Source organism: Lotus japonicus, chromosome 2, assembly GCF_012489685.1.
Source record: "Lotus japonicus ecotype B-129 chromosome 2, LjGifu_v1.2".
In the NCBI taxonomy this organism is placed as follows: Eukaryota; Viridiplantae; Streptophyta; class Magnoliopsida; order Fabales; family Fabaceae; genus Lotus; species Lotus japonicus.
In genome coordinates this window covers 15508384-15580472 of record NC_080042.1, presented here as the reverse complement: position 1 = coordinate 15580472, position 72089 = coordinate 15508384, and the positions used below count along the sequence as shown (strand labels likewise).

The 72089-nt window shown below is 37.4% G+C and overlaps 1 protein-coding gene and 1 long non-coding RNA gene across 2 annotated transcripts; one reads left to right on the top strand and one right to left on the bottom strand.

Annotated features, from left to right (window-relative positions):
* Nucleotides 1-24115: 24115 nt before the first annotated feature.
* On the top strand, nucleotides 24116-33901 carry LOC130737671 (uncharacterized). The gene is made up of 5 exons (XR_009018849.1): nucleotides 24116-24591; nucleotides 32207-32349; nucleotides 32452-32522; nucleotides 32614-32784; nucleotides 32878-33901. It is a non-coding gene; the product is annotated as an uncharacterized LOC130737671 (long non-coding RNA).
* Nucleotides 33902-43482: 9581 nt separating this feature from the next.
* Nucleotides 43483-52494, bottom strand: LOC130737670 (uncharacterized). Its single transcript, XM_057589496.1, has 9 exons — nucleotides 52145-52494; nucleotides 51060-51410; nucleotides 50747-50962; nucleotides 49991-50640; nucleotides 49033-49129; nucleotides 48404-48457; nucleotides 48207-48319; nucleotides 47851-48047; nucleotides 43483-44214 (listed from the first exon to the last, which is right to left on the bottom strand). The coding sequence occupies exons 1-9, from the start codon at nucleotides 52349-52351 to the stop codon at nucleotides 43577-43579; spliced, it is 2523 nt and encodes an 840-aa protein (XP_057445479.1). The 5' UTR covers nucleotides 52352-52494; the 3' UTR covers nucleotides 43483-43576.
* Nucleotides 52495-72089: the final 19595 nt, after the last annotated feature.

Below are 72089 nucleotides of genomic sequence, written 5' to 3'. Positions count from 1 at the left end.
TCGGTCTCTCACTCACTTCAGGCACTATTTGAGGAAACTAAGTGTTGGAATGGAATGCTTGAGGCTCAGAGGGTTCGAATGGTACCATTTTATAAGCTGTATGTGGCTTAATTAAGCAAATCAAGATTAAGAGCTTAACCAAGTTGCACCACCTATGGAATTGCATGCAATCTAATCATCACAAGGTTCCAGGGGTTGCTGCAGGTCTGATCACGTCCAAGCATCAATCAGGAGGGTTTTATGGGAACTAGAAGTCATCATGGTGCTTACTATTGATGAATAGTAGTGTGTCATCATGGATGAATAGTAACCTAGGGCACTGATTGGTCAATTATTTTATTCTGTCTTCAAGTCGGGACAAATTGGCTACTATGCTTCATCATTTCTGATTACTAAGGGTTTTCTAGTAGTTTATTTCCCCTCTGAATGTTAAATACTAACACATCTTATACACTAGGGTTTAGTTCATTGGTTCGATTATCGATTGATCTGAGACAGGGTATCCCTACTGTCAAGAGATTCAATCAGAATAGTTTTCTATCCCTATTTACTCGAGCTACTCATCTAAATGGGAGTCATGACGACCATGTCTTTGGTACTTTTGATTGTCGGTTCGATCTAATCGTCACACCGACTTTCTATCATCGTATCGTAAATCGTGCATAAAATTAGGTCACACATATATATACACAAGCACACACATACATGTATGATATATATATATATATATATATTTATTTATTTATTCTTACTCATGGTTAGTCAGAGTCATAATCCTAGCTCATTCCTAGTTCTAGGGTTAAGTCATCGACTAACGGTCATCACCTGATTAGTTAGAGTGTGGGATGTTACACTTGGGGATCCTGTATCTTACAATTTTCCAATTCCTGTGATTTTTGCTTTAGCTCCATCACCAAAAGTAACATAGCTCTTAGCATGAGGTTCCACTTTCTCAAGATAGCTTTTTACACCTGTCATGTGTCTAGAGCATCCACTGTCGAAATACCAGTCTTCCCTTGATGAAGCACGCAGAGAAGTGTGAGCAATGAGGGCAGTAGCTTTAACCTTTGGTTTCCACTTGCTTTTTCCTGGAATCCTCTTCTCATTTTCTCATGTCTGGTCTTGAATTTTCGGATAACCGTACAACTTGAAACAGTACAAATCTGCCACAGTAATGACACCTCCAAGTTGAATTTTGATAATTCCTTACTTGTGCATACTGATGTGGACTCTGTTGTTGTGGCCTGCGGTTCCATTATGGAAGATTAGATTGTTTTCCAATTAGCACATGTTTCTTGCTGAAGTTCTTGCTTGCTTTGTTTACAGAACTATAATCAAAGCCTATCCCAGTATTGTCACCAACATTTTTTCCAACATCAAGAATTTCATCCAATATATCTGTACTTTTGCTCATCATACCCCTTATCCCAGTATTGTCACCAACACCTTTGAAGTTGTCAGACCGCTTGTCCTGCACATTTGGCTTTGACCTCTTATCCAGCCTCTTTAAAACTTTGTTGAATTTTCTCCCCAAAAGAGCTATAGCCTCAGAGATGGTTTCACCAGTTTCATTATCAGACACATCATCATCTACATCAGTGTTTGACACAAAAGCAATACTCTTATTCTTTTTCTCAGGTCTATCATTTTGTGTCATCTCAAAAGTCATCAAAGATCCAATAATTTCATCCACTTTGATGTTGCTTATGTCTTGTGCTTCTTCAATAGCTGTCACCTTCATGTCAAACTTTTTAGGAAGAGATCTGATGATCTTTCTCATAAGCTTCTCCTCTGACATTTGTTCTCCCAAGGCGAATGAGGAATTTGCCATGTCACGTAGTCTCATATGGAAATCATAAATAGTCTCATCTTCCTTCATCTTTAAGTTCTCAAACTGAGTTGTTAAGATTTGAAGTCTTGACATCCTTACTGTAGAAGTTCCCTCATGAGCAGTCTTGAGGATCTCCCAAGCATCTTTTGATACAGTGCATGTGTTGATCAATCTGAACATGTTTTTGCCCACTCCATTGAATATATCATTCAATGTTTTTGAATTCCCGAGAGCCTCTTCATCCTCTTCTTTTTTCCATTCACGCTCAGGCTTCAATTCAACAGTAGATGACTCTTTCTTGGGCATGTTCACAGGATTTTTCCAACCTTTAACAATAGCCTTCCAAGTTTTGCTGTCAATTGACTTGAGGACCGCAATCATGCGAGCCTTCCAGTAGTCGTAGTTGGTGCCATCCAGTATAGGTGGCCTTGTCACGGAGACTCCTTCCTTCGAGTAGTCCATTCGAACCGAATCTGTCTTCCCTGGAGCTCACCCAACCAGACTAGGGTGCCTGCTCTGATGCTAATTGAAATTCGTGTTCACCTAGGACAGATGTGATACACAATGTTGTACCAATGTGTTCGACAATAAAACAAAAACAATCAGAGTTCTTTAAAGTATGAAGCAACTAGAACACAAACAAATAAATAAAACAGAGAGTTGTTAACCCAATTTGGTGCAACATCACCTACGTCTGGAGGGCTTCAGCCCAAGAAAGATAATCAACTACTATAGAGAATCAAGTACAAAAAGGTCTACAAAGAACATCCTCTGTTCTATGCCTTTCTACCTATTCCTACCAGTGGCTTATTACTTAGATCTCCCCCTAAGTATGAGAACCCCTCTCACTTTCTCTCAATCACTGCCACAATGATTTCACTTTTCTAAAGCAATAATAAGTTTGATGAGATTACAACTCAACTAAACAAATCAACTTAGTACTTGAGTTAGCAACGGAAGCACTAAGTTGGTACAACACTCACAAGAACAGGACTCATAAGGTAAACCCTAATGATATCAAAAACACAACACAAATCTGAATCCCAGCGCAGCTTGTAACACCCCCTTTTTCCCATTGTTTTATTTAAAAACGTTTATCAGAGTTTAAAAACATATCAAGGGAGTATTACACTTCTTCACGAAAACTCATTAAAATTAACATTGATTGTGTTTGAAAATTTATAAGTTCATATGCTTTTCAAAGATGCTTAAAAATTTCTAAACCAGCCAGATAATCCCAAGATGCTTAAGATCACTTATTTAAATAGGTTTATCTTCCATGATATTCCAATAAAATTCATCATACTCAGAACTGAATTTCATAAGCACTTCGGCCATCAACAGTACGACATCGCCATAATTTAGAAAGTCATTCAAAAACTTCCATAAGGAGAGGTTATAAAATCCTCTCAACAAAAATGTAAAAGTAACGTAAAATATCTACCCAGTGTTACATTACAGAGCAAGACACTTATTTTATTATAATAATAATAATAATAATAATAATATAAACTAAGACTCTCCGAAGCTACTCCTCATGAGCCACATCTCTATCTCCAGTACCTGAGCGATGTCGCATAGAACATCATTCCAACAGAAGGGTAAGAACTTACATTGTATAAAATATAGCATAACAAAGAGCAAGTAAACAATTCAGATTCTACTCTATAAACTCTTTACATTTTCTTTAAAATCTGAGTGATTATAATATTTTCTCTCAAGACAGTTTCACAAATCTTATTAATGTTTCGGAAAATTATAAGCTTAAAGAAGAATAATAATTCGACTTTACCACAACAGCAAAACAATTCACCAACAAATCACCAAACACATAAAACCACTGAAAACGTGAAACTTAGTGTGTGAGACTCTAATGTATGCATGTGGTACCAATTGTTAACCTTAGTGGTATCACCGCGTCCACTCCAGACAGTTAACCACCAATGAAGTCCACGCCAGACTTCCAGAACCACGCCAGTTCTGGGACAAACCTCAGTTTTCCGATGAAAACCGACACGTTGCCCCTTGACTAAATGAAGTGTATTTCGTGCAAAAACTCATAAATTTAAACATGCAATTTGAGACCACTCCAGCCCCAAATATATAACATATTTTCTCACCAAATTCCATAACGGAAATCACACCAAAATTGCCCAAAATAACACTTCAATATAATTATCAACTCATTCACTATTCCACCAACATACTAGCAACACAAAATCATCAAATGTTTCACATCAATTACCAGAATCAGTTTCAGAATCAATCCCACAAATAAGCAGAAACATAGCAAACTTGCATATAATACTGGTACTAAATGAGCATTCCAAAAATTATGAAAATTTTACCAAACATATAATTATACGTTAGCTTTCATATAAAATGGGTTTCACCCAATTTGGAATTATGTAGAGAGAGTTATGCTCTCTACAGCACAGGCTGTTAGGGTGTCTGCGAGCAGAAACAGAGTGAACTTGAAGATAATTCTGGTATTGAACCAGCAATCCAAAAATTATGAAAATATTACCCAATATAAACCTATGAGTTAGTTTTCATAAAAAATTAGTTTCACTCAATTCGGAATTCTTTAGAGAGAGTTATGCTCTCTACAACACAGGCTGATAGGGTGTCTGTGGGCAGAAACAGAATGAAATTGCAAATGATTCTGGTATTGAACCAGCAATCGAAAAATTATGAAAATATTACCCAACATAGCGCTATGAGTTAGATTTCATACAAAATTGGTTTCACTCAATTTGGAATTCTGTAGAGAGAGTTATGCTCTCTACAACACAGACTGTTAGGGTATCTGCGGGCAAAACAGAACAGAACCCAATTTTCCCCGGAACCTCAATTTCGCTCAAAATCAATTTTGCTCACCACATGTTAACACTCAACACAGTCTCTCAGTTCTGAATTTTCAAAGAAGATGAGGGTTCCTTCATGTTAAACTCAACCTCTGTTATTCTACAATTATACAAGATAAATTCAAACCCTTACCTCTTGAAGATCAAATTCTAGGTTTTTCTTCTCTTTTCTCCCCTTCTCTCTTTCACGCTTCTTTTCTTCTCCTCTGCTAACTTCTCCAATTCTCAAATTCTGATTTCTCTCTTTCTAATTCACTCATATCCCTTAAATAGTCATACTAATGGGCCCCACTCTCAATTACTCACACAAAAACCTAACAACCTTATTTATCTAAATCTTATTCTACTAGTTTTATACCCGTGCATTCACGGGGAGATATTCTTTAGTTTTATTTACATAAATATTTAATTTTCTTATGAAAAAACATTACAATTATATTGAAATTTGTTTCTATATAAGTTTTAACATGAAATTATATCTTTATGTAAAAGCTTTCTACTGTGTAAATATATATATTATTACACAGTAGAAAGCGTATATTTTTACATTATCAAATTTGCTTCTATGCCTATATTGATTTTCTAATCCAATTTAGCGTTAAATTTACATAATTTTATATATATATTTAAGAAAAAATAATTTTATTAGTTTTAGCACGAACAATTTCCATGTAACTAGTTTTATACCCGTGCATTCACGGGGAGATACTCTTTAATTTTACTTATGTAAATATAAAAAATTATGAAAAAACACTTAAATGATATTAAAATTTATTTATATATTATTTATAATATGAAAATATTTTTTCTCATGTAAGTTTTTTACCTTGTAATTTAAATTTGAATAATTGTAACTATATATACATACATACATTTATTTATTTTTTCTAATCTTCGTACAACATAATTTTACTATTAAATTTTCATTTTAAAAATGTTTACTCTAAAAATTATTAAAAACTTATGAAAATATACTTAAGTTATATGAAAATTTATAATTTTTTGTTGAAAGAAAATGAAAATATAACACGAATATATTTTTTATGCCATATGTTCCTCCTCGTATACCCTGTAATTTGTACATAAATGAAAGTAAACTATATTTTTGTGTAGTATTTCCACGTAAAATGTTCCTCGTTATGAGAGATTTTAACCACGTGGTTTAAACATAAATAAACATAGACTATGTATATATTAATGTTTTCTAATCTTCAAAGAACATATTCTCATCATCATATTTTCGTAATTTGATATGTATTTAATTCTAAAATTATATTGTAAATTAGGAAAATTTTATTTAAATTTCTTTTCCTATTAATTCTTAAATGAAAGTATTTTCATGTAAAATTTTCCTCATCATGGGAGATTTAACCATGTAATTTAATCACTCATAAATATAAACTATATATGTATTTTTTTATGTTAGTTTTATCATAAAAGTATTTTACATGTAAAATGTACTAATATTACATGCGAAAACTAATATTTATTTCTATATTATTAATTTACACATGAAGTTATTTTCATGCGTAATATTCTATGAGAGCTTTAAATCATGTTATACCCCTAAAAATGTGAGAAAAACTACTCAAGTTATGAGAGAAACTACATTTTTCTCCATATTACGCATCAATAAAATTAGTAGTAAAAGTATTTTTCACATGAAATGCTCCTCCCGTGTGAATTTTTCACTACATATTTACTCTTAAAAAATTAGTCATGAAAAAAAGCATTGAAATTTATTTAATTTTTATATTAGTTTAACATAATTTTTTTTATGTAAAATATTCCTTTCTATGAGAATTTTTACCTTGGTAATTAATATATATATATATATATATATAAATAGATATATATATATATAATATATTAATGCGGTAACATTTTTTTTATTGAAATGCAGTAACATTAATGCAACATTTGTGACAAAATGTTTGGATTAAACATAAAGTATTTAAAAGTAATGTATGACTTGGACTTAAAAACAAAAAACTCTCTAATGAAAAAACACTTAAAGCACTATCTAAAAACAAATGATATGAACACAGGTGGATGTAGCAAAGAAGGTAGGTAACACATAAAGCAAACAAACTTTTAAAACTATTACATAAGGAAACAACAATTTCATATTTAAGAATTGGCTTTATGCCTCACTAACATCACAATGAGATTTTGTGCACTAACTATCAAACTCAAATTTAGGCAGCTCAGATTCAGTCAAAGTATGAAACCACGAAAAGACCAAATATTCACAATGCAAACCATGGCCTATCTACCTAAATAATGTAGCAAAGTGAAAAGGGACCTCCAGCCAGAAAAAATCATTTACATGCATATAGTATTATTATACATATCTACCCAGCTCAATCCATGAAGTTTTCTGAATTTTTCCCCTTCTTCATAACTTTCTTGAACTTCTCAACCTTTCACCACCGGCCAGAATCAACATACACGCTGGTTAACAGAAGCCGGTCCCCAACACTCTCAAGATCAGTAAGTGCTATTTTTCCCCTACCTGGATACATAACAAAAATTATCCATGCATCCTAGAAAGAAAATTATACATATTATCTAAAATAGGTATTTTAAGTAAATTACTGTTCAGATCATCATCGAAGAATTGAGCTTCATCGATACAAATCACATCCAGAAGTAACATCTATCAGTTGTTAGAGTCAAACAGAAATGCATGCAGTAAACTGGTAAGCCTTGGAAGGGGAGAGGGGAAAGCACATTATAAAAGTCATGTATTACAATGTATGCACACATTGAATTGAAGTAATTTTCCCATAGCTTTGATATAATGCTGGTGATATAATGCTGGTGTTAGGATTCTTAATTCTAAATTTTTCAATGGACAGACAATAGCCTGATATCAATTTTGAAGTGCATATCCCACGGAGTATGAAAATCTGAAACAAAACTTTATTTCTACTCCCCAAAATTGCTCAAGGAAATGTGAAAAAAAAACATAGCACAACTTCTTCAACACCATTAGATAAAAAGTCTATCATGAACAAAGTGAAAGAAATATTAGACACTCTAACAATTCTAAGACTTAAAGATGACACGAACCAACACCTTTAAGCAAGGTGCAATAGCAAGAGCAGCCTTTAAATATTGATGCTCACCTTTAAGACCAAGTATATTGTCCCAAAACAAATATCTCAGTGCATTTCCGATTGTTCCCTGCAGAAACCATATCAGCAAAATCTTCTACAGCCTACCTCCATTGATTAGATTGCATCCGAGTCTTCTCAGTTTGCTTCTGAGAACCTGGTTCTGACAAATTGATCTATGTGCTTGAGATTCAATCTGTTAATTAAATTCCTATTTTGGATATATTTAACTTTAATTGGAGGTAGGCTATAGAAAAGGACCAAATTAGAATAGGCATGGAATTATGGAACTTTAACATGAATAACTGAAATACTGTACAAACAAAGGAAAGAATGATTAAGAAAATAAACAGTGAGAGAATCATACTCCCTAAATCAACATTTGACTCATCAGCCTTACATGCAGCTCAGATCCCTTTGACATGATTTTTATCGTTCTTCTTTTCCAATATATTTTGCATCTTGATTCCTTTAACATATCTTGTTTCGAGGAGCCCATAAAATCAAATGTGAGAATGAGCAACAGACAAATTTTGAGAAACAATGCATGAGCAAATGAGCTCATTTCAACAAATAGTGATTCATCAGAGCAAAAAAACTTAAGAGACAGCAGCAAGTAGTTAGGCTAATAGGCAGCTAACATGAAACACAACAAACTCATTAAGCTGAGAAGTATCTTGTAGTAAACTCTTTTACAGGAACTGCATATTGAACTCAGAGTAATTATTTTAACCCTCAGTCAAGTAAAATTATAGCTTCTCAAACTATTAAACTATCAAGAGCGAAAACCTGGAAGTACCTTAGATTTGATCCATCACCTTCTTTCTTGAACATGTCCTTTATTTTATATCTTCTGCGATTAATTTTTTTACAACCATTTCCAAACTCCTCCCGATCAAGACACTTCAGAGAAGCTGATACTGAAATAGAATAAGAAACATAGATAGATGACATGAAAATCAACATATAGAAGGTGAAACTGACAATACAATTAAGTATATCACCAATACCCCATAAGTTTTAAAATTCAAGTAGTCAGTTATTTAGTTAGGTGGCTGACACTAATATACAAAGAAGCCTTTCCTTTCCATGTCTGTAATTGTTTATGACTAATAGATTTACAACTGCACTGATATTTCACTTTTATTTTATATCCTGGTATTCAGTTAACATATTTTTAGTAATTACATTTTATTCCTAGTATCTTATTTTAGTCCCTTTCTTCTAGATACATGAGAATCTTTAGTTTTAAAAATAAAACCCCTTGATGGTTATGTGTATGTGTAGAGACAGATACGAAACCTGTTTACCAAAGTTCATGTCATCTTCATCACCACAATCTTTAGATTCTTGAAGCAACTGAGCATTTCTTTTTTATCCGCTTTCCTTTTCACTTCCAGAAAATCATGCATACCTTAAAGCAACATAGGAAAAAATGAACCAAGCGCCCAAATATAATGAAAACATCTAAATCAGTATGAAATTTCAAAAGAAATAGAAAGCCTATAAAACTGGAACACACATTATACAAAAAAACTGGCAGTGACCACAACAACCAGAGAGAGCAACATTTCTACATTGGAGATAATGAAACAACAGACATACCTTGAGCCAGATCAGTAAGCTACTGCCTTGCTAGATTCCTCTTCCACAATATACCTTTCTTTTTTATCATATGAACAATAGTCTCATCGTGTCCCTAACGTCATTGGATCATTAGAAGTTAGAACACACTATTGAGGTGAAAGTCCATTGATGTCTCATTTAATGGTATCCAAAGTCCAAACACACATAAAGACAATATAAGTATGTGAAAGCATTGATAGACACATATAGTCAAAGAAGTTTGAGAAAGCCTCTATTTGGTTCACCAGTAAAGTAAATCCATTATAATTCTACTGATGAATAATTTGGCTGATCCTATTTTGAAGCTTTAACAGATTTGATTTTGATTTTGATTTTATGCTTAGTAATTATTCAATCTTGTATTCAAATTCAAATTTGAACTTGAATTGCAGGTCACAAATATCTCTGTTGATCACACTGCAATACGCACAATAGATATTAAGTGAGAAATTTAAGGAATAAATTAATTACATAAATTACTAAGAGAAATTTAAGGGAGAAATTACCTAATTTGAAGAGAAATTTGAGGGATTATGGAGAAATTTGAGTTACCTGAAGGAGTGATTGTGGAGAAATTTACGGACGCAGGTAACAGAGCACGTGATGGTCAAAATCAGGGGAGAAAGAGAAGCGGCGGTGACTGAGACGGTCTGCGACTGAGATGGCACGCTCCAGTGGCGGTGCATGAGACTGAGAAACATCCGGCGAGTGAGATGGCAGGCAACGCCGCGCTAAGACGAAGAAGAATGCCGAGGAACAGAGATGGTGAGGGACGATGCGCAGCCATGAGAACGTGAAAATATGAGGATGAAGCAGAAAAGTTGAGAGATACAGAGAGAGAAAGAAAGAACGCGAATTGAACCTGAACTGGAGCGTTTGAACGTTTCACAATCGAGAGAGGGAAAGGGAGAGAAAAAGTAAAAAATGAAAAGAAAAAAAGGAAAAACAAAATGCCCTGGAATCTGCCACGTGGATTATGGTGAAAATAGATTAGTGAAATGCCACCTGGAATGGTGGGACCCTGAACTATTCCTATTTCTATATATTATGGATATCACATGAGACTTAAATTATAATCACATAATTCATCAAATTACCATATAGCATAATAATAATTAAGATAAAATAATAAATAACCTAATAACGAAAAGTGGGGTGTTACAACTCTCCCCCACTTAAGAATTTTCGCCCTCGAAAATTTCCTTAAACGAACAGTTCGGGACCATTGTCCTGAGAATTCCAAAACAGTACCGATTGTGTCATAAACACATATCGAATACAAAAGGAATTAGACATGCTAATAAACCTAACCTACTGACCAACCGGGCTCTGATACCACTAATGTAACACCCCCTTTTCCCCATTGTTTTATTTAAAAACGTTTATCAGAGTTTAAAAACATATCAAGGGAGTATTACACTTCTTCACGAAAACTCATTAAAATTAACACTGATTGTGTTTGAAAATTTATAAGTTCATATGCTTTTCAAAGATGCTTAAAAATTTCTAAACCAGCCAGATAATCCCAAGATGCTTAAGATCACTTATTTAAATAGGTTTATCTTCCATGATATTCCAATAAAATTCATCATACTCAGAACTGAATTTCATAAGCACTTCGGCCATCAACAGTACGACATCGCCATAATTTAGAAAGTCATTCAAAAACTTCCATAAGGAGAGGTTATAAAATCCTCTCAACAAAAATGTAAAAGTAACGTAAAATATCTACCCAGTGTTACATTACAGAGCAAGACACTTATTTTATTATAATAATAATAATAATAATAATAATATAAACTAAGACTCTCCGAAGCTACTCCTCATGAGCCACATCTCTATCTCCAGTACCTGAGCGATGTCGCATAGAACATCATTCCAACAGAAGGGTAAGAACTTACATTGTATAAAATATAGCATAACAAAGAGCAAGTAAACAATTCAGATTCTACTCTATAAACTCTTTACATTTTCTTTAAAATCTGAGTGATTATAATATTTTCTCTCAAGACAGTTTCACAAATCTTATTAATGTTTCGGAAAATTATAAGCTTAAAGAAGAATAATAATTCGACTTTACCACAACAGCAAAACAATTCACCAACAAATCACCAAACACATAAAACCACTGAAAACGTGAAACTTAGTGTGTGAGACTCTAATGTATGCATGTGGTACCAATTGTTAACCTTAGCGGTATCACCGCGTCCACTCCAGACAGTTAACCACCAATGAAGTCCACGCCAGACTTCCAGAACCACGCCAGTTCTGGGACAAACCTCAGTTTTCCGATGAAAACCGACACGTTGCCCCTTGACTAAATGAAGTGTATTTCGTGCAAAAACTCATAAATTTAAACATGCAATTTGAGACCACTCCAGCCCCAAATATATAACATATTTTCTCACCAAATTCCATAACGGAAATCACACCAAAATTGCCCAAAATAACACTTCAATATAATTATCAACTCATTCACTATTCCACCAACATACTAGCAACACAAAATCATCAAATGTTTCACATCAATTACCAGAATCAGTTTCAGAATCAATCCCACAAATAAGCAGAAACATAGCAAACTTGCATATAATACTGGTACTAAATGAGCATTCCAAAAATTATGAAAATTTTACCAAACATATAATTATACGTTAGCTTTCATATAAAATTGGTTTCACCCAATTTGGAATTATGTAGAGAGAGTTATGCTCTCTACAGCACAGGCTGTTAGGGTGTCTGCGAGCAGAAACAGAGTGAACTTGAAGATAATTCTGGTATTGAACCAGCAATCCAAAAATTATGAAAATATTACCCAATATAAACCTATGAGTTAGTTTTCATAAAAAATTAGTTTCACTCAATTCGGAATTCTTTAGAGAGAGTTATGCTCTCTACAACACAGGCTGATAGGGTGTCTGTGGGCAGAAACAGAATGAAATTGCAAATGATTCTGGTATTGAACCAGCAATCAAAAAATTATGAAAATATTACCCAACATAGCGCTATGAGTTAGATTTCATACAAAATTGGTTTCACTCAATTTGGAATTCTGTAGAGAGAGTTATGCTCTCTACAACACAGACTGTTAGGGTATCTGCGGGCAAAACAGAACAGAACCCAATTTTCCCTGGAACCTCAATTTCGCTCAAAATCAATTTTGCTCACCACATGTTAACACTCAACACAGTCTCTCAGTTCTGAATTTTCAAAGAAGATGAGGGTTCCTTCATGTTAAACTCAACCTCTGTTATTCTACAATTATACAAGATAAATTCAAACCCTTACCTCTTGAAGATCAAATTCTAGGTTTTTCTTCTCTTTTCTCCCCTTCTCTCTTTCACGCTTCTTTTCTTCTCCTCTGCTAACTTCTCCAATTCTCAAATTCTGATTTCTCTCTTTCTAATTCACTCATATCCCTTAAATAGTCATACTAATGGGCCCCACTCTCAATTACTCACACAAAAACCTAACAACCTTATTTATCTAAATCTTATTCTATATCACATGAGATTTAAATTATAATCACATAATTCATCAAATTACCATATAGCATAATAATAATTAAGATAAAATAATAAATAACCTAATAACGAAAAGTGGGGTGTTACACAGCTAGGGTTTACAAGTCTCCTTTTATAGACGTTCACTTCAGGCTTGAATCTTCAATGGGCTGAACGTCACAGTGTCCACACAAGGGCTTCTGGAAAGAATCTTCAGGAAATCAAATCTTACCATAACCAAATAAAAACATAATCATATCTTGAAGTCTGGCTTGGTTCAAACAGACAAATCCTCAGAAGATTATCAAGGCATGAAACACACAACATCAATTAAATCTTCTGAACAAACACATAGCGACCAATATCACATTGTTGTTCTAGAGATTGGAGCACCTGGTTGCACAACTAACACATGTTGCTCCAAAGGTTGTAACCAGTGGTCGCACATCAGACACAAAATGTTGTTCAGGTACATGTTCATGATCTACCATATGTGTTAAGCAAAATGCAGCCAATCACCAATCACAAGAACAACACATTTAATGACGTGTCACACCACGTAGGGTGTTGACGTGGCATTTAACAGTCACGTGGTCCATTTTTTTAACGTCGGAGGAGCATTCATTGCACTTATGAGAAACATGGAGGGGGGTACAAACATAGACGAAAAAAAAGTAAAGACGATATTTTCACAAACGTGATACATCATGGGAATGAAATGCTTTTAAGCCTAATAATAATAAATTAAAGAATTAAATATCTGGATGAACTGTTCCGGCATAAAAATAATGGTGAGAAAACATGATCACGCCCTAATGGAGGTAGGAAACCCTTAAGATCTAGAAGCTCTACTATATAGAAGAACATGAAGATTACAAGAAGTTAATCTCCCTTTTATAGGAGTGAGAGTGTAAGCATAGATACATGGATTTGGGCCTTGAAGCTAAAAGACTCATACAACCATACCCACACATAGAGGGAAGAGGTCGCCTAAGCCTATAAAACGCATAGATCGCCAACATGGCGTAAACATACATGAATCGCCAACATGACATGAGAAATACATAAATAATGTGGGGTCGCCCATTCGATGAAGGAGACATGATGGCTTGTCGGACAGAGACTAGCTCTCCAGGTGAGTGAGTCTGTAAGACCCTGAAATAAATAACTAGATTATTTATTTATATTCGTTATATTAATTAATTGAGTATTTATATTCTATTATTCTTATGTTATTTTTCTGACTTGAACCCTATTACGAGTCATGAAAATTATTTATATGATAATTAGGTTTAGTTTATGACTATGGATGATATTGTAGTCAGCTTAAGTGATAGCACGAGTAATATTCGCTCCCGACCAAGCTCGAGAGTGTTAGAAAAAGGCTATATCCGCTCCTAGAGCATTGTTTGAGAGAATTTTAGAATTGAAGAGAGAACAAGAACCTCTGTGTAATTTTCCCATGACCAGTATTCCGATACGAAACCCTGGATTGTACGCACGTTAGGTTTTGCCTTCCGGAAGTCCGTCGAAACTAGACTTCAACTTCTCAGGGGACTTTAATTAAGACCCTGAATGAAGAGTTTTTCTATTTGGAGCTACTAACAAAGTTTCCATCCGGGATGCCTCATTCCTTTCGACGTTTGTGATATTTCTTCAGAAGGAAGTTTCTTCATCCGACGTCGAGTGTCAAAAAGTAGTTTTTCGGCATAGTTCGACCCACACTGTCTTTGAGACGTTTTCTTCAATTAAATGAGCCTCGATTTGAGTTTTGACATTCTTTCGCCGAATACTCATTTTTTATCAGCAGATGGAAATACCAAAACGACCGGAACCGCAAAATCTTTCTTTTTCCTCATTTTCTCTTTCCTATAAAAGGAGAAAAATCAACACATTTCCTTCTCATATTCAGCCCATGGCCGTGAGCAACGGGAGGAGGAGATTCCGGCGCCGTTTTCTCGTCTCTTGCCCGATCATCTTGATTTCAGTTGCTATGGATCGGCACCGAGGTAACCTTCATCATCCTTACCTATGTTCCTACTTTCTAATGGGTTTTTCTATGTCCTTTTGTTCTCAATGTTTGGAGCAAAATTTCAAAATGTCTGATAGTTTTGATTTTTCTTTTCAACTACCTTCCCTACTAACCCAAGATGTTATAATCGCTGTCGGTATGTTTGGATTTTCACCGAGTCTCCGTAGATCTGAGTTTTAAACCCTGAAACCCATTTTTACTTCGACTTCGCTTTTTGATTAAAAAATCTTGATCTTGCCTAGTGCCTTTGAGATTAGTTTTTGCTATAGGCCTTGTTTATCGTTATTCAAAATCTGTTTCGAAAAATATCAAGTTTGAGTTTTCGGGCAATTTTATAGGACCAAAAAGCCCCTATTCTAGTTTTATCTCCCATAATTGTGCCAAGTGTTTCCATACCTTATATATCACCTCATAATACCTAGGAATTTAATTAGATCGAAGAAAAAGTTCGGGAAACCCTATTTTTGGTAGTGGCCGAGACTTGTGGGTATGGTACTGTGTCCAAAAATAATTTTTGGGTCTGTATGGCCTGAGCTATAGCGTAGCTCTTTCAGTTGTTGAAATTTTGTCTTTGGTTTCGTGTCTTTCCGATTTCTGTAACTCGAATTATCCGCATTTTAGAGAACAAAGGTCCTGTTGTCCATTCGTGTTTAACTATCGAACTTTGAAGCTTCAAAAGCTTCTTTTCGGGTTTTGTTTAGTGTTAATAGTTTATATTGTTTCGTAGTGACTAAGCAATGATACTTTGCTTAAGGTTTGGAACGAGTTGAGCCGAGAGGAGAGTTTTGGGAGCAAGCGGTGAGGTTTCACGACGGAGGAGGAAGCTCCAGGGAACTTGCTGGGTTCGGGGACTTGCTTTTGGATCAGATTGAGATGTTAAGCTTGGATGGAGAAATAAAAAGTAAGGGTAACTCAGTATTAGAGTGTCTTTGAGTCTTGCATGTTTAATCACACTGCTTGCGTTTGAAATGAAGGTGTTCAATTTGATTGGCGTTGTGATTGAAATATTGATATTCTTGCAATGTTGTATGCTTGCTTATGTTGACTATTTCTGAGGCTTGTGCCAAATGTTTTTTGAGGCTTCGACCATTTTTAAACAATAAGATGTGCGTCTCCGTTTTCTGGGGCTTCGACCATTGGTTATTGTTGATGCTCTGGCTGTTGATAATATGAATAACATGTGGTTACTCTGACTTGATTATTGGTTTGGGGATTGTTTTGACGGGTTTGAAGTGGCAATGAGGTGGGTATGGTCCCACGTGATTGTCCCGTCTTTCGAGACGTTATACCGTGACAATGAGATTGTAATTTGTCACATTCTTCGGAATGATCCTGTGGCAATGAGATGGTAGATTGTCCCATGAGATTGTCTCATTCTACAGAATGACTATATTGTTTGTGTTAGCCATGAGATGGTAGTTTGCCCCATGAGATTGTCTCATTCTACGGTATGACTATATTGTTTGTATTGACAATGAGATGGTAATTTGTCCCATGAGATTGTCACCTTCTTCAGAATGATTTGATGTTATATTGTTGAGGTTGTTGATATCTGATTTGATGTTATATTGTTGACGTTGTTGATATCTGATTTGATGTTATATTATTGAGGTTATTGTTATCTGATTTAAATCTAGGTTGTTGAGGTGGTTGTCATCTGAGTTAATATATGTTGTCCAGTGTCGATATTTGGGTTACTTTATGTTGTTAAGTTGTGGATATCTGAGTTAATATATGTTTTTAAGTTGTTGATATTTGATTTAATTCCACGTGATTGGTTTTGTTGATATATGATTTAAATTCATGATTGATAGGATGAGTTGTCATCTAACTTGAGTTAAGTTGCTAGTTTATTTACCATGCTATGTAATTAAATTCAAATAGCATGTTTTCTCTGTTATATCTGGTAATTGCATGGAGTTAACCCTTTCTGCTTGCTACTTGTTGTTTGGGCGCTTAACGCTATTAGGCGATGAAGAGCCTTCCGACGACGCTTAGCCATGCATGAGATGGAAAAGGGATAGTAAGCGGCGGAGCAGAGATGGAAGGAGTTGTTTGGTCTTTCCTTTTAGTAGTTTACGTTTGAGTCTTCTTCCTCTTCTGAAACTCTATTACGAAAACCATGTTCGCCACTGTTTAAGTGTGCGTACTTATTTTGGAACCGTACTTATATCGCTGTAAGTTACTATTATTATATGTCGGGAACGAGATGTTTAATTAAGGCTATGTTATGTTTCAAACCTTATGGTTGAAGTGTTTAGTTGTTTTTCAAGAAAAATAATATATCCTTGCTTTTTAGGATTGCAAAATAGTCCTTAGACGTTGAAAGGTTTATAATGTGATTCCTCAGTTGAGAAATTGGGGCGTTACAGGGTCACACGCCAAGTAGTGGGGTCACTCGCCAGGTATTGATTGCCAGTCACGCCTTGCCTTCGCTCCTCGTAGCGACTTTATGGATCATGTTGCTTCTTTGGCGGTTCCCTATTATGACAAGGGGTCACACCCAGTCCATGAACTGAGATTTTTTATGTGTGGTAAAAATTTCATACACTTACCTATTACATTATAGCTAAATAATTATTTAATAATATTAATATTATTTTCTTATTCTAAAAATTAATTACTCTATATATTCTCAAAATTAAGAAATATGAACCGATAGTAGGAAACATTCAGATTAGTCTATTTTCTAAGGTAAGACGGGATGAACACATAGCCATTATCTATGGTACAAGAATTATGATAATTATTTAAAAAAATATATTTGAAAATTATAAACAAAACTATTAGTTAATTTATTGTACTTTAAATAGGATGATATATTTAGAAAATCTATGTTATCAAAAATTACAAACTACTCTATACTTTAATATATGACTAACCTTCTTTATTTTTTTATTGGCGCTAGTGTAATTTGTGAGTGAACTTTTATTATAAATGTTAATACACTTGGTATATGGAAGGTTATATTTATATGACTTTTATTATGTTTATTATCATTAGTCTGAATTCTTTGTATTATTGATCTTGTTATACGAGGTGACAACTTGCGTAAGTCTTACTCATTTTCCTTTTTTACCCTTTTGGTAATTCTACTATAGTTTTCAATAGTTATGTTTTTTGTTTAAAAGAGTGCGGGGTTAGATGAGGTTCTTAATCATCTCCTCCATCATTTCAAATAAAAACTAGAGCGGAAGCTTCCAATGTCTAGCACCATGGAGAATATTAACAACTATATCTTAATTTCAGATTCTGAGGATGAAGGAGATTCAAAAAATATTTTGATTTCAATGAAGAGCCTGATGGTTTTCCCATAAATAAAGTATTTTTATATATCTTCTTATTTTTTCTAGAAGAACCTTTGAGCTCTTCATTGAAATCAAAATCTCTTCTGAATCTCCTTCATCCTCAGAATCTGAAATTAAGATGTAGTTGTTAATATTCTCCATGGTGCTAGAAATTGGAAGCTTCTGCTATAGGTTTTATATTGAATGATAGAGGAGATGGTTACGAACCTCATCTCACCCCACACTCTTTTAAAACAAAGAACATATATTGAAAACTATAGCAGAGTTACCGAAAGGGTAAAAAAAGGAAATTGAGTAATACTTACGCAAGTTGTCACCAGTATAACAGGATCAATAATACAAAGAATTCAGACTAATGATAATAAACATAATAAAAGTCATATAAATCTAACCTTCCATATACCAAGTGTATTAACATTTATAATAAAAGTTCACTAAAAAATTACACTAGCGCCAATAAAAATTACTAATAAAAAAATATAGAAGGTTATTCTTATATTCAAGTATAGAGTAGTTTGTCATTTTTGATAACATAGATTTTCTAAATATATCATCCTATCTAAAGTACAATAAATTAAGTAATATTTTAGTTTATGATTTTCAAATATTTATTTTTAAATACATTATCCAAATTCTCATACAATAAATAATGGCTTTGTGTGCATCCCCCGTCTTACCTTAGGTAATATAGCTATATCTGAATGTTTCCTACTATCGGTTCATATTTCTTAATTTTTAGAATATATAGAGTAACTAATTTTTAAAATAAGAGAATAATATTAATATTATTAAATAATTTTTTAAATATAATGTAATAGGTAAGTGTATGGAATTTTTACCACACATAAAAAATCTCAGTTCATGGACTGGGCGTGCCCCCTTGTCATAATAGGGGAACCGCCCAAGAAGCAACTTGATCCATAAAGACGATACGAGGAGCGAAGGCAAAGTGCGACTAACAATCAATATCCGGCGAGTGACTCCACTACTTGACGTGTGACCCTGTCACCTGGCGAGCAAGTCTCTGTCCGGCGAGCCATCATGTTTCCTTTATCTAATGGGCGATCCCACGTAATTTATGTATTTCTCGTGCCATGTTGGGGATTCATGTATTGTTTACGCCATGTCGGTGATCTATGTGCTTTATAGGCTTAGGCGACCCCGCCCCTCTATGTGCGGGTATGGTTGTATGGGTATTTTAACATCAAGGCCCAAATCCATGTATCTAGGTTTACACTTTCACTCCTATAAAAGGTAGATGAACTTCTTGTAATCTTCATGTTCTTCTATATACTAGAGCTTCTAGTTCTTAAGGGTTTCCTACCTCCATTAGGGCATGATCATGTTTGCTCACCATTATTTTTATGTTGGAGCTCTATAGTCATGACATACCGCCTGGGACTAAACAAGGTGTTAATAAAATTAATACTGTGTCAGTTATAACCAGATTACATCTGGTTCACTGGTCTAACACAGGGTGGCTTGCATACTAATCCTTTATAAAATACTAGATCATAAAAGGATCTGGTTTTCAATTTGGCCAGCAAATCCCGTCCGAGTTTGACAATACTAGTTATCTCTCTTTAGATGTGGGTAGAATTGCGTTAAATTTTCTCTTTCACGCCCAATTTTACCCACTTTCAGAAAGAGATCGAAATTGAAGAGAGATAGATGAAACATATGATAGACTGTGTGATAGGAAAAAGAGAAAAAATAAGGAGATATATAAAAATCCATAACATGAATGGTAAATTTGAACCAGGAAGGGAAAATAGTACTTGAGATATGGTGGTACCCGATTGTCTCCTCGATGCCGTAAATGAAGGGAATAGCTTTGCTCCGCCATGCTTCGTCCTTGCTCTGATACGAACTGCCCAACTCCAACTTAGTGCCCCTTTGATTGCTTGAGCATCAGTAACGTCTGAAGCAAAAATCAGACGTCCTCCGCCTCATTTTGTTCCCTGTTGCTTCCTTCCGTCGTTGGACCTTGTCCAGATCCTCCACCTGCCGCAACAGTGTTTTCTTTTGTTAGTGAAACCCTAGCAGAGCATTGTCTCTTTATTTGGAGTTCTTATATATATATATATATATTATTTATTTCAAAAGATTGCAAACAAATTAAAAAAATACCACATACAAAAAAGTGCAATTGATCTGAGGAGAAGCTCATGCGGCGCAATGTTAGCTAGTACCCAAAAAGTTGTAATGTAGAATAAATTAGGGTTTTCTAAGTCACATGGGCCAAAAGCCCAAAATATACACAACGTGGCCATTTCATATTTTAAACAACAAAAAATTGTTGACCAAAAAGTTACATACATTTTTTTAAAGCAATACTTATTAAAAAATTTATGAAAACTTTAACGAATTGCAATTCCTATTTAGAACCACTGCTTATTTATTACAAATTACTATAGTACCTTTTTTACTTTTTGGTCAACAATTTTTTGTTGTTTAAAATATGAAATGTCCACGTTGTGTATATTTTGGGCTTTTGGCCCATGTGACTTATGAAACCCTAATTTATTCTACATTACAACTTTTTGGGTATTAGCAAACACTCCGCCGCACGAGCTTCTCCACACATCTAAGTTGCACTTTGTTTTTCTTTGAGAGAACGACAACTTTTTTTCTTATTTGTTTTGTGACTAACATTCTTTCTACTCTCTTCCTTATTTTTGTTTCTTTGTTATCACCAACTAATGGACGTGGGTCTTGATAACTAATCTATATAGAAGAAAGAGACATGAATGGTGGAGCTCTATAGTCATGACATACATCCTGGGAGTAAACAAGGTGTCAATAAACTTAATACTGTATCAGTTATAACCAGATTACATCTGGTTCGCTGGTCTTATACCGTATGGCTTGCATTCTAATCCTTTATAAAATACTAGATCAGACTCTGATCCGATTTTCAAATTGGTCAGCAAATCTAGTCTGAGTTTGATAATATTAGTTATCTCTCTCTAGATGTGGGTGGAATTGTGTTAATTTTCTCTTTCACGCCCAATTTTATCCACTTCCAGAAAGAGATCCAAATTGAAGAGAGATAGATGAAACATATGATAGACTATGTGATAGGAAAAAGAGAAAAAATAAGAAGATATATAAAAATCCATAACATAAATGGTAAATTTGAACCATGAAGAGAAAACAGTACTTGAAATATGGTGGTACCCTATCGTCTCCTCGATCTAGTAAATGAAGAGAGTAGCTCTGATCCGCCACACTCCGTCCTTGCTCTTATATGAACCGCCCACCTCTAGCTAGGTTGAAAAGCCATCAAACCACCAGGTCGCCACCGTCCGCTGCCACGCAGCGGGTAGCTCGAGTTCGGGTTGAACGATGCCCCGATTACCTAGAGTGGTTTCATTCGGTTAACACATCCAGAAAAAAAATAAAAAAAAATCAACAAGATTAGAAAAATCTTTAACAAATCTGAAAAAATTACATTAGAGAAAAGATGAAATATAGATCTGTACAACATTAGAGAAGAAGACTTTAAAATCTTACCAGATCTGTACAAAAAAACTTACCACTCTTTAAATACTCGTCGTCGGAACCATTTTTCCGGCTAACATCGAATCCTTTCCTTCGATTTTGCTCCGCTTGAGAAAACTCAGAAGCTTGAAGCTTCCATATTTTGAGCCCCCTCATGCTCCGTAGTTAGCTTCTTGATCTACTCCGTCTTCATAACTGTCTCGCTTAGTCACCATCTCGTCCCTCTTCGCGAACGCGAACTTCGACGTTGCGCAGGGTGATGAGCAAGGGCCGGCGACGCTGGAAGACATGGCAGCGGTGGGGGGTGACTAGGGTTGAGAGGCCGAGGGCTAGTGGAGATTGAGGCTTGGAAGCTGCTAGGGTTCAGAAGTTGTGAATAAATAAAGTATTTGTATGGAGGCTGCTAGGGTTCAGAGATTGGGCCTGGGTTTGTGCGGTTTATTTTCTTCTTAAAACTGGTTCGGTCAAGGCAGAGCCCAAACTGAAGCTGACCGGTTCAACCCTTGCGAACCCATTTTTTTGAACCGGCCAAAACCGAGACTGAACCGAACCGACCAATTCATTAAAAAACCGATAGGTTTGGCCGGGTTTGGTCCGGTTCAGGATTTCATGGACAACCCTACCTCCACCTCTGTGCCCCTTTGATTGCCTCGGCATCAGCAATTTCATAAGCAAAAATCAGACCTCACAAGACGCCCTCTGCCTCATCTTGTTCCCCATCGTTGCCTTCCGTCGTTGGACCTGTTCCAGATCCTCCACCTACCGTCGTAGTGTTTGCTTGGGTTAGGGAAACTCTAGCAAAGCATAGTCTCTTCATTTGGAGTTCATATATATATATTTATTTCAAAATAAGTTAAAAAAATATACCAAAACAAGTGCAACTTGGTGTGTGGAGAAGCTCGTGCGGCTCAATGTTTGCTAATATCCTTGATGTTGTAATGCACAATAAATTAGGGTTTCATAAGTCACATGGGCCAAAAGCCCAAAATATACACAGCGTGGAAATTTCATATTTTAAATAACAAAACTTTGTTGACAAAAAAGTACAAAAGGTAGTATAGTAATTTGTAATAAATAAGCATTAGTTCTTAATAGAAATTGCAATTCGTTAAATTTTTAATAAGTATCGCTTTAAAAAAAATGTATGTGAATTTTTTTCCAATTTTTTTTATTAATTTTAATATTCAATAATCGATATAAAAACTTTGACGAATTGTAATTCCGATTTAGAACCAGTGCCTAATTATATCTAATTACAATAGTAGTTTTTGTGTTTTTTTTCAACAATGTTTTGTTGTTTAACATAAGAAATTTCCATGCTATGTATATTTTGGGCTTTTGGCCCATGTGACTTATGAAACCCTAATTTATTCTACATTACAACTTCGTGGATATTAGCAAACATTGTGTCGCACGAGCTTTTCCTCAGATCAGGTTGCACATTTTTTTTTGTATTTTTTGTATTTCTTTTAAATTGTTTGCATTCTTTTGAAATAAATATATATGAACTCCAATTGAAGAAACAATGCTCTTCTAGGGTTTCCCTAACCTAAGCAAACATTGCAGCGACAGGTGGAGGATCCAGACAAGTCCCAACAACGGAAGGCAATAACGGGGAACAAGATGAGGCAGAGAGCGTCTTGGGAGGTCTGATTTTTGCTTTAGACGTTGCTGATGCTGAGGCAATCAATGGGTCAGAGAGGTGGAGGTGGGTGGATTGTATTAGAGCAAGGACGGAGCGTGGCGGAGGAGAGCTACCATCTTCATTGACGTGATCAAGGAGACGATCGGGTACCACCATATGTCATGTACTGTTTTCTCTTCATGGTTCAAATTTACCATTTATGTTATGGATTTTTATATATCTTCTTATTTTATCTTTTTTTCCTTTCACATAGTCTATCATATGTTTCATTTCTCTATTCAATTCCGATATCTTTCTGGAAGTGGGTAAAATTGGGTGTGAAAGAGAAAATTTAACACAATTCTACCCACATCTAGAGAGACATAACTAGAATGAAACACTTGAAAAAATAACTTTGATATTTATAATCAAAATATTACTTCCATTGGATTAAATCCATCATACAAAGTCACACATAAAGATCACACTAAACAAGCATTAGAGCACTAAACTGAGAAATTAACCGAGTTAAGTTCTCTTCCAAATCACGGGTGTGGATACCCATTTTTGTCCGGCCTTAATAGTCTGAATTTAAAAAAATATTAATAACTTAATTAGGGATATAAATTTAGAGTGAACTCTTTAGCGTTAGTGATCAGGTGAGTTAATTAATTTTTGATTTCTTAACCATGTAACAATAATAAAAAATGGGGTTTTGCCAAATTAAAAAAAAGAGTGTCTGGTTAGTGGGTCTTTGGCCCATATTTTTTACCAGAAATGCTTTGCCAAGTAAAAAAAAAGAGAGAGTGTGTGGTTAGTGGGCCTTTGGCTCATTTTCGACAAAAAATGCTAATAAAAAAGAAAAAGGATATGCCAAGTAAAAAATAGGGTGTGGTTAGTGGGCCTTTGGCCCATTTTCGACTAAAAAAAATGCTCATGAGAAGAATATGGTACTAAAAAAAAGAGGAATAGGATAGAGATGAAATCAGAAAATCAACAAGTGGGGTTCTTGACCCTTCTGAGGTAAGTAGCCATCCCCTATAAATAGAAACTTTTTTTACTTTACCAGGAACCAAGGATTGAAAGAAAAAGCCATTAAAAAAAACAGAGACTGAAAGTAGTCTGGGAAAAAGAACAAAGAAGCTTTGTGATTTGTCTGTTTGTAGCTTTCATTAAGGTATTCTTTCTCTTCTCAGACTTTATTGTACAGACTGCTCATATATTTCTATAACTGCTCATATATTTCTAAATACATGTGAATTATTTCTGTTGCTTGTTCCTTTCCTTTTCACCTTTGTTATTCCTTTCACGTGTAAATAAGAATGATTCCAGATACAGAGCATGAAAATAAATTTCTATCATGAAGACCTAGACTAAAACAGATACATGAAGACATTGAAAGACTAAAATATACATGAACTAACAAAACAAAACAAAAAAAAAGGTAGTAAAATACAGTAACCAAATACAGTGCAACCAAATACAGTGCAGTGCAAGAAAGGGGAAGGCTTTGTCCTTCACGCCCTCACTGAGTCACCGATGGAGGATGGTGGCTCGGAGTTGTGGCGGTGTGTTTTTGGGTCACCTTCACTAACCCTCGCCGGAGCATCACTGAAAGGTGGTGACTTTGCCGTTGTGGTTGTGTTGCTGCTCCAATCTTCCTATTTCTCCACTCAATCGGTTCTGATTTCGCATAAATCATCACCAACACATAACAGATTTGAATGTTTTGACCCCTATCTCACATTCGCGTTGCTCTCGCCAGACCGCCGCCGAAAGGCGGCGACTTCGGTGTTGTGGCGGCCCTCATCAGCCTCGACGTGCCTTGCCATGGCTGCGGCCACCATGGCCATGCGCGCATAAGAGAAGGTCAGCGTAGGCTAGGGTTTCAAAAAAAAAAAAAAAAGGAAGAAGAAGAGAAACAGGAACGAGAGAGAATAAGATAGTGCGTAAAAAAGGGTAATAAAAGTAACTGATTGAAAAAGAATTGGAATTGATCCCCTTGATAGGTAGCGTTTGGCCCGACTTATGTTTTACTTTTAAGTTACTTTTAAGAAAAGTTGGGCCAAACACACTTGATAATAAGCTCTTAAAAAATAAGTTACTTATAAGTTACTTATTCTTTTACAAAGAAAATATGAAAAAGTGACTTTTAAGTAAAAAGTTAAATGAGGGAGCTTTTTTCAAATAAGCTGTAGAGAGATTACCTCCACCCTCTACCACAACCACCACTTCAAAAATCACCTCCACCACAACCGTCCACCACCACCACCACCACCACCGCCGTCGCCACCGCCGCCATTGCCACCACCACAATCACATCCACTACTACCGCCACCCTCCACCACCACCACCTCTACCATCACCTCCACCATAACTATCCACCACCACCATCGTTGCCACATCCACGACAACCCTCACCACCACCGCCACCACCTCCATTGCCACCACCACCACCATCTTCATTGCCACTACCACAATCACCCCACTGTTACCCCCACCCTCCATCCTCCACCACCATCATCATCACCACCTCTACTATCAACTCCACCACAACCGTTCACCACCACCATCGTTGCCGCCACCCTCCACCGTCATCACCACCACCACCATCTCTACCATCACAACCGTTCACCACCACCATCACCTCCATTGCCCCCAACACCACCACTTTCATTGCTACCACGAACATCACCTCTATTGTTACCACCACCCTCCACCTCTACCATCACCTCCACCACAAACGTTCACCGCCACCACCGTTACTACCGCCATAAGCATGCACCATCACCATTGCCGCCTCCGAACCACTACCACCACCATTTCCGCCAACTCTTCCTTCATAACCCGTTCTACCATCGCCTCCACCATCACCACCACTGCCACCACCTCCACCACCGGTAACAACCACCGCCACCGCGACCACTGCCAATAGGTAACACCGACCTCCAACACCAACGCTACCTGACCCTCCACCATCATGTCACCTCAACCACCTGGTGTTGTGAATTTAATAACTAACTAATAGATTTTAATTAAAAGCAGTTTTTAAGTTATAAAAAATTAAAAAACTGACAAACAACTTTTACTTTTTTCTAAAAGATCTTATTTTCCACTTTTACTTAAAAGTAACTTTTAAGACAAAAAAAAGTCGGGTCAAACACTACCATATGACTCTTTCTTTCTTTTTTTTAATTAAATATAAGCAACCCTAATTGTGCTACGGGCCCTGGGCCCTTCTTCCTTGGTTTTCTATTTTTTAAAAAAAAAATTTCTTATTTCTGAATCTACTTTTTGGCTGGTCCGTTTGTTCCCTTTTTTTTTTGTTGGGTTCTTTTTTTTTGGTCAAAGTTGCAATATCATTAATCAAGAGGCCTTGGCCACAGCCAAGAGGCAAGACAAACAACATCTTAAATACAAGGCTTTGCAGATAAACACTACGCTCTAGCCTACAAGATGCAAAGAGTGGTGCAGAAACAAAGGCAACCACAAACTAGGACATCCTAGTTACAAACAATATTCTAAAAGGAGCCCCCAACTATTAATGGTAGCAACTTAGCCAAAAACAAGGCTATCTACTCACAATCATTATACAAAAAGGGAAGCAAACTCCTATACTACCAAAAAACCAACTCCGTTAAGAGTTCATGTCTTTCTGTAACTTCCTTGCAAGCGCTGGAGGAGGGTGCCATATCCAGTCCTTCATTAGGGATCTTTGCTGGGCAAGTTGAGCTACTTGGTGCGCAGCCTCATTCCCCGAGCGATTTACCCAGGAGAAACCCCAATATTCCTTGCCCGACCTGAATTCCATTATGTCTCTGATAATTTGTTGTATCTCCCAGACTACCTTCTCTCTTCTGCAAGCCTGTATCACTGGCAGACAGTCTGATTCAAAGATCACTCGCTCACAACCCAAATTGGCAGCAAGAGAGACAGCCTCTCTCAGTGCCAACGCCTCAGCAATCAGGGGCGACGTAGCAAGAAGGTGTGCAGTAAACCCATGGATCACATTACCTCCCGCATCTCTGATGAGGATACCCGCCGCTCCTTTCCTTGAGATTCTGTCAAAAGCTGCATCTGTATTAATCTTCAAATGGGTCATCGGTGGTTTTCTCCATTCCCCTCTGGTCATGGTTGTCCCAGCTACGTGTACGTTTTGAACCTTTTCTTGCTTCGCTGAAAGGAACTCCTGGATATTGATTGTGATGCGATTTATTGTCACCCAGGGACTTGGTTCAATACCCTGGAAAACACTCTGGTTTCTAGTCTTCCAAATCTCCCATAAGGTATAACCCAGGTTTGTCATCGCATAGCTACAGAACTCTCCTTGTTGACTGAGAGCATCCATGGTTTCTGCGAGCCAGAACTCAAAGGAGGGAACGTTCAGGGCACCTGGATTCAGTTGTAATTGGTTACCAAACCAAATTGGCCTTGTCCAATTGCACTTCAAGAGAGCGTGGGTCACCGTCTCTGGTTCAGATTGGCAAATGGGACACAGGTCAGTTCTAGAGCAGTTTCTACGCCTCAGATTGGCATTCACTGCTACTGCATTTTTGCACAATTTCCAGAGGAAGACTTGGATCTTACGAGGGAGTCTGGAACTCCAAATCCACTTCCAAAGTTTGCTAGCAGGGGAGGAGGAGGTGGAAGCTCGGGATTGGATTGGGTTACCTGCTTGCTTGGCTTGCACATAGCCAGATTTAACCGAGTATTCCCCATTTCTCACAAACGGCCAGATTAATTCATCTTCCTTATCAGTCCAGCTTAGCGGGGTTTGGAGGATTTTCCCCAGGGTCGTGGGATGGCACCTTTCCAGAATTTTCTGGGCATCCCACTTTTTGGTGACAGGGTCAATTAAGCACTTAACTTTTGTTCCTGGCTCTACTGTCTCATCTCCTAGAATCTCCCCTGAACTCACCCACCTATGCTTCCAAAGATCTGTTTTTTCCCCATTGCCCACACACCACTTAGCGTTTGTTAGGAGAAAATCCCTTCCGGCCATTAAACTTGACCAAACCCAGGAGGAGCTCCTAGGGAATTTGGCTTGCATGAAACTAGTGTTGGGGAAGTAGATGCTCTTCAAGATTCTTCCCCAAAGGGTATCACCCTCCTTTAACAACCGCCAAGCTTGTTTTGCAAGCAAGGACAGATTTAAGGATTCGAAATCCTTGAAACCTTGGCCCCCATCAATTTTCCTCTGGGTAAGAATGTCCCAACTACGCCAGTGTATTCCTCTTTCTTTGTCTCCCCGCCACCAGAAATTTGCTACTCTTCTGCTCAGATCCTTACAGAAGCCTCTTGGCAACTTGATGATAGACATTGCAAAGGTTGGTAGAGCTTGTAGGACTGCTTTAATCAAAATCTCCTTACCAGCCTGGTTAAGTAAACTCCCCTTCCAACTCTGTATCTTGTTCAAGAATCTGTCTTTAATCCACGAGAGGGAACTAATCTTTGACCGACCCCACTCTGCAGGTAATCCTAGATAGGTGCCTGGAGACTCCCACACTTGAATTTGGAGGATATCTGCTAGAGCTTTCCTCTTCCTGGGTTCCATAGATCTGCCGCTTAGAAGGCCAGATTTTGTAGCATTGATCCTCTGCCCCGATGCTTTTGAAAACTGGTCAAGTATCTTTTGTAATTGATAGAGCTCCTCTTCCTCTGCCCGCGCAAATAAGATAGCATCGTCTGCAAAAAATAAATGCGTTAGAGGTGGGGTTGTTCTTGCTAGTCGCACACCTTGGAGGTTGTTACTTGCTTGAGCATGCAGCAGCATATGAGACAACACATCCATAGCCAAAATAAAAAGGTAGGGTGACAGTGGGTCACCCTGTCTCAGCCCTCGTTGAGGTATTATTTCTCTGCCTGTGGAACCATTTAACTTGTATTTATAGGTAACTCCCCGGACAAGCGTCATCACCAAGCCAATCCATTTACTGTCGAAGCCAAGCGCAAATAGTGCCTTTTCCAGGAAGCTCCACTCTAAACGATCATACGCCTTATTCATGTCCAGTTTGATGATTACATTCTGTTTTCCTTTTGCTTGATTTTTCTTGAGGAAGTGGAAGGCCTCTTGCACTATGACCAAGTTGTCCTGGATTTGTCTGCCCCCGATAAAAGCACTTTGATTTGGGGAAACAATGGAGTTCATGGAGCTCTTTAACCTTGTGACTATAATTCTGGTGATCACCTTCAGGATGAAGTTGCAGCAGCTAATAGGGCGGAAGTGAGAGACGTTTTCTGGTTGAGCTATTTTAGGGATCAGAGATACTTAGGTTTCATTGATTTCTTTAAGGATCTCCCCTTTTTCAAAAAAGGTTTGCACAGCTGCAATGACTGAGTCCTGGATTGTTGCCCATTGCTTTTGATAGAAGAGCCCACTTAGACCATCCGGCCCAGGAGCCTTTAGGTCCCCAAGGTCAAACACTGCTCTTTTTATTTCCCATGGAGAGACTTTTGCTGTTATTTTCCTGTTAAGCTCCTCATGCACCACCTTCGGAACTGTTGTTAGACACTCCTCAATTTGGGAGGTGGTGCTGCTGGTGTATATTCCCTGATAATGGTCCTGAAAAAGCTGCCTTATATCCTTTTCATCAGTTACCCAGATCCCGTTTTCATCCTTCAATCTATCGATTTTGTTTCTGTCCCGCCGCTGTACCGTTGAGGCATGAAAAAACCGAGAGTTCTGGTCCCCCCATCTCATCCATTTGATTCTAGATCGCTGATTCCAGTAGATTTCTTCTCTTTTCCAAAGGGTCTTGATCCTGATTTGTAGTTCGCAGGCTTCAGCTCTGCTCTCCTCATCAAAGGGACCTTCTTGTAGCTCTTGAATCCGCCTCTGATTTTCAATGATCTCTTTGTCTGCTCGCTTGAATTTAATAGCACTCCAGTTTCGCAGTCCCCTCTTGCAATTTTTGCACCTTTCCAGGAATTGTCTCCAAAGGTTTTCCGATCCCACTGATTTCTCCCAACCCTCTTTAACCACAGCTTGACAATCCTCTTCTTCCTCCCAGTAGGCTTCATATTTAAAGTCTCTGTTGCCCCTGACCCTCGGAGATAGTTGAATTACATCGGAGGCATGGTCTGAGCTTATGATTGGCAAGGCAAGCACTAAGGCATTTGGGTATTTCGATCTCCAGCTCCAGTTGCCAACAACCCGGTCCAGTTTCTCTCTGATGGTCCTTCCCTGTCTCGGATTACTAATCCAAGTGAACTTGTTTCCTTTTAGTTCCAGGTCCATGACTTCCATGTCCTCCAGGCAGTTTCTGAGCAGTTCCATGTGGCTCCTTACTGGTGGGTGTAGTCCTTCCTTTTCATGTGCTGCTAGAACCTCATTAAAGTCTCCTACGCAGAGCCAAGGTCTTTGGAAGGGAGGCTTTAGGCTAGAGAGAGTATTCCAGAAATGTCTTCTCCTATTAAAAACTGGATCAGCATAAATAAAGGTCCCTGTCCACTCTATAAACTTCTCCTTGTCAAGAATTAGGGTGTCTATGAAGTTGTTTGTTGCTTGTTGTATCTCCACTTCCATTGAGTTTTTCCACATAAGACAGAGGCCTCCAGAATGGGCCTTGTTTTTTTTAAATCATGATTCAGTTTCTTTTGGTACCACATATGGACCTGCTTTTAATTATCAAAATGTAAGTACCAATCATTAATTAATTTCTCTCTAACTAATTATTTACTTAAAAGAATCTAAACATATATTTTCTTCAATGTTGTTAATAATCTATCTATAAATTGCTAAGGATCAAACCCTTTTGCAAATAAAAAAAATCAAAAAAACAAACCGTTACCCTTTCTCAAAATGAATTAATCTTTTGAAAACTAAAAAATATCATAACCAACTCATGTTTTTCTACCAAGAACTATGTAGCATTGATTTTCTCTGTTGATAGAGAATACGTAGGCTCGAGGTCACCCCCGCCAGGCACCCCAAATAAAAAATCTAAATTTTGTTCTTCTTTGTAGAATAATCTTTTCATTACACTAGCAACTTGTAAATATTCTTTTTAAAAATAAAATACAAGACATTTTCTTAAGGGTAAAATAAATAATTTAGAAAGCTAAGAAATTTTGTATAATTGACCATAGGTAACCGTTTCTTAACGGACGTTGTAGGGGGCCAACACTTCCTTAAACGTAACCGACTCCCGAATCTAGATTTGGTTTTTTTTATTATTTGGGTTCTCTGATGTTTTCCCTAAAAACATTAGTGGCGACTCTTCTGACACTCGATTAGTTTTAATGCGCCGTCCCGCCGCGACCCCGGTTGCGACAACGGGTCTTCAAATGTGATATTGAGAATTATTGAACTGTTACTGGATAGAACATGTTGATTCATTGAATCATTGTTCTGCTGAGGCTTATGCCGTTGGATTGGATTATTGTTTTACTAAGACTTATGTTGCTTGAACTGTTTTATTGATCCTGAAGTTATGGTGTACTTATACGATGCGGGTTCATCGTATACATAAATAGGAAACAACGATGCATTGGTGGAAGAACTGGAAACAACGACGCATAAATAGGGTGCTTCTGAATTGGTTTTGGGGGTTTTGATTCGTTAACACTAGTCACTTTCTGTTACATCAAATTTTTATGTAATTTTTCTTCCTACTTTGTGTTACTCATATCATGTATCTCATTCATCTCTTTTTTAAACTACTCCTATTCTCTATATGTGTGAGTGAAATTGCGGTGTGAATGAAGTTTCACTATTAATTATATTCTTTATAGATCACTCAAATAAAATTTCTAAAATTTATTATTTTATTTATTTTGTGATTAAATATCAGGTTTCAATTTGCAAATTTGCAAATGGATAGTGGTACAATACAATGATGATGGTTGCAGGGAACAGAGTTAATATAGACTCTCATCACATACTAGATGGTTTATGATAATGGTGTAGCCAGCTCTTGGAATCGGTCAACACATGGTAAAGATTATTGATATCTCAATCTCATTTTAGTTTCTCTTTTGCCTTGTTTTTTGATTTACATGTAATATTTTATTAACTTTCATTCTTTTATTAATATAGCTTCCCATAGAGTTTGGACACTGAATCCTGCACAACCCATGAGAAGTGTTTTGATATGGACTCTCATTATGGTGATTTAGTTTCTCCTTTTTCTTGTTTTTTAATTTATTTTTTAGATTTCTATTAATTAACTTATTAACCCTCCTATTCTTATTATTGCAGCTTCCTATAGGGTTCAGACAAATCATTCACCAAATGCTCCAGCAATATCATTAACCATCCACCATTCATGTTATATCATCCAAATGCTGTATTCACCATGAGGAGGGGTTTTAGGACTGGCTATAGGCATATTGGCCATCCACCACACCAATTGGTTTTCACCATGTTGATGTAAATATATTTTTTCCTTCTCTTAATAACTATTTGTGTACTTTTCAGTATGACTTTATAGTTTATATAATTTTTTTTTCTTTTATTATGCAGGATGTTGCTTTATTGATTAATCATCCTACCAATGTGCCCATGGAAGCTGAAAACACATCTTATGAGGTAAGTAGGCAAAGTGTTATAGTCAAATTTGAATAAATATGATAAATAACCTTTCTAGTTCTTAAGAAAAAAAATTCTAACTTTTTTTTCCATTTAAGTAGAATCATAAGACTAGTAGCATTTCTTTGTTGTTCCTGGCTTTTCTTTGCCTAGTTCAATCTTTGTACAGTGGTTGGAGTTCCCTTAATACTCCTTTTTATATCTGTTGGAACATGTTGTCATGCATTTTGTCAAAACAACCGATTGTCGAAACAGATGCCGTGCCATCTGATCTCGTGAAGCTAGGGCATCAGTCCTCAGCTTGTGTTTCTGTTGTGGGACCTCTGAAGATTTACTGAAGATATGTTTTTGAGTTACTTGAGGAGCAAGTATCTATTCCAGAAGGGTTTATTTGTTGGGTTGTTATTTGTTGAAACAATCTTTGTTAAAAGATTGGTTTCTATCTTTACTTGTGCAATAAGAAACCGAATCTATCAAGATTGCGTTTTGAATTGCTGTTACTGCAATCTGTTTCTTCAGCCCGTGCCAACCCTAAAGCCCATGCTACCGCTGCTGAAGTCTATAAGAGGATGAAGACCTAAAACGTGAAGATGGTCGAAGCTGATAGAGAGAGATCGAGTGTTTTAGGATTTGTTATTGTGCTTTGTCCTTTGTTGGTTGTGGATCTGTCTTTGCTCACTGATTCTATAAAGCAAAGAGAGATTCTGTGTGTTTGATTGCATTCAAACTCTACTTGTTCATTGTGTTTACCAATCACTGTGGCAGTGATTGAGAGGAAGTGAGAGGGGCTCTCATACTTAGGTTGAGATTCTAAGTAGAAATACACTGGGTAGATTAGGAAGTGAACTATGAACTGAGTTGTTCATGAGTGTCTGTAATTCCTGAATCTTGAGATAGTGGATTTCCTTTCTTTGGGTGCAAACCCTCCAGACGTAGGTGAAAGTTTTCACTGAACTGGGTTAACAATTACTGTGTGTTATTGTTTCTGTTGTTAAGTTTTGTTTTACTGTTAAGCGGTTGTCGAACCTCTTGTCCCAGCATCGTGCAGGACAATCGTACCAGAGGGAACCTGAATTACAATTGGCATCAGAGCAGGCACCCTGTTCTGGTTGGGTGAGCTCCAGGGAGTTTTATTCAAGTTCTCATGGATAACAAGGAGGGAGGATCAGTCAAAAGGCCACCCATTCTGGATGGTACTAACTATGACTACTGGAAGGTTCGCATGACAGCCTTTCTCAAATCAATTGACAACAAGACTTGGAAAGCTATTGTCAGGGGTTGGAAGCACCCCACTAAGGCTGAGGTTGAAGGCACCTCTACTACTGTTGTGGAAAAACCTGAAGAAGAATGGACCAGTGTTGAAGATGAAGCTGCTCTTGGAAATTCAAAGGCTCTAAATGCTATCTTTAATGGAGTTGACAAGAATATGTTTAGGCTGATCAATACGTGTACTGTGGCAAAGGATGTTTGGGAAATTCTGAAAACTGCACCTGAAGGAACTACTCGAGTAAGGATGTCAAGGCTTCAGATGCTCACTACTCAATTTGAAAATTTGATGATGACTGAAGAAGAGACTATTTCAGAATTCCACATGCGTGTCCGTGACTTGTCTAATGCTTCATTTGCTTTGGGAGAACCTATGTCAGATGAGAAGCTTGTAAGGAAGATCTTGAGATCTCTTCCTCAGAAGTTTGCTATGAAAGTCACTGCAATTGAGGAGGCTCAAGACATCGAGAACATGAAGGTTGATGAACTTATTGGCTCTTTGCAGACATTTGAGTTGAAACTTAGTGGAAAATCTGAGAAGAAGAATAAGAGTATTGCTTTTGTGTCAAACACTGATGAAGGTGATGATGAAGATTGTGAGGGTGAAAATCTTTCTGAGGCTCTGGCCATGCTAGCAAGAAAATTCAACAGAGCATTGAGAAAGATTGACAAAAGAACCAGGCCTAATGTCCAGGACATGAAGTTCGATAACAAACCCAAGCTCTCTAATTCACAGAGGAAGACCAAAGAAGAAGAAAGATCTGGTCAGAATAAAGGAGTGCAGTGTCATGAATGTGAAGGATATGGTCATATCAGGTCTGAATGCGCCACCTATCTAAAGAAGCAGAAGAAAGGTATGATGGTAACTTGGTCAGATGAAGACACTGAAGATGAGGAGGAGATATCTGCAAACAAAGTCAATGCTTTCTCTGGAACCATCTATGAGTCTGATACAAGTGATGAGGACATTACAGATGAGGAATTGGCTGAGACTTACAAGCTGCTACACATCAAGTGGGAAGAAGCATGTAAACTTGTGAGAGAAAAGCAAAGTGAGATAGATCAACTTGTCTCTCAGAATGAAAGGCTGAAAGAGCTCAGCACAAAGCTGAAGGAAGATCTGGAGGAATGGCAAAGTAAGTTTAATAATGCTGATGTTGTTGAAAAGGCTAATCTAGTGTTGATTAATGCAGGACTTCAAGAGGAAGTGGCAACTCTGACAAGAAAGCTTGAAGCTACTCACAAATCTGTTAGAATGTTGAACAGTGGTTCTGATATGCTTGACGAAATTCTGAAAGAAACTAGCAAGCAAGGAGGGAGTCTGAAGGGAATTGGCTTTGACTATAAAACAACAAACAAAGGAAATCAGAAAGGTTCAAAGAAATTTGTGTCTGCTGCAAAACAAACTGAATTCAAGAAGCCCAGAAATTATCAGTTGTCAGATTCATTGCCTCGACATGTACCTCTGCATGTGAAACCCCAGCTTAAGCTTGACAAAACTGTACCTTGGAAGTGTCACTACTGTGGTAAGAATGGTCATATAAAGCCCTACTGTTACAGGTTATATGGTTATCCTCAGATGCACGAGAAAAAGCCTGTTCAGATGAGGAAGCAATGGAAGCCCAAGGGTGAAGTCAGATGTCAGGTAGCCTACACGTCCTTCAGAGCATCATCAAAGGAAGATTGGTATTTTGATAGTGGCTGCTCAAAACACATGACAGGAAACAAGAGCTTCTTGCAAGACATCAGAAGTCACTCCACCAACTATGTTACTTTTGGAGATGGAGCTAAAGGAAAGATCAAGGGAGTAGGAAAACTTGTTAGCACAGAATCTCCTAACTTGAACAATGTGTTACTTGTGAATGGTTTAACAGCCAACCTAATCAGCATAAGTCAACTGTGTGATCAAGGATATGATGTGAAGTTCAATAAGATAGAATGTGTTGTGACCACTGATGATGAGAGAGTTGTGATGAGAGGAGTCAGATCAAAAGACAATTGTTATATGTGGACATCAGAAGAAAAAGCTCATGTTTCCAGATGTTTGTTAACTAAAGGAGATGAGGTGAATGTATGGCATCAAAGACTAGGACATCTCAACTACAGGAGCATGCAAAAGATTCTTGCAGATGAAGCAATAAGGGGATTGCCCAATTTGAGCTTGGGAGAAGGAAAGCTATGTGGAGAATGTCAGATTGGTAAGCAAACCAAGGTGCCACACAAAATGCTCCAGCATCAGACCACAACAAAGGTTCTGGAATTGCTTCACATGGATCTCATGGGTCTCATGCAGGTTGAAAGCTTGGGAGGAAAAAGGTATGTGTTTGTCTGTGTAGATGATTTTTCAAGGTATACATGGGTTGAATTTATGAGAGAAAAATCAGAGACTTTTGAAATATTCAAGAATCTATGTATGAGACTTCAGAATGAGAAGGACTGTGTGATTGTGAGAATCAGAAGTGATCATGGAAGGGAGTTTGAGAATTCAAAATTCTTGGAGTTCTGTGGAACAGAAGGTATTAGTCATGAATTTTCTGCCCCCATCACTCCACAGCAGAATGGAATAGTTGAAAGGAAAAACGGAACTCTCCAGGAATCAGCTAGAGTAATGTTACATGCTAAGAAGATTCCGCACCAGTTCTGGGCTGAAGCTATGAGTACTGCCTGTTACATACATAATAGAGTCACCATCAGGGCAGGGACATCCACTACACAGTATGAGCTATGGAAAGGTAGAAAGCCGTCTGTAAAATACTTTCACATATTTGGAAGTAAATGTTATATCCTTGCAGACCGTGATCCTAAGAGGAAACTTGATCCTAGAAGTGATGAAGGAATTTTCATGGGGTATTCTATGAACAGCAAAGCTTATAGAGTTTTTAACTCTCGCACAAGGACTATGATGGAATCTGTGAATGTGACTGTGGATGATGAACCAAGCAAGAAGGAAGAAACAGTTTTGAATGAAGATGATGATGGTGCTGATGTTCCAGCCGATGCTCCAGCAACCGCCCTCGACAATGAGTCAGAAACAAGTGCTGATGAAAAGGAAGACAAAGATATCACATCAAACAAAGCTCCATCAATCAGGGTTCAGAAGAATCATCCTCAAGAAAACATTATTGGGAATCTTCAAGAAGGGGTGACTACCAGATCCAGAAGTATGATTGCTCACAGTTGTTTCATCTCTAAGATAGAACCCAAGAATGTAAATGAAGCTCTCACTGATGAATACTGGATAAATGCTATGCAAGAGGAGCTAGAGCAGTTCAGGAGAAATGAAGTATGGGAGTTAGTGCCTAGGCCTGAAGAAGTAAACATCATTGGCACTAAGTGGATATTCAAGAACAAATCAGATGAAACTGGAACAGTCACAAGGAATAAAGTAAGGCTAGTGGCTCAAGGATATACTCAGATAGAAGGAGTTGATTTTGATGAAACCTTTGCTCCAGGTAGCTAGACTGGAATCTATAAGACTCTTGTTAGGTGTTGCTTGTCTCTTGAAGTTCAGACTTTATCAGATGGATGTGAAGAGTGCTTTTCTGAATGGCTATTTGAGTGAAGAAGTATATGTTGAACAACCTAAAGGGTTTATAGATCCACATCATCCAGATCATGTGTACCAACTGAGGAAAGCATTGTATGGCTTGAAGCAAGCACCTAGGGCTTGGTATGAAAGGTTAACTGAATTCCTTGTAAGCAATGGTTACAGTAAGGGTGGAATTGATAAAACTCTGTTTGTGAAGAATGACAAAGGTAAGCTCATGATAGCACAGATTTATGTGGACGACATTGTCTTTGGAGGAATGTCGAACTCAATGGTGGAGCATTTCGTCCGACAAATGAAATCTGAATTTGAGATGAGCCTAGTTGGTGAATTGAACTATTTTCTAGGACGACAAGTGAAACAAATGGAGGATTCTATGTTCATATCACAGAGTAAGTATGCTAAAGGGCTAGTCAAGAAGTTTGGCCTTGAGAAGGCTGGTCACAAGAGAACTCCTGCTGCTACACACATCAAACTTTCCAAGGATGAACAGGGGGAAGATGTTGATCAAAGTCTCTATAGAAGCATGATTGGTAGCTTGTTGTATCTCACTGCTAGCAGACCAGACATCACATTTGCTGTCGGAGTTTGTGCTAGGTATCAGGCAGCTCCTAAAGCCAGTCATCTGCTACAAGTCAAGAGAATTATCAAGTACATCAATGGCACAAGTGACTATGGTATTCTCTATACTCATGATACAAATTCCTCTTTAGTTGGATTCTGTGATGCAGATTGGGCAGGTAGTGCAGATGATCGAAAGAGCACATCCGGTGGATGTTTCTTCCTAGGGAATAATTTGATTTTCTGGTTTAGCAAGAAGCAGAATTGTGTCTCGTTGTCTACAGCTGAAGCAGAATATATTGCAGCAGGAAGTAGTTGTACACAACTCATGTGGATGAAGCAAATGCTAAAGGAGTATGATGTTGAACAGGATGTCATGACATTGTACTGCGACAATCTCAGTGCAATTAATATTTCTAAGAATCCCATACAACATAGCAGGACCAAGCATATTGACATTAGACATCATTTTATTAGAGACTTGGTGGAAGATAAAATTGTTAATTTGGATCATGTTACAACTGACAAGCAATTGGCTGATATTTTCACAAAACCCCTTGATGCAATCACTTTTGAAAAATTAAGAGGAAGTCTAGGGATTTGTCTTTCTGATGCATAGCAATTAGCATGCCCCAGTGTGTTAACGGCTAGTTTATTCTTGGTCATCACTAACTGCCGTTGTGACATCAGCAGAGAGAAAGTTACTTCATGGTTCACTTATCCTATAACTACCTCCAACGGGCAAATTGTGTTCTCTCAACCGCTTGTGCATCTATCTTCTTCCAGTCATATCATCTCTCATTTGCAATTCTATTTCGTTGTTCTGTACACTGTTTGTAATTGCTTTCGATTCATCATGTCTCAAAGTTCAGGAAAGAAGGAATCTGTCAAGGCCAAGATTGAAAGAACTGCTAAAGGAGTCAAGTGTATGGGTTTGAAGAGTGATTCTTCTCAACCATCTTCTATGCCCAAGAAAGCTCTCAAGAAGATGAGATCAAGAAACCCAACGTGTAAGGTCTACAAATCACAGGTCAAGAATAGCAAAGCTCCGAATGTTCCTATCCTTGAGGATGTTCCTGACGAAGAGGAAATCAATGATGAAGATTCTCCTGTGAAATCGCCCCCTGATGTTGTGCCTGATGTTGAGACATCTGGGTCTAAGGAAAGTTCTGCTCAAGAAAATTCTGGAAAGGATTCCACTTCTCATGCAGATTCAGGTTGCGCTACCCAGCCTGATATCTCTGTATCATCCTCTTCTAAGGATGCTGATTCAAAGAATGATAACACTGCGGGTATCAATTCTGAAGAGCCAATCCAGGATCCAGCCAATGTTCAGAACATCTCTGATGATGCTTCTGATGATGTTCCTCTGACTGAGACTTTTGCTGATAGTGTTGCTGCGAGGATGAAGAAGAAAAGAAGGATTTCTTCTCCTGAAATCACTCCTACTCCATCAAAGAAATCCAGACAAGCCAGTGTGAAGAGTAAGGGAAAGCAAAAGGAAGAAAAGACTCCCACTGAGAAGAAGAAGAGGAAGACTCCAGTTGAAGTTGAAGACTCTGAGTCAGATGTTGAAGTTGGTATCCAGGACATTCGATCTTCTGAGAAAAAGAAGTTCTCTGGTAAGCGTATTCCTCAGAATGTTCCTGCTGTTCCTATTGATAGAGTGTCTTTCCACTTAGAAGAGAATGTTCAGAAGTGGAAGTTTGTTTGCAAGAGGAGAATGGCCAAGGAAAGGGAAGTTGGTTCTGATGTTCTTGAATGCAGAGATGTAATTGCACTAATTGAGAAAGCAGGTCTGATGAAGGAAGACTATTCAGAATGTTGGAAGGTGCTATGAGCAGCTTGTGAGAGAGTTCTTGGTGAATCTCTCTGTTGATGTAGGACTTCCTGACAGTGCAGAATTCAGGAAAGTCTATGTGAGGGCTGAATGTGTGATGTTTTCACCTGCTGTTATCAATCAAGCACTTGGCAGAAGTGCTATTGAATTTGTTGATGAAGAAGTGTCCATGGATGATGTTGCCAAGGAGCTTACTGCAGGCCATGTGAAGAAGTGGCCCAGCAAGAAGTTGTTGTCTACTGGAAATCTCAGTGTGAAGTATGCTATTCTTAACAGGATTGGTGCTGTGAATTGGGTTCCTACTCAGCATACCTCTGGTGTTTCTGCAACGCTTGCCAAGTTGATCTACAGGATTGGCAAGTCTATTGCTTCTGATTTTGGAACTTTCGTGTTTGAGCAAACATTGAAGCATGCTGATACTTGTGCTGTGAAGCTGCCTGTGTCATTTCCTTCACTTCTTACTGAGATCATTCTGAAGCAACATCCTCAGATTCTCAGGGCTGATGATGTGGCTATGTCTCGTGGTGTTCCAATCACTTTGGATCAACGTTTGTTTCTGGAGCCACATGTGCTAGACATTGCTTTACCAACCAGCAAAACATCTGCTCCTCCTGTGACTGAATCTGGCACTAAGGCCATAATTGCTGAATTACTGGAAGTCTCCAAGGCTTTCCAGGAGACAATCAGGGTGAGTACTGCCAGGAAGCTCAAAGTTGATGCGTTGCTACACAAGCTTCAAGAAGAAGAATGTCAAGGTGGTGAGCACAGTGCTGCTGCTACAGCTGCTCAGAAAGCGGGTAATGAAGAGGTGGAAGGTTCTGAAGAAAGTGCAGAAGGGTCTGGAGAGGAGTCAAATTCTGAAGACTAGTTTGCTCTGATCTTGGGCTATTTTCTTTTGTTTTTGGATGCACCCTTTGCAAATTTGTGCTAAAAAGGGGGAGTAGTTTGATTGAAGAGTTGGATTGAAGATTCTATCTGCTGTAATGTTTTATGTTTCTACTGTGAAGTTTTATTGTGAAGTTGCTTCTGATCGTGTTAGCTCTAATAGTGTTAGCTTTGGCTTGTTTAAGTTGAAGACAAGTTCAAGATCATGGCTATGTTTGTTTCAAGAGGCATTTTCGATTAGCAGTATTTCTGACAGCTTATGTGTTGCCAACTTCTGAAGGCGTTACTTCTGAAGGCGTTACTTCTGAGGTGTTACTTCTGAAGCGTTACTTCTGAAATGTTACTTCTGAAACGTTACTTCTGAAACGTTACTTCTGAAACGTTGTTTCTGAAACGTTAGCTTCTGATAGTAGTACTTCTGATCATGTGCTGCCAGCTTCTGATGGTAGTATTTCTGATACGATGATGTTCAAGCTGATCTGTTTTGGTGTCATCATGTGCTAAGACTGATTGTATCTCTGGTTGTGTATTTGTGCTGCTAACTGGTATGTTCCGACTATGCCTTCTGAAGTATGGTAGTTGGTTGTGTAGATGCATCAGTTTGAGGGGGAGCTCTGACTAAGGGGGAGAATTGTTTCTCTAGTTTTTATCCTCTCTGATTGTGAGTTGTTTTAGACAAAATTTGACAAAGGGGGAGATTGTTGGAACATGTTGCCATGCATTTTGTCAAAACAACCGATTGTCGAAACAGATGCCGTGCCATCTGATCTCGTGAAGCTAGGGCATCAGTCCTCAGCTTGTGTTTCTGTTGTGGGCCCTCTGAAGATTTACTGAAGATATGTTTTTGAGTTACTTGAGGAGCAAGTATCTATTCCAGAAGGGTTTATTTGTTGGGTTGTTATTTGTTGAAACAATCTTTGTTAAAAGATTGGTTTCTATCTTTACTTGTGCAATAAGAAACCGAATCTATCAAGATTGCGTTTTGAATTGCTGTTACTGCAATCTGTTTCTTCAGCCCGTGCCAACCCTAAAGCCCATGCTACCGCTGCTGAAGTCTATAAGAGGATGAAGACCTAAAACGTGAAGATGGTCGAAGCTGATAGAGAGAGATAGAGTGTTTTAGGATTTGTTATTGTGCTTTGTCCTTTGTTGGTTGTGGATCTGTCTTTGCTCACTGATTCTATAAAGCAAAGAGAGATTCTGTGTGTTTGATTGCATTCAAACTCTACTTGTTCATTGTGTTTACCAATCACTGTGGCAGTGATTGAGAGGAAGTGAGAGGGGCTCTCATACTTAGGTTGAGATTCTAAGTAGAAATACACTGGGTAGATTAGGAAGTGAACTATGAACTGAGTTGTTCATGAGTGTCTGTAATTCCTGAATCTTGAGATAGTGGATTTCCTTTCTTTGGGTGCAAACCCTCCAGACGTAGGTGAAAGTTTTCACTGAACTGGGTTAACAATTATTGTGTGTTATTGTTTCTGTTGTTAAGTTTTGTTTTACTGTTAAGCGGTTGTCGAACCTCTTGTCCCAGCATCGTGCAGGACAATCGTATCAGAGGGAACCTGAATTACAATATCATTTTGGCTTATCTAAAAAAAATAAGACTAGTAGCGTATTGGACAAGTTATTTATCAAGTCTTTGAAATTTAACAACAGGAATTTCTTGCATTGGCCGAACATGTTGGCAATGTAAGTACAGGCTTATCGGATGAAATCATTTTACAGCTCAAATGAAGACCCAAGATTATATAGGAACGAGAGATACCGAGGACAATGATTGTTGCGTGATATGTCAGGTAATTTATTGAGCTTTATAAAAAGTTTTTAGCATAAATTTGGCTTGTAAGTTGAAATAGTTTGCATTTTCCCTACTAACTAGATAAATTTTTTAATTTGACAGGATGAATAACAACTCAAGAAAAAGTTGGAATTCTTCACTGTGGACATGAATATCATGCAAGCTGCTTCAGGAAATGGCTCCAAATGAAAAATGTTTGCCCCATGTGCAACTGTGCAAGTCAGAAGCATTGTGTGCTCAATGATCTTTCATCCTCTCCATGCTATTTTTGTGTTTTTTGGATACTCAACTTAGGTTGTATATGAAATTTTGTCCCCATTTAGATGTTAATCGTAAAGCTCAAGTACAATTTTTAATGGGAGCATCATATCTTATTTAGCAATATAACTCACTGCGGTTTAATTTGCAAGTATCATATAACCCTTTGTTGTTAGTTCAGATGTGAGGTTAATAATAAACCCTTTTGTTAGTTCTTATTGGTTGATTTATAAATAAGTTGAACTATTAAGAAACAGTAGGGACATAACTCCCTTCGCGCTTTGTTATTTGTCTTTTGTATCATATTGAACTATACTATCTTTCATAGGTCTGAACAAAAGAACATCATTTGTGAAGTGCAACGATTACAATGGAATTAGTATCAAAATAAGTTTTCTATATAAAAAAGTGTGAATGTTTTCTTTTACAGATTTAAAGATGATACAATATAATAAAACTTTTTAACTTAGACTCATCATGTTTGCAATGTCCTGAGTAATTGAAGTGCTCGTTCCCACTGTGGCTTGTGCAATTGAACAATTCTTTTTACGGCTGTGACTGCTCCAGCAGCTATTAGTGCTGAATGGTTCTCTCTGTCCATGCTCAGATTATACAGTATATTCAAGCTTGCTTCAACAACTCTTTCACTTCCTTCATCCATCAGCTTCACCAATGGATATATTGCTCCACCGGAAATAATAGCTTCAGCGGAATCTACCGCTCCTTCAGATATTATTCTGTTGAGTTCTACAACAGCAGATTCCTGTGCTCCTGGGGAGAATGAAGTTTTGATTTGTTCTACAAGTCTTGGGATTGTCTCATAAAGTGTAACTTCCACCTTGATTGGATTAGAGCCCATGTCGTAATCAGAGAGAGAACTTAGTTTAACTAGGCAAGCAGCAACCCCTTCTTTGTAGTGCAGGGGAATACTCGACCTGAGGCTTTCACGAAGCAAACCAATGAAATAAGACAAGTTTATTTTATGGCAAAACTGCTCACAATCAAGCAGTCTTGTCAGCAACCGGGATGCAGCTGATATTGCAAGACCAGCCTCTTCAAACTCAACTCCATGTGCTTCTGCAAAATGATCCTCCACATCAGATTCCTGGTCCGCTGCATAGGCATAACAAATAATAAGGGACAATTGGATCAACAGATGGTAGAAACTGAAGAATCTGAATGCCAAATAATTAGGTGTAGAGAAAAACAATGACACAAGTCTCTTTTTCCACTATGATGTTGCTGCCCCATACTTAAATCTCAGCAACCCACTTGGCGTACTAAGTTATATCAAACAATGCCAAGGTTTTCAGCTAGCACATTAGGACTAGGGAATAGTTAGGCCAAGAAAGTTTTAAGATTTTCCCTTTTCAACTTATGGAGTCGTTTATTGGGAAATATCCCCCACATACCCTAGTAAAAATTTCACATTAACTATTTGAAAAAAGGCACATTGACACAATTTAAAAGAAAGACACATTGAAAGCTACTACAGATGCTAGTGTTTTACACTTCTATAAGCTATCTATGAAGCATTCAAATTGCAAATGATTTTACAATTGGTGAAACAACCGCAACCTTTTTTTTGGAAAAAACGTTGCTGATTTATTTTATACAAGGTTGAACTCAGAACCAGAGATGAAAATATGTAGATAAAACGCCCATCGGTATAAAATGATTATCATGATTTACAGGTGAAAAGATATCCCCTTCAAGCAACTTGTGCTATATTTTTGTCAGTATGGTTAGATTTTTTGTCAATACCTCAACTCAACTCTAGAGCAAATGCAGAGACATCGAACATATTGGTGGGGAGCTATTTTTTTCAGTTACTATTTGTTATACCAACAAATCAAGACATGTACAAATATGGAAAATGCTAAATGTTGAACACAATTTCATGTACTAGCGTCATGATTCATAAACCAACATGTATGTTTGTCAGGCGTTTTAACACAGCATGAACTCCGAGCCCACAGGTTTAATGGTTTTCTATCATTCTGAAGGTTCTATCGGTTTGTAGACTCAAGAAGAGAAGAACAGGAAGAGAAGCAGCGACACATGTTGATTCAGTAACACCAAGAGAAGAATCCTAATAGCTGTGGCACATGTTGATACAAAATCATCAACTCAAGTACTACGTAGTTGGAACCATTCAGGGCATTTCTCACATTGAATACAGGCAGTGCCCTTTTTTTCGTCTAGTTAGAAAAGACAGATTAGTCTTAGAATAAATAGGCAGTGATTGGTACACCTTCGGTCAATTCTTCAAGGGGCCTTACCTTAGTACCAACCTAATGTATAATTAACCATGTACTTGAGTACGAGAAATTACATTAACCTATTCAGCACAACCAAACTTTTCTTCCTTTGAAAGTTAAGGCCAATACACTCAATTGCATGACTGCATCAGTACTCACTACTCAGTGAAAATACTGTGGAAAGAAATAATTGGAAAATATGGAAATACAAACTACAGGTCCTATAACTTCACAAGTATGCGACAGCTCCAACAAATGTCATGCATTAATGTTAGAATGACCAGGTCCAGGGGTGATTTACCACATAACCCATATTTAAGTTTATTTGTTTTTAGATAGAAAAAAGTATATCCACAAATTCATATGTAAAAAGGCAAGAATAAACAAAGTCACAAGGAGGCAAGACCCAACAAAAAAGGGGGCAGCCCACAAAACAAGCAACCAAGGCAAACGCCCACCAAGGAAGAGAAGAAGCAAACCCCAAGCCACCACAAACACCCACAACGAAGAACCCCAAAACCACTGGCAGAGCAACACAGCTAAACAACCAGAAAGAAGCCATAGAAACCAGAAGAGAAACAACCCACAACTCTAACCCACCTAAAACACCCAGCCAAAGGAGCAAAAAAACCCAAAAAACTACAAACAAGCCAGGAAAAACTCTACCTCCCATATCGAACTCAACCTGCGAGAACTAATCTGGGCTACAAGACCTTGGAGGACAGCCTCATAAGAGCAATCATAAACCAAACACAGTCGTTCCCACCTGGGCAGAGCATGTCTCGCCCTCGTCAACACACCTTGGGGACCCTGGGGCTCCAAGAGCACCAGCCCATTACGCACAACAACAGAACCATCCTCACACACCCCCAACTCTGAGTGGCAAAAAACCTTCTCAGGTGGGTCCCGAATCTGTTTCCACCCGCAATCCACTTTTCTCGGTCTTCCCCGAGCTCGAGGCACTTTCGTGGAAGGAGAGATAGGATGAGAGCGACTGATAGAACTCAGAATTTCTGAGGTCGATTATTATTGAATATGAAAGAAAAAGTTGAGCACAACGCTCTACAATGGAAAATACTCCTGAGTCTGTGACTGCTTACCAGAGAGATATTCTCTCCTAACCTAATTCTCACCAGCAAACATGCCTCCTTTCTCCTGCTCTCCTCCCTCCTTATATAACCCCTATTAACCTACAATTAACCTAGCTGTCACACGGGGGAGAGCCAGCAGAAACAACCTCCACACCCCAAGGCGAGAGAGGGCCGAGCCTCTCCATCCCCTCAGCGCTAGGGCAGAGAGCACGAGAGGGAGGAAGTGCCGAGCAACCAGACGAAGCAGAGGATTCTACCTCAACAGAGGCCAGGCCAACCTTTATCGAAAAGCACGAACTCAAGGAACAAAAGGGAGAGCCGGAGAGGGAAATCCCAGACCACACAAACCTTATGCCTGGCTTCAAACCAGAAATCAACATCACATAACAGCCAAAGGTCTGGAAGATACCCCAAAATCATCGAGATTGAAACAGCCCCTTATAGGGAGACCCACAGGCCTCTGTTCCACCCCCCACCTCCAACGAAACACCATCCCAAACGTCTGTGCCAAAGCCTTCCACCGTCAGATCACAAACAACATCTTGACCTTCTATCACTTGCACCCGGTCCCAGAGCCCCCATGATGAAATCTCAAGGAAAAGGATCTCCATCGGGACCTGTCCTCAGATCACAAAAGCAATTAGTCGCAACCATCTTCTCCTCATCCGGCAAAAAGAAAATTTCACGGGGAGCCATTGGATTCGCAGCCAAACCATCCCTCCAAGACAAGGTAGAAATCAACGACCTAGAACCTTTCATCAGCCGTCCCTGCAAAAAAAAAGCCCCGCAATCTCGTCGCCGGAGACGCCTTTAGGGAACCCGACCCAGAGACGCCAGAGAAAGGAAATCTTGCCCACTTAACTGCCAAAGATGCTCCTCCCACTTTGATCCCATCTAAAAACTTGATTGCCATTTCAGCATAAGCCATAGACGAAAATCTAACAAAACCAAATCTCCACCGCCTCCCCTTCATCCTCTCACGCTGAACAAAAACCTTTTCTGGCTTCCCATGTTGCGAAAAAAGATCCCTAATCTGATTGTACCAACCATCTCGGAGATGTAATTGACGAAAACAGTGGAACAACCCCAGAAAAAGCCATTGTCGTCTCCTCCATCCTTGTCTTCTGTATCTGCTTGATGATGGTAAACCCTAGCAGAGCAGGGATAAGAGTCGTGCATCGTATTGTAACAGAAATTGAAACAGATATTTAAGTTTATTGGAGGAGGTAATTAAACAACCAAAGCAGTTAACAAGAGAGCCTGTTTTATCCTTTACCTGTAGTTCACATCTCTCAAACATATTCGAACAGATACAATAGTAAAAATCAGAGTGTGCCAAACAGATGAAAAGAATGTGTACGTATAACAGATTGCACATTAAAGAGCTGAAACTTTACCTGAAATTTTCAAAACTTTTTGCTGAAAAGCAGAAATGAGACCATTTTCAATATCCACAGACATAATTGTGGCCAGAGTTGGGTCAGTCAATGCCACAAATTCCAGCACAGATGCAGCCTTTTCTTGTAAATAGGGTGGAGATGACTTAAGAATTTCAACAAGTTGTGTGATGAAAACAGAATCCAGTATATCATTTCTGAAAGAAAAACCAAATAAAAAATAAGTCAATGTTGATTACCACTTTGCAGAGCACTTTTACGACCTCTTGCTTAATCAAACAATAGGAACATCAATCTTGGAACTCCATATACACCAGACCCCTCTAAGAAATATGGTTCAGTTTCATTCAACTAACCTGGTGTTTGTTTTTGATATGGCTTTCTCAGTTCTACTTAATCCTGTTGAAACACCATCATTTTTGGCTTCATCAAATGCCTTCACAGATCCATTAACTGATCCATCATAAAACTGAAAAGATTCAATGTACTTGATAGTCAATCAGAAAAACACAAAATACAGCTCGAAATTTGTGCAAAGATATGCAATACAAACCTTCAATTGCATCTCTTTGCTAGGGTCGAATATCCGAGCAAGTATATCCAAAGACTGCACAAGCACATCATACCTTCGTCAAAACCTTTTCATTTTTATCATTCTTATATTCAAGAACCATGCTAGAAATAATGAAACACAATAGAAATAGAGTAAAAAAAATGCTAGCGACACTCACTCTAACACTCTCTCTCCAAGACTATAATTCATTGATTGAAATTTATGTAGGGACCACCAAATAATGGGCCCACATCCAAATTAGTAGGGTCCATATAAATTTCAACTAATCGATGAATGAGTGTTGAAAAGACAGTGTTGCTAGTACTTCTCAATAGAGTTAACCCTCAACCTGGCACTCCAAAGTTAGTAGTCCAAAAGTTTTGGTTACCAAACTAGACCCTCGATAATTTAAAGCATCATCCTTTCAAAAAATTTGTCACCAAATTAAAATTCCTTCAGTTATAGATCTCTGAGGAGCTAATTTAATGACAACTTTCGTAAGACAAATGTAGTACATTTAAGAACTCTAATTAGACGAACAACAAAATTTGAATGATTAATGTGGTGAGGACTGAGGAGTGTAACTTTAGGGGACCAACTTAAGAGTTTAGTCAAAGAAGTAATAATACCTTTTCCACAATAGTTCCAGCTATTCCTGAGGATTTCAAAATACTAACTAAAGGACCCAAAACACCCTCAGCTTCAATTACCCGGCAAACACCCTGGCTGCATCAAGAAAATCATAGTGTGATCACAATTTGTGAAGAATAATTACACAATCAAAAACTATTTAAATAACTCATATCTGATAGGAGGAAACCCCCCAATCATCCACATTTACAACAGAAAACAAGGGAGGAAGATGATCTCGGAAGCGGCAACCGCACCGGTGGGAGCGGCTAACCAAGGCGACCCCTCACCATCCGAGGCAACCGACCACCATCATACATGACGGTCGCACCAGAGGGCATGGGGTGAAATCAACAGAGGCGTGCAGTCACCAACAGAGGCAACTGGCAGTGAAGTACAAAACCGCTTGCGTGAATAGGGGCAATCAACAACCGGCGCGAACTTGCAACTGGGTGCGGGCAGCAAGGAAGAGACATATAATTACAACTATTTAGGAGTAGGCTTGTAGCGTCTGCAAATAGGAATTACATCAGATTGTTTTGGCATTGTGGAATTTGTATTTGGTACCTCAGAGAGATCCGGATTCTCGAATTTCCAGAAATTGTTTAGTAAAAATCTATTTCATCTTTCCCTTCAAATCAATATCCTAATAGTCAGCATGTTTATCCCACCCAAAGCCAGGCATTTTCTTTTTCCTAAACATGTCTGGCTTTCCTTTATTTTCTTCTTTTCCATATATCCACATATCAGAAAATACAGTTGCTATGGGATCTACTTTTCACCTTCTAGGTGATACATTTTATACATTGAAATTCAATATAAACTCGACTTATTCATTCAATGGTAGAATGTTTCATTTTAAATAACAGCCATATCCTGAATTTCTTGGTTTACATTCAAAGACATTCTTTAAATCCTTTTTAGCAAGAAATTTCCAAAATAAATTTGGGAGATTACCTAGCAGACAGCTTTTCCAAAGCTTGTGTTGCCGCCAGCTGGACCGTATTATCATCACAAGTCAAAAGCCGTATTAAATGCTTAATTGCTCCAGCCTCCTTGAATGCAATACGCATATGTTCATTGATACATGCATTAGCAATTGACTCTGCAGCCCGCAGTATTGCTGACTTATCTTCTAGTTCTAGTATCAGTACTAAACGAGCAACACCATCCACCCAGGGTAAGAGTGTAACCCGCTGATCATTTGAGCACTCAGTCTGAGGTATTGTCTTTTCTTCCATTTCTATGGCCCCAATACGAGCAAGGAATCGTTGTTTTGTCCGTCCGACGATTGCATTGATTTTTGCTTCCTCTATGTTAGGATCCTTATCATCAATATTTAGTCCTAGAAGTAAATCTGATGCACCAAATCTGGAAGGTTGTCTAGAAGTCCTTTCAATTTCAGAACCATCTGGTAATGTGGGCCAAAGATGCAAACCTGGCGTGAATGACTTATATGCTGCAGCACCTACTAACGGCACAGGAACCAAACCTTCCTCAATAACAAGGATTTTATAATATTCGTCCTTTACAAGTTCGAGTAATGCATTTCTTGCTTCCTTTCTAATGACTTTAGATCCTTCTGAGTTAGGCATTAAGAACTTTGCCTGAAGTAAGATTAAAGATCAGTAACTTTCAGAATATGATTCCTCTAAATTCTCCTAATTAGAAAAGCAACCATGTTCCAATTATCAAGCACAAAGGATGTCTCACCAATTTTGGTATAACACCTGCTTCAACCATGATGTTGTGGTTGGCACGGCTCAGTGCTAAATTTGCCAAAATTCCCCCTGCAGCTTCCTTCACTTTTATGTCTTCGTCATCAAGGTACTTAATAGCTAAGAGCAGAATATCACTCTCTGCAATTTTAATGCAGAGCTTCTCGTCAACAGATAAATTCCACAGCGTACTCAAACTCTGCTCCTTTACCTGTAAAAAAGAGAGTTCCAGTTTTTCTCAATTTTCTACACCAAAGAAATATGTCCACAACACATAAACCCAAGTTGCTGTATGCCAATTCCTATACCTCGGGAGCCAAGGAAGATTGCCTGAGCAATCTGCTTATCTCTTCTATTGCTCCACTATCCGCTACAGAATTCCTATATAGATTGACGGAAGATAGTGATCGCAGAAGGCCTGCAGCTGCCTCACATGCTGAACTAGACTCTGATCTAAGGAGGTTCACAACAAGATTAATACAGCCAGGAAACTGCATTATACTGTCAACACATTTCTTTCCACCAAGTGAATATTTCCAGAGAGCAACTATAGCTTGTTCTCTGTCAAGAAAATCATGATCTAGGCCTAACATGCGAACAAACAAGGCCACATAACCATCACTACGCCCAGAAGATTCACTTTCTACTGCATCAATGCCCTGAAAGAAAAATTTGAGCATTCAATATAACATGACAAGAATTGTTGTCTAACTTATACTTAACCACATCGAAAGCGCAAAGAAATTATAAGAAAAAAATCTTAATCTATCACTGTGGCAAATCTATCACTTTCTACACTCTCGGTCATGCTGTCAAGTCAAACTAGACAATATCAAGTAAACCTCACTTTTGTCTCCAATCTTAGATTTTTCATATAGTCCCATGTCCCAACATTAAATAATCTAAAGAAAATGAGTTAAAGTCACTGACCTACGTTAGTCTTAATTGAGAACTAACATGACCAACAAAAGTATATCTTGAGGACTAATGTGAACCACTAAAGATTTTATCAATATGTTGAATCCAACTCTATCGCGACTCTTTAGTTTCAAAACCAATATGAAAAATCTTGCCAAGGTTGGAGATGGAAATCAAAGTTAACTGGCACGCACATTATCTTGGAAAATATCCACTTAATCTTATTTAACATTTTCTATCAAAACATGTATCTTCGACATGAGGTAATCCTGGATATCCACGTCGAGCTAGCTCTCTCACCGGGGGTTTTGCGGGGGTTTTTCATTTACAATACTCGAACCCGAGACACTGCTTAGGTAAAGAAACGTCATTTCTAAGTGTATATGTAAAATAAATGTTCTTTAACCCAAATTGCACACAAACACAGAATTAGAACAATTGATTGAAAAAATTAAGCGTAGGGATTGGGGCGTACTGGAAGTGAGTTAGCATCAACGGCGCCACCGTCGCCGCGACCATTAATACAGAGCGTGGCAACGAGGGGGAATTTGGAGTTTGATTTGGAAGAGATTGAAACTCTGCTACGAGGGTGAAATTCAGCGACTGTGGTAGTGATTCGAAGGACGAAATGCGAATTGTTGAGGGTAGAGGGTGTTGCTGATAGGAGTGTGGAGGCTAACATGTTCTTGTTGTTTTGGAAGAAGAAGAAGAAAGTGGAGGCTAACTCGGCTACGAGGGTGAAATTCCGCGACTGTGGTAGCTTTGCTTTGTTTCATTCACTGCGCAGTTTCCCAAACATGATAGATAGGATTCTTCTGGAACTTGTAGAATTAGCATGACAAGATTTTCTTCTTTTTCTTTGTTTATTTATTTTTTCAATGGAAATGTTTTTGAAAAATCCGCATTGTTATGAAAAATAAAAAACATGATTCGTGATGTAAGATTCTTATTATTAAAAAAGAAATAAAAAGAGAATTATTTCTTTTTCACAAGGCATGTCAATCTCAATGGTGGTTGGGGATTCGAATCCAAACTCTTATGAATGGAAAAAACTTATTAGCCAGCCCCTACTGCTTAGTGCACTGACCGTGAGGCGAGGGATTAATCTCACGGCTGTCGGCTGTGAGGATACCTTGGTCAAGACTAAAAAATGTCAATGGTGGTTTGATATGTCATATTATAAATTTATACAAGGCATTATTCAATGTTTGATGCTAATATTGTAATGTATAAATTTATCTATTTAGTCACGTTAAAAAAATTAGATCATAATTGCAATTTCAAAAAATATATATATAATTTTTTTTAGAAAGCAAACAAAAAAAATTACCTCATAAATTAATCTCGATTTTTTATCAAACATTTAAAAAGAGATGTAACTGAAAAAAAAAATTCAAACAACCTTTGTTTAAAAAAATTAGTTAAAATACAAATCCTTTTTAAATTATTTGATTACGAATTTAAATTAAAAAGATGTTAAATTTTAGAAATACTATATACTATATTATTAAACTAGACAAATATAATCGTCATAATATTATGACATTACATCACTGACTTTAATGCCTAATCATTAGCAAGGTGACGCCAATTTAAAGTCTCTTCTCATAAATCTTTATAAAGCCACACCATGTTTCTATCTTTTCACAAATCAGTTCATTGCTACTTAAACCTTTCTCTAACGGCAAATGTTCATGTCTAGCCCCTAATGAATTCCTCTGTTAGTGCTGGTCCATCTACAACAACGTTTGGAGATCAAGAATACATTAATTGAATCAAAGAAGTTAGTGAAACCATTACAGATGAACATCATTCCGGAAATGAATTAAGAAGGCTATTTGCTTCATTGTTAATTACAAATACTATGAACAACCCAGATCACGTATGGAATAAAACTTGGAAACTGTTGGCTAACAGCATTCAACATGAATATCGCGGAACTCTTACGAAACCAGGTGTGATTCCAACTTTCATTCTTTCATCTAACACATTTTGAAATTAATTTAATCTATTGTCATCTTTTACAGATTTAACTATAGAAGATTGTGCATTGAATAAACCGTGTCTTCTAAACATTGACAACCATCTACAGTCTAATGGAAAGTCTCTGAAGGATTTTAGATGTTTCTCGGATGTTGATTTTACCGAAGTAATTCACTTCACTACCTAAATAATTCTGCAGTCAAAGAAATTCTGGATTATACCAATATTTATGAGCCATCACAAACAGACAGAAATTAACAAAATGTACTCGAGATTGTAGCATTGACGCCCTTATTAAATGAGCTTTGGCGTTCTATTTTCTGTTATTGTTATTATTGATTTTCTTTGAACGTTTTACTACTTCATTTAGTCTCCATATAACAGATGATGCTTTGTCCATTAATAAATTATTATCTTCCAAAATATCGATACAATCATATACCCATTTTGATACTTCATCATTCACTAAAAATACATTTCACTTATTACTAAATGTTAAATTATATAATTTTACTATATAATCAAATTATTCCAAATTTCATACATTAATTACGTATATTAATCATATAAATATTCAAAACAAATTAAATAACATTTTAAAAAAACTGTTGTTTTTCTTTTCTAAAAAAAAACTGGCGTTTTTATTAGGTTGCAACTAACCCATATTTTTTTAAAAAAAGCATTTTAATACACCTATTTACACGGTTTTTAATGCAAAATTATTAAAACACAATAAATGTTGTTCTCAACACCTTTTCAAAAAATACGTTCCTATTTGATTGCCATATAATGTTTCTCACATCACAAAATAGTTTAACTACATTAATTACATTAAATTATTTTCCAAATTAATCCTTAAAATATATTTCATTAATTACGTGGACTGATGTTTAAAAATTCATGAAACAATTTATTTTATTTCCTTAATTAAAATGATTTAATTACATAATTTAATTATAACAAATTATCTGCGTTAATTACGTTAGGTACATTTAAAAAAAAACACGTAAAGTAACAATATGAAACGACATTAAATGCTATTTCAAACAAGGGGTTTTAAATTGATCGTCATTAATGTGTAAATGCACCTATTCATACAGTGTTTAGTGCAAAATTATTAAACTTCATTACCTGTTATATTTAATATCTTTTAAAACATTTAAAAAAAATACATTTTAAAACATTACGTTTTAAGAATTCTATATTCTATTTCCTTCTCAAAGGAAAACTTTTAAAACATCTATTATATGGTTTTTAAATAAATAAATGATTCTCAAATAATAACAAAATAAAATAGCATATCTCACGCAATTTTTTATAAAAGAATTATTCACTAAATACGAATGAATTTATTGCTACAATAAATTTTTTTCAAATAATAATAATAAAACACATTTAATGTTTTTTAATATACTGTTGTTAACTAAACGTCTTTTAAGATCATTGATTAATACTGAAATAAAATACCTTCCATTCTTGACCTACAAAGAAAATAATTTTAAAGTAGTATTAATAAATAACAAAATTAATTCCGATCATTTAATATAAATAATTATAATTTTCTCCATTACTTAAATAGTTTAACAACATTAATTACCATCATTTACTTTAATTATTGTAAATTAACAAAATATTATAAATGTCATGATTACCATCATTTAATTAAATCATTAGTCATTCACAAATAAATTCATTTAATTCGTTGCCTTAATTTAAAAAAAAACGTGATACAACATTTAAAAACACGTTTTAAAAATATCAAACATGTTTTTTTTTTGCCTTTTACAACATACATTTTAGTCAAATGAATTAAAATAAATTTATTACTAATTAATTCTAAGTCAAACAATTTTCAAATTAATACATTTAATTCGCTGACTTAATTTAAAATAAAAACGTGATACAACATTAAATACAATAGTAATTACTATTAAAAAAAATCAATCACGTTTTTTTTCCTTTTACAGCATACATTTAAGTCAAGTGAATTAAAATAAATTTATTATCAATGAATACTAAGTCAACTATTTCAAATATTAATAAAATTAATGTTCACCCAACATTACATTCATCAAAGGTACCAAAATAAATGCAAAACGTAAGGCCATTTATTGTTTAAAAGTAAATACTCAAATTTAATTTTAATCCCCTAATTTCCGCCTTATACTTTTAAAAAAATAAAAAAAACCGAAAATAAATTTCGTGTGATAACATTCAAAAAAGAAAAGAAAAAACCACAAAAAATAAGTTGATTGGATTGCATCATTTGAGCGAACATCTATATATGTATCTCCTTACTCATATCATAGCACCAAAGTCTCCTCCATTACAACACAAGTAATTTTTCATCTTCTTCTAAGAAATTACATCATGAATCCTCACGTCAGTAATCTTGACCAAATAAATCCTACAACAAAAAACTGGAAAATTGTTGTCAGAGTCTTCTGGGTGTGGAATACAAAAGCGGAAGGGGAAGGGAATCCACCATCAACCTATAATCTTTTATTGATGGATCGCAAGGCTAGTAACAAAAAACACCGATTTTTTTATTAATTGTCCTTATATTGTTTAATTTACTTCAGAAACTTACATCGATATGAACCTTCACCATTTGTAGGGTCAAACAATACATGCAGAATGTTGGCTAAGCAGTTCAGAACTTCATGCAAAAAGAATCCATGAAGGATTAGTATACAACTTTGAATATTTTTTCGTATGACATAACTTCCAAGGTTTAAGTTCATCAAGACACCAATATAAGTTACACTTGTTGAATAGAACAATGATATTTAAATATGATGAAAGTATGGTTCCTTTGCGTGAGCTGAAATTTGACAACGTGCATGATGTTCTTAACGATGACTTCGATGACAGATACTTGGTTGGTAAGTAAATCATTTGATTTAAATAAATTCACGTAAGTTATCACTTTCAAGCATTTACATTAACATGAAAATAGATGTCATGGGGGAAATTACGCACGTCGAAAACTATCAAGGATATGAGTTGAACGGAGTGGCGACTGATATCGAAGAAATTTAAATCAAATCTCAAGGATAAGTTATTAGCTTTTATCATAAAAAACCGAGAAGAAAAAATAATTTTACATACTGATAAAAAAAGTAAGCGCGATTAATTTATTATTTTTGCAGGAAAAAGTTTAAATGTTTGTTATACGGCGAATTTGTCAACAATTTAGATAAAGTTCTAAAGGGAGAAGATAACAAACATGGTGTTGTTATCATATTACTGGGAGCAGTAACAAGGCATCAAGGTACATTTTATGATTTTGATCTAATTTCTAAAATAATCTTCTCTATAAACAGTAACAGGTTTATTATGTAAATAACATCTGACCAATAAAAAAATGGCAAGGGAATATCAATTAACTACTGGGTTAAAATGCACAAAAGTCATGTTCAATCCTAACATTCATGAAGCGGAGTGCTACAGAGACAGGTTTGTCCGTGCAAAATATTGAATAATCGTTTCAATAACTTTTAATGACAATTCCAACTAATAATCTTTATTTACAGGTTATTTGAGTGTGACGCAGTCCCTACTCAAGTTATGAATGTCCTGCTTGAAAGCTTCAAAGTTACTGAAGAAGATGAGTTTCTAAAACTATTTCCACGCACAGACATTGGAAATTAGGTTGCGTGCAGATCGGTATGTTTTTCTCACTTAAGTCCGTAAATAATTTTAGTTGTATTTATAAAATATAAATTTTAAAAAAAAAAAACCGGAGCATGTTTCCTTTTGTATAGAACAAAACGTATTATTTTTGCCATTCTTAAAAAAAACGTATTTTTTACATTTACTGGTTTTTAAATACATTAAATTTTAATCAATTAAAAAAATGCTATATTCCTCTCTTATTTAACGGAAAAATAATGAAGATCGGCTATTTCAAAGTTTTTATATACATATAATAATAATAATTTTATAAAAACATTTACTTATGTATTACCTTTTAAAAAAAATATAATTGGGGCGTATTTAACTCCTGATATTTTTATTAAATTATAACAACATTAAGTACAAAAATTCCATTACTTTTATGAAATTTTTTTATCAGTAAACATATTTAATGTTTTTTTTACACATAAAATTTTAGCTAAATAATAGCAACAAATACTTCTCTAATACATACCCATTTAAAAAAAAAAATGTCATTAGGTAGGTACATTCAAATGTATTAAATATACATATGTTATTATCATTATTAATATTACAAACAATTGTTACTACAACAAAATTCTAAATCAAGTATTCATTACTACAGCGCACAATATTCATTGTGTATGCTGCGATTGAGAAAATTGTGAGCACAAATGATTGGTATTATCATGATTGCAAATGTCACACAACAGCATACTCTGATGGAGCACTATATTTTTGTCCAAAGTGTAACATGCACATCACTCCTACCATACGGTAAACTCCATTTTGAATAAATAAATTATTTTGTTCAATAAACAATACATTTAGTTTAATTATTGATGTTTACCTAAGGTACAAGTTGTTGATGCATGTTGCTGATAATACTGGATCTACAACTTTGACAATTTTTGGTAGCAATGGTTGTTATCTAATCAACAACAAAAAGCAGCGATATTTTGGATGAAATGGAAAAGGTAAACATATACAATTCAAATTAAGCACTTTTACATTGAAAAATTAATTCATAATATATTAATTTATTTCATTTCATTTTAAATAAATTCTAGAACGGCTGCATGGAACACCCACGAAAAGAAATTGTTGATTTAGTGCACAAGGAATTTCTTTTCAAGGTCGAAGGGAAGGATAGATTCGGAAAGTGGTTTAAATCAGCATTTAATAATGTCCTGAAAATTTGCATGAACCCACAAATAATTTCAAAATTCAAATCAAATTTACAAGTGCACCTATGATGAAGAAGATCAAGGTGGAGAAGATGAAGTACCATTCCCTTAATGTTGCTTACACATAAATATCCTTTGTGCTAAACTTTGCTTTGTATTTCTTTATCCGCATTGACAATTTCTACTTTTTTGGGTATATTGACCTCGGTGGTCAATTTGAAATATTTTGATAACTTTTAATATTTCATATATTTACCACGGTTGTCAATTTTTCAATAAATCGCTAACTGTTTGAAAATCATCGTGCAGCGTTATATATGTGCTATTCACCCAAAAACAAATTGATGTGAAACAACCACATAACAATTGCCCATTTTTGGGTACAATAAAACTATACACTAAACTAACAAAATAAAAACCAAAATTCTTTAAAAAAAACATAAAAAAAACAAAGAACATAACTGTATTTAATAAATAAATATTAAAAAGTTTGTTCAACAAATTAAAAAAAAAACAGAATAAATTCCCATGTGCAAGGCACGGGTATAAAACTAGTATTATAAATTTATACAATGCATTATTCAATGTTTCATGCTAATATTGTAATGTATAAATTTATCTATTTAGTCACGTTAAAAAAAAACTTATCTATTTAGCCCACTCTTATACAATAAAATAATTAATTATTTAATCCACTCTTTGCAACCATCACCACCCTCACCATTGCAACCACCTCCGTTGTCGCCATTGGCATCGTCGCTCTAACCACAGTCGTTATCATCATCGCCACTGCCACCACCAACTCCACCATTGTCATAGTTACCACCTCCACTATCATCGCCCCGCCGCTACCTGCACTTCCGCCTCTATAAAACACTACGACCACCACCATCACCTCTACCATACCCTTAGAAACAAAAAAAATATAAAAGATAATAAAACAATAAGAAAAAAGATCAAAATAATGCTTGAGTGGATTTGGTAGAGTTGACTCAAATTTATTTTTTTTAATATGATATCAGACTCAATTAAGATAAAGTTTAATTGCTCACCGCTGAAGTTTTTTTTTTTGTTACAGGAGGAAAACTCATCATTGAAGTTGAATCAATGCTTTAGTTCAACTCACATTTCTTTTACTTATGAACTAATTCGATAATGATATACATAATTTGGATTCCACAACTTAGAAGGGTATATTTGTAAAGACGTTCATTTAATGCAATATTAACGAACCTTTTGCGGAAGTTTGTTTCAAGGTTTGCGGTTATTCTCGGGTAAATTTTTGTAACACCCCGAATTCGGTGGTGCCACTTTAGTGACTTTAAATCAATAGTGCGGAAAATGCGTAAATATTTTTTTCGTTTTCTTTTCAAATAGAAGACTTAACATAATGAAGACTCAACCCAAAGATAATAAACATAAAGTAATTGGGGATAGTGCCCGCAGGCGAATAAGTGCATCCCATGGTCAGAGCCATGAGTTTTATGAATACAGTTTTCAAGAAGATAAGTCAGCCCCAAACGGCCTAAAACAAGACCTCCTAAGTCCAACCAACTCTCTGTGATTCCCGTAAAGAAACCACACAAAAAAGCTATCGGCGGGAAACTACCCTGTTCCCAAAAGAAAACATAACGGTCAGAGCTAAGACTCTACTCCTACACTAATCCCATCTCGAGGAGCTCACACCAGCACTAAAACTTACATGCTAGCATGATCGTCGTCCGAATCTGAATTCAGAACGACCTAGTCTATGTACACCATCCGTCCTCCTCTCGCTACCGCGATGCGCTCCGGTTCCAACATCTCAACCCTAGTCCCCCCCCGAAGGGTGAACCATCGTGAACCAGCCCGCCAAAGACATCTGACAAAGGGCGTAGTCCGCCAAAGCACACACAGAAGACGCGAGGGTCAACTCCAAAGAATTATGTAAATAATACCACCAATAGATATAGATAAGAGAATAGCCACTTAGGCTTATAGCTAGGGATAACATCCTAGGGTTGTATATTTCACAATGGATATAACACAGTAATAACAGATAGCATGCATCAAATAGGATTAACAATTATCAATCACACTCAACAACTAAGTCAGTATGCATGTTGCATGAAATGCAAATGACGGTTAACCCAGTTAACCAAATGCATTCCGGAAACGGATGGACATCAACGGATCAATCCTAGCACCAGCAACGGTGGAACCATTTCCGCCCGCGTGCCTCTTACACCACACAAAGGTAGCCAGATCTGCTACTAAGAGTCGCCTAACAGCGCTCTTACGCGGAAATCCGGGTCTTATGACCATTTTGGAATCCACCGAGGTCCGGTATCACGCCGTGTATTAACCTCCTATGTATGCATGAGTGCAATGTGATTAGCCAAACAACGTCTCCGACCTCACTTGACACGTCGCCACGTGTTCTAGCTAAATTAATGTCTCTAAAAACTTACCCTAAGGTAACAGTCGATTCTGCGACAAAATACAATAATCATAAAATGAGTGCAAACACTCACGATAACTCTTCGAGTCATCAATGCTCTCACGAAGTCTCACGCTTCAGTGGAGTCTCACACATTCACAAAGTGTCACGCTTCAGTGAAGTTTTATGCTTTCACGGGGTCTCACGCCCCAGTGAATTTACACACTTGCACGAAGTCTCACGCTTCAGTGAAGTTCCATGCTATTCACGAGGTCTCACGCCTCAGTGAAGATCCATGCTTTCCACAAGGTCTCACGCCTCAGTGGAGTATCCCGCATTCACAAGGTCTCACGCCTCAGTGAAGCTTCATGCTGTTCACGAGGTCTCACGCCTCAATGAAGATCCATGCTTTCCACAAGGTCTCACGCCTCAGTGGAGTATCCCGCATTCACAAGGTCTCACGCCTTAGTGAAGCTTCATACTGTTCACGAGGTCTCACCCCTCAGTGAAGATCCATGCTTTCCACAAGGTCTCACGCCTCAGTGGAGTATCACGCATTCACAAGGTCTCACGCCTCAGTGAAGCTTCTCGGCTCATCCCTTGGATGGCTAAACAAACTGCTCAAAGAGCGAAGGAGTATCAACATACTCAGAAACCTACAATTCTCCCATAACTTGGATTCGACGACAATTCTCCTTTTTCAAAACTAATATTCAATCCTAAGCTTGCATCCGAGATTGTTATCATTATTTAAAGGTTTAGAGGTTGTTTAATATCTTATGAATTTTCCTTGTAAAAATAGTTTCCTTTTAGTCTTATCGTATTTCCTATAAGTTTTCAAAGATCCCATAATCCCAATGTAATCCCCAGAGAATGTCTCGATCCACTTAAAACACTAACAAGGCCCGAACTCCGTTCGTCCCGTCAAACTTTCCCAAACTCTTATAAAAATTCGGCATGAATTGCCCGTTATCCTCACTCTTCAGTATCACAGATATAAGTGGAATAACATAGTTAAATCAGCGCAATCCAATAAGCATAAACAGCATATTCCAACACATCCTAGATTAACCATTTAGCACACAATATCAAGGCATCATGAAATCAACAAGCTCGGCCGAAGCCTCAGAAATCATTTCAGACATTTAGCAATTAAGTGCATAACACATAAATCAAGTCGAATTCGTCGACACCTAAAACATTATCTAGTAATTCAGAGAGTAGCCCTCACCTTAGCCAATTTCCAGGGTTCTCTTCAAACGCTCCTTCACAATCAGCTCCTCAATCTTTCCTTCACAATCTCCCCCCTCGAATCCACAAAGTTCCTTGTTCTTCGGGAAATTCCTCAACGAACCTTTAGAGTAAAACCACAGAATTCTATCAAAATCTATCGAAAACTAAGCTATCAATACTCACTAAGGTTACACGAAGTAGTACTTACTCCGAGGTACGATAATCTAGCGCGAAAGGACAAGTTTTTGAAAAAGAAATTTTCCCCCTCCCCCCTTAGAGTGCTCGGCCACTTTGGTTAATTGTGGGGTTCGATTTTTCTTCGATCAAACTTGGTTCCTATGCTATCATTAGCCGTAACTAAGGGTATTCTAAACTCGGAAAAATTATCGGATCAAAAACTGTCGCAGGGGTATTTTGGTCAATATTTTTAGTTCAGAATTTCAAAACTGAAATCTCAAAATGCAAATTGGATGGGGACGTCACCAACGACGTTTAAGACAACTAATCCTACTAGCACTAAGCTAAGGCGATAGTTTTCAGCCCAAAGGTTGCGACTTTGCTTAAAAATGGGTATTTGATGCTAAAATTGATTCCGGCGGAATTTCGGCGACATAACGGAAAAACTAATCCGGCAGAAGTGCTCTTGGGCACGTAGGGAAGATGTTTAGACATAGAAATCAAGCTATTCGGACAATTTTCCAAAAACCTCAAAACTTTGAGCTCAGAAAAGTATAGAGAAAAGCTATAGAAAAAGCGATCAGAGGTAAGAATTAGCGACTATACCTCGACACCTTGAAGTAGCAACTGATTAATCGACGATCAAGCAAGGAATGAACAAAATCTCTTCTCCTCCTCCTCCTAGCAAACCCGCGGCTTCAAGAGAGAAAATGGGTGAGTTTTTGTGTTTTGTGAGTTTTTTTTTTCAAGCTTCACATATTTATAGGGAATGAAATGGAAGATATTTATCAAGATTGGATAAGTATGAATAGATATTTATCAAGATTGGATAAGTATGAATAGATATTTATCAAGATTGGATAAGTATGAATAGATATTTTGAGAAGATATTTTGTAAACCGGTACAGATTTGTTTAGATATCGGAGGATTTAGCTCATAGAGTTAAGATAAAGATATGAGAGTGATTTCCGATTCTTCCTACTGATTCCAACGTATTTTAGACACGATATTCTCCCCGCTGAATCTTCTAATTCTTCAAAGAAATATCGGTATATTTTTGGTTTTCGAGGCTTGTTTTTAATGCTATATATAGAGGTTGGCAAAACGCGGGAAAATGAAAGTTTCGTGATTCCGATATTTCCGGCTTCATTCTCCATGAATTCTAAGATAGGTTTTGGCGACATAAATCCAAAACTCAACAGAGGTTTCCTTGTATTTTAGGTGACTAACGCAAAGTCGGTGTAAAACTATTTTACCCGATAAGTTACTTTTTGCATCGAATGTCGGAAGAGAAAACTTCCTTCTGAAGAAAGATTGAAATCATCAAGAGAAATGGGTGTACGCGTGTAGAATCTTCATTTGAAGCTCCGAATAGAAAAAGTCTTCATTGTCGGGTGATTCTAGGGTTTTGAAATACCAGGGTTTCGGTTTCGGCAAACTTCCGATGATTGGAATCGGACGTTCGTAGATCCTAGAGTTTCGCCTCGAAACGATTGTTATATATGGAATAAGAGAAGTTCTAACATTTCTCTGAAGATTTTTGGAATTAGTTTCCATCGTCTCTTTAAGTGTAAACTAGCTATTTACTAGGGTTTCTGCCCTAGGTTTAAGCGTATATCGATCGTGCTATAACTTTTATTGCCTTTGATGCAATCCTTAGACTGTTCCTGAACTTTCTCCTTCATAAATTTATTCCTTCCGATAAACTCTTGTTCAGGTTTTTCTTCACGATACATCAAGCCAAATCGTAAATGGAAATCTCTTCCACTTATTCTAAGCTTAAAAACTTGGGTCTTACAATTTTTATAAACATGTTTGGTAAATTTTCAATATTCTCAGGAATGTTGTTTTATTTAATTTGAACAATTGAAAAATATGATAGAATGTGGTAAAAATTGGAAGTTTATGTTTTAAAATTTTATTTCCAAAGGAAATGTAAGACTCATAACCTATTTAATGGGAATGAAATGATAGGAAAGTTGGCGGTAATTTCATTCCTGGGAATAATTTTACCCGGGAATTTGAATTTTCGACCTTATAACAAATACCAGAATACTCATTCTCAATCTCAACATTCTCGTCAAAGTGTCTTTGTACTCCCAAACAAACATCCCCTTTGAATCTCTTTCATATCCATGCCATCGCGATATCAACCCTACATTCCAAAGCAAGTGAAAACCTGGGGGTGACATAACCCGAAGACACATAGGGTATATGTTTCAATTTTCGTTGAAAACAAAGTCAAGCCTCGTCTAAAACAACGTGGAAAAATCTAATTTCTTTGTCGATACTTTGAGACGTATGTTTTCCCGTTTGCATTGACGCAAATGAAGAACCAAACGAGCACTTAGATTATCTTCATAAATGTTTCACCATATATCGATTACAATACATGACAATCATAAAGTTTGACTTCAGATTTCAATATAGACCTGTTTGATTTCACGCTGATCAACAGGAACATGGCATTTTTTTTGAAAATGAAATGTAAAATATTAAAAAAGAAGCTTGAGCCAATAGCAACTCAAGGCAAGAAACAGGTACAAACTGATCAGAACTCGAAATGCCCACAACCTGATTTGAACAAATAAACCCCCCACCATCCCACAGAATGACAATAGATAAAAACCCAAAAAAGAGCCTCATTAAAACCTAGCGAGGCAAAACTCAGTGGGAAAAAAAACCACGCAAGGAAAAAGAGTACCACAATCTTGGGAAAGCCATTCTGCACCTAATAAAATGACATAACATCCCTTGACTCAACCTAAAACCAAAAACTCAACATAGGAACGTCCTCCCGCTGCAAAAAACCAACATGGCAAGCTCCAGCAGCCACTTACAACACCTCTCTTAATACCCAACAACAACAACAACAGTAAGACCCTTCAATTTTCGCACCAACAGCAAACAGAAAATAGGACTTCTATTTTGACAGCAACAAACATTTAGTTAGACAGCAGCAGCAAACAGAAACAACAGCAGACAATAACTTCTTCAGCAACAGCAAAACAACACAACAACAAAACAGCTAACAGCAACAGCAGCCAGCAAACACAATTCTGCATAACAGCAACAACAACAGCCAACAACAACAGCAACAACCCCATCTCAGTTACAGAAAAAATCCTACAACAGAAACAACAGCAGCAATAGACGATTCCACACCGATTCCGAAACAAACCATCCTTGCTATGCCAATGCGACCGCCTCACATCCTTAAGATCGCCAATTTGGCAAACCTTACAAAACATCCACACCTAAAATCACCCCCTCCACAAACATGAATTGAATTTCATAAACCAACATCCACAAACATAAATTGAAGATCATAAACCTACATCCAAAGACACTAAACACTCCCCAACGAAGAAAGCCAGGCACCATACGCATCACCTTAGATGAGGATGATTTTCTCGTATTTGAGCCTCTAAACCTCTAATCATCAAAGCTTCTGAACCTCTAGGTTTCAAGCCCAATTGTTGCCCTAACAACCACGCTCTCTGTGCTCGTGTCGACACTCCATCTTCACCTGGAACAGGCTCCAAAAAATCAAGAGGTAAAGGTGTGGGCTTGTTTTTACTACCTTTTGGGCGTCCCCGTTGAGAACATTTTTTAGAAGAGTTGGTTTGCAGAGTTGACACCACGACTGGTGACTCTATGACACCTGGCTCACAAACTGCAGAAGAATTTGGTTGTTGCTGCACTACTCCTGTAACTTGAGAGACAATCACAGAAGAGGGAATCGTTGCAGTGGGCGCTTGTTGTCCCACAATCTGATTTGGGGACGTATGATAAAAAACGTGTGCATGTTGAGGTGAGACAGGACCTGTATTTGTGACGTGAATTGGATTGAACGGATGAGGCAAACCAATATGCCCCTGCTCAGCAAAAAATACGTTATGAGAAGCTGGATTGGAGCCCAAACACGTCCCTTGCCCTTGCTGCTGAGTTAAATGGTATGGATCCCAGTTTAAATAGAAAGATTGCCAATAATAAGGTTGTTTTAAAAACATATCTTGTGCATTGAAAGCATATCCTGTAACCGGAAATTTTGGAACACAATCCTTGGCAAGATATTCTGTTTCTTTACTTTGAATTTGAATTCCCTCATCTAATCTTTCCTGATCCTTAACTGATTCTTTCCAAACCGCAATCTCCTCCTTTGAATAGCCAGCATCAATCAAGTCTTGTAACTGCTCCTGCTGATTCTCTCCTGAATTAATGGCTACCATTAACACGTTTGAATTTGAAATTTCCCCAACAACAACCTCCATCACCGGCGATCTGAACGGCTCCTCCTCCCCTTCCGACATCATCTCACCACCGCCTAGCACCACTGGGCTCAACGCTGCCTCACCGCAAGATCGCAGGACCTCAAACCCACCGTCCCTAAATACTTCATCTTCTTCATCTGATTCAATATCTAAAGCAGATTCGTAGTCCTTTTCAGGTGGAAATTCTGGACTCATAGTAGCAGCGTCAAACAAATCCTCTTCATCTAAGGCTTCATCATCATTGGCCTCATCATCTACCTCGTCCTCATCCTCATCTGAATTATAAATTTTGACCGGAGTTGACGGCATAACCTCAATGCTACCATAATCACACACATCCACATCCTTCTCAATTAGAATAATACAAGACGTACCACCAACATCAACAGACACTGTAAAGCACTGAAGTATCGGATGATGCATGCGAACTAGTATTTGAGCAAAATCAGCACAATGGCGCGACATAGTTGCGGTGTCAGATAGAACATAATTTCTGTAACACCCCGATTTCGGTGGCGTCACTTTAGTAACCAAAAGTAAACTTAATGCGGAAAAACGTGAATATTTTTTTTTTGATAATAACTAAGACAAGACTGAATTAAATAAAACCCAAATGCGAAAAGCAATAAAACTAATATACAATATATATAACAGCCCCCGCTGTAAGTGGCAACCTCGTCACGAGTAACCTCCAGTGACGGAAAGAAAAGTGTAACGCCCGTAGGCAATATGTACAAACCAAATGAAAAGGTGAAGTGTCCGCAACACCATCCCTCAAAACTGAGAATAAGCTGACCCAATGGTCTGAAAATAAGACCTCCTAAGTCCAACCAACTCTCTGTGATTCCCGTAAAGAAACCACACAAAGCTATAGGCGGAACTACCCTGTCCCCCAAAGAAGCAAATGAAGCAATGACTGTCAGAGCTAAGACTCTACTCCTACACTAATCCTAACTCGAGGAGCTCATACCAACACTCAAAACTATGTGCTAGCATGATCGTCGTCTGAATCAGAATCCATAACAACTAAGTCTACCAACCCTATCCGTCCTCCCCTCGCAACCGCAATGCGCTCCGATGCTGGACTCACGGGCTTAGGGCCCGATCCATGGTCATCTATGACAGCAACGGAGGGTAAACTAGACTCTGCCGAAGGCACTCCCACTGGCTCCTCCTCTGAGGGATCCTCCTCGTCTGAAGACAACGGTGGTGGTGGTGGTCCTCCTGCTCCTGGTCCGCAATGCACACCCGGTGGCAAGTTGAAGCTGACAGAGCTCCTCCTCAATACTCCCTCTACCAAGAGTCCTCCCCTATCTACCCTATCCTCCATGATCCTCCCGGAATAGGTCGCGCGGTGGCTAGCGGGGTCTACCACCCACGAACCGGGGTCATCCTGGTCGATCATCTCATATCTGATCCCCCCCGAAGGGTGGACCATTGTGAACCAGTCCGCAATGGACATCTGACAAAAGGCGTTGTCCGCCAAAACACACACAGAAGACGCGAGGGTCAACTCCAAAGAACTATGTAGATATTAAACCCAATAGGTACAGATAATAAATAGCCACTTAGGCTTATAGCTAGAGATGACATCCTAGGGTTGCATATTTCACAATAACATAAACGACAATAAAACACTTAACATGTTCCAAATAGGATTAACAAATAACAATCACATTCGACAACTAAATTAGTATGCATGTTGCATGATATGCAATGCAGGTTAACCCAGACAACCAATATGCATTCCGGAACGGATGGACATCAACGGATCAGCCCTAGCACCAGCCACGGTGGGACCATTTCGGCCCGCGTGCCTCTTACTCCAACAACAAACGGTAGTCAGATCAGCATAAAACCCGAAGGCCTGCCATTCGGTCTGCTACTAAGAGTCACCTAGCAGCGCTCTTACGCGGAAATCCCGGTCTTATAACCATTTTGGAATCCGCCGTGGTCCGGTATCTCGCCGTGTTTAAACCACTTAATGAGTGCATGCAATGCAGTGATTAGCCAAACAACGTCTCCGAATCTCACTCGACACGTCGCCACGTGTTCTAACTAAATTAATGTCTCTAAAAGCTTACCCTAAGGTAAAGTCGATTTTGCGACAAAAGACACTTCTTCACAACAACACATAACCCACGATGATCTGCAAATCATCCGACTCATCTCAATCCGATGGTCAAACCTGCTCAACGAGCACAGAGTATCAACATACTCGGGAACTATCAATTCCCCGGACTTATCCCCAGGATAGCCCAACCACACATAGCTGCTCCAACAGCACAAGAGCATCAACAAACTCAACACAGCTGCTCCAACAGCACAAGAACATCAACATACTCAACACTTCTCAACTTCCTCAACGATCGGATCCGACGACACTTCTCGTTTTCCAAAAACTACGATTTGCATCCAAAGCTTCCTTTCGAGTTTATTATCATTAATTGAAGATTTAGAGGTTGTTTAATGTCTTATGAGTTTTCTTTTCAAAATAATATCCTTTTAGTCTTATCGCAAATCCTATAAGTTCTCGGGATCTCCTAATCCCCAAATGACTCCAGAGAATGTCTCGATCCACAAACATCATAACAAGGTCCGAATCTCATTCGTCCTATCAAACTTTCTCAAAACTCACAAAATAAAATCGGCATGACCTGCCCGCTATTCTCACTTTTCAGAAACTCAGATTTCGTTGCAAAAGCATAATTACATCATCATAGTCAATCAACATGTCATATATCAATTCATCTCAGAATAAAACACATAGCACTTAGCATATAAAGCATGCACCACACATCCTAGATTACCCACATAGCACATAGCATGTAAGTCAATCTCAAAAACATTCAGTAGATGAATCATCTACATTGTCAGCCGAAGCCTCAGAAAACATTTTTCCAATCAAACACAAACAAGTGCATAAACTGTAAACAATGTCGAAAGCATCGACCCTAAGCATTAACTAGAGATTCAGTGAGATGCTCTCACCTGTAGATTCTCCAGAGTGATCGCCTAACGCTTCCTCACAATCAAAGTGTTGTTCCTCAGGGAAATCCTCAAAAGCACCTTTAAAGTAAAACCACAGAATACTATCAGAATCTATCGGAAACTAAGCTATCGATACTTACTAAGGTTACTCGAAGTAGTACATACTCCGAGGTACGATAATCTAGCGCGAAAGGACAAGTTTTCGGAAAAGGAAATTTTCCTCCTCCCCCCCTATAGGCTCGGCCACTTTAGGTAATTAGGGGACTCGATTTTTCTTCGATCAAACTTGGTTCCTATGCTATCATTAGCTGTAACTAAGGGTATTCTGAACTCGGAAAAATTATCGGATCAAAAATTGTCGCAGGGGTATTTTGGTCACTATTTTTAACTTAGAATTTCAAAACTGAAATCCCAAAAATCAAATTTGACAGGGACGTCACCAACGACGTTTTTGACAACTAATCCTACTAGCACTAAGCTAAGGCGATAGTTTTCAGCCTAAAGGTTGAAGCTTTACTCCAAAAACTCCAAAAATGGGTATTTAAGGCTAAAATTGATTCCGGCGGAAATCCGGCGGCATAACGGAAAATCTAATCCGGCAGAAGTGATCTTGGGCACATAAGGAAGAGGTTTAGAATCAGAAATGAAATATTCAGGATAGTTTTGCAAAAACCTCAAAACTATCAGCTCAGAAAAGTCTATAGAAAAGCTATGGAAAAAGCGATCAGAGGTAAGGATTAGCGACGATACCTCGAAACCTTGAAGCAGCAACTGATTGATCGACGATCAAGCAACTAATGAAGAAAAACTCTTCCTCCTTCTTCTTCTCTTGGCCGCGGGTTTGGGTGGGGAAAATGGGTAGTTTTTTTGTGTTTTTCTTCCTTTCTTGGCTATATATAGAGGTTGGCAAAACGCGGTAAAATGAAAGTTTCGCGAATCTGATTTTTCCGGCTTCATTCTCCGTGAATTAATAGATATGTTTTGGCGAAAGAATTCCAAAACTAAAATGAGGTCTCCTTGTATTTTTAGCAACTAATGCAAAGTCGGTGTAAAACTATTTTACCCGATAAGTTGCTTTTTGCATCGGATGTCGGAATAGAAAACTTCATTCTGAAGAAAGATCGAAATCATCGAGAGAAATGGGTGTACGCGTGTAGAATCTTCATTTGAAGCTCTGAATTGAAAAAGTCTTCATTGTCGAGTGATTCTAGGGTTTTGAAATACCAGGGTTTCGGTTTCGGCAAACTTCCGATGATTGGAATCGGACGTTCGTAGATCCTAGAGTTTCGCCTCGAAACGATTTTGATATATGGAAAAAGAGAAGTTCTAACATTTCTCTGAAGATTTTTGGAATTAACTTCCATCGTGCCTAAAAGTGAAAACTAGCTATATACTAGGGTTTCTGACCTAGGTTTAATCGTGTAACGATCGTGCTATAACTTTAATCGACTTCGATACGATCCTCAGACTTTTCCTGAACTTTCTCCTTCATAAATTTATTTCATTTGGTAAACTCTAGTTCAGGTTTCCCTTCACGATACATCAAACCCCAATCGTGAATAGGATTCTATTTACTTGGCATAAGTTTAAAAACTTGGGCCTTACATTACTACCCTCCAAAAAGAAAGTTTCGACCTCGAAACTTAAGGGTTAGTAAAAAGTTCTGGATACTGTTCTTGAATCTTCTCCTTCAGCTCCCATGTCGCATCACCGGTGTCTTTATTCCAAATGACTTTCACTAACTCGATCTCTTTTCCTCTCAACTGTTTTATCCTGGTGTCACCAATGCTAATTGGCGGTGTCTCGAAAGACAAATCATCCTTCAACTCAATGTCATCCAGCTCGATAACATGTGTCGGATCCGCAATACATTTCCTCAGTTGTGACACGTGGAATACGTCATGAATGTTTGATAGAAATGGAGGTAGTGCAATCTGGTAAGCGACTGGTCCAATTCGACGAGTGATCTAATAAGGTCCAATAAACTTGGGTGTAAGCTTCTTTGACTTGATTGCTCGACCAACTCCCGTCGTCTGAGTCACTCGCAGAAATACATGGTCTCCTTCTTCGAATTCCAGAGTTCTGCGCCTTTGATCGGCATAACTCTTCTGTCTACTCTGAGAAGTCTTCATCTTCTCTCTGATCTGCCTGATCTTTTCGGTCGTCTGTTGCAGAAGTTCCGGTCCTACTAACAGATTTTCTCCGTTTTGGTACCAACATAGAGGTGTCCTACACTTGCGGCCATACAAAGCCTCATACGGTGCCATACCAATGCTCGTATGAAAACTGTTGTTATATGTGAACTCAATCAATGGTAATAAGGTATCCCAACTGCCCTTGTTGTCTAACACGCAAGCGCGTATCAAATCCTCCAACGACTGAATAGTCCTCTCAGTCTGTCCATCAGTCTGCGGATGATAAGCAGAACTTAGTCTCAGCCTCGTTCCCAAAGCCTCTTGAAGAGCTCCCCAAAAATGTGATGTAAACTTCGGGTC

Bases quoted from the DNA above. Each gene is read 5' to 3' on its own strand.
- LOC130737670 (XM_057589496.1), bottom strand. From the start codon at position 52,351: ATGTTAGCCTCCACACTCCTATCAGCAACACCCTCTACCCTCAACAAT. The intron at 49,130-49,990 runs GTAATCTCCCAA...TTCTTGATGCAG, and splicing joins TTGGAAAAGCTGTCTGCTAG to CCAGGGTGTTTGCCGGGTAA. The intron at 44,215-47,850 runs GTAAAGTTTCAG...ATGCCTATGCAG, and splicing joins AAAAGTTTTGAAAATTTCAG to CGGACCAGGAATCTGATGTG.